Genomic DNA, 72,089 nt, shown 5'->3' on the forward strand with positions numbered 1-72,089 from the left:
ATATACTGAAAAGACATGATAACAAGTATGTAATTCTCACTCATTTCTGGTTACTTAAAGTAACTTAGACAAGTATGAAAACAAAGTTTCTCATTCAAACTCAAAATGAAAAGCAGCCCAAATTCACCAGTTCTGAAAATAAATGAAGAGAGTAATAAATTATGTCCAAAACAAAACAACAGATTAATGGTGGCAAAATGTGCAACAACACATGAATGGTGGCAAAACAGAAGGCTATCTATTGATATACGAATTGATCATATTCAAAGAGAGATACATCCAGAGGCTATCACTAAAAAGGCTTTTACTCATTTGGATAGCTCCTTATGTATTTTTGCATTACAATCTGAAACATATAGTACAACTGCAATCAATACTGTTAGCTTGAAGAAAAGGTTTTGCAAGAAAAGAAGCTTAGCAGTATCACTTCAAACCTTTAACAGCTTGCTATGTAAGGAGGATGTAGCACACAATAACCCTTCATTTTTTCTCTCATTCCCAACCAATGCACTTTTTGACTCAATTGAAGACAACCTATCTAAATCATTTCCAATCCTTTTACAGTTTAAAAAAAAAGTTCATCCATCAAAATGGAATACTAAAAACTTATAGTAGAGAGACAATAAAAATAGATATCAATGACTAGTAAAAACAAAAAAAAAAAAGAAGGGGTTCTCTTATTATTGAAAGTTAGGCCAATGCTAATCATTTCCAAACATATCAATGTTTTGAAAAAAAAAAACCAACAGCAAACCAATCTTTTGTATATCAAAGAGCTGTAATTGTTTGATTATCAATAGACATAACATGAAGAAATTATGAGACCTTTTTTTTGCATTGAAGCCTTTGTTAGTTACATCTATAATGTCCTTTTAGCTAAGCTTATGTCTATAGAGTGATAATCTGGCACATTAACAGGTAAAAAAAATAACCCTAATGGTAAGAAGCACACAGGTTGTGCAGCATTTGCATGACCTATATAAGAGGATAAATGAATCTTAATAAGTAATTGTTACAGAATCTATATGAACCTACCATGCACGGGAGGATCACTTAGTATATGAAAGCATACAATTTGTCAAATGAAACATGCAAAACCTACCTCCATTACACTGCCTACGATATTAACTCGACATTAAAAATAGAGTTCAAAAAATGTTTACAACCTATAGTATACTTATGCAAAAGCACTAAAATTGATGTTGAACCCATAGCCAAATATTTTAACGCAAAATAGGAAATCTTTTATGACTTCCGACAAGGGTGATTTACCATACATATAGATTGGAAGCGAAACAAGGTAAAAGATACTTAAAACCATGAAACTTTCCTTAAATTTCTGTAAAATTATTGAGTTTGTTTGGATAAGAGTTTATTTGGATGATTTATTTGAGATATTTACTGTAGCACTTTTTGTGATGTGATGTATGTGAGATAAAAAGGTGATTGGGAAAATAAAAAGGTGATTGGGATTTGTGAGAATAAATTAAGCAAACCAAATTCTCTCTATCCAAACAAACTCATTGTGTTTTTATGAATTTTGATGCATTACGTGGTTAAAAGAAATTACCTAAGCAACGCAAGAAAATAACCCAAAAATAATGAAATTGAAGTTCACCTCAGGAAATTTCCCTTCCTCTCCAAAAAAGGTACAAGAAAGACCGTAGCAGCTGCATAGACCTAGACAATAAAGAAACCCAAAATTATTTAAGCAAACTGATAAAGCTGAATGAAGAAAAAAGAAAGGCCAAAAATTTTTACCTAAATGATAAAAGATCCAACTTCACCAGCACCACCCAAAACAAGAAGTGATTTACTAGCTGAAGGCCCAGCACTTTCAAGTCCCCCGTATTCTATTTCAACGGCAACAGGAAGGCTACCTGCCTCGACAAAGCTCGAATTCTTGGGTTTCGAAGCTAGTAGCTTCTCCTCCATTGTAGTGTACTCCGCCAGTGACCCACATCCCTTTGGGTACAAAGCATGCTCGTGAATGTCTCCGAATACTTCATCCCCCACCTTGAATTCCTTCACCAAAAAAATTTTGCAAAAAACAATTAGGGCAAAAGATTTTGTGAGGGTAAAAATTAGTTGTTATCTTGTACAAGAAAAAGTTGACCAAAAATTAGTGAGGGTAAAAACCCACAAGTAAGCAAATGCCAAAGAAGGAGATGACTCCATCCATAAATCAAATAAAACCCAAAAAAACTGGACAGAAGTTTTTGGCAAAAAAATAATTAGGGCAAAAGATTTGGGGAAAATTAAGGAGGAAAAAGAGAATGGACATACCTTTTGTTGCAGAGAGTTAGTGGTGAACGTGGTCCTCCGTTTAGCATTACACAGCCATGATCAATTAGTATGAGATGAGGAGGAGATGTTCGGTATAGATGAGGATGAGAAGTTCTATTTGGTTCTAAGTGTTGGTAGTGTCTTGTAGAGTGAAAGAGTAAACCTGACCGATGGCTATTTTTCACTAAGTGTTTAATACCGATTCCACGCCTGTTCTTTGTTTATTGACTTTGAATAAAATTTCAATTCCTTAGATTTCCCCCCTTACTTGTTTGGTAGCAAAATTCCAAACAAACTTTTTTTAGTTTCCAACTTTTTAGTTGAAGTATAATTTTACTAATACATTATTACTTGCTACTTTTTAATATTTTTGTGAAAATATTCATAATAGGTGAGAAAATTTTGTTGCAATACTGCAAGTGGTAAAAGCACATTGGTTCTGCTTCAAATAGTTAATTTTTTGAATGACATCAAATAGCAGATTCGATATTAATATTGATATCACTTTCTCCAAATTATGAAACTAAATTACTACAACTTATTTATCTTTCTTTCCATTATTTTCCCCCAAGACTCCAGTATTTTTTTTAGTTATTTTATACTAAGGAGACAGTTGTTTCAATGGTTAATTTCACTTTACATTATTGCACTAGTATTGATTTGCAAGACAAAACTTGAGTTCCTAATAGTTAAAAAATTCATTAGAGAGCAAATAGAAAATAACAGTTGCTATATGTATAAAAATTTTAAATCAAATAGTGACAAGAGCGAGTTGTCACTAACCACTTCCATCATTATCAGTGACAACAATGGCCAAGTTGTCAAAGAAGGGGGAATTATTACTGACAACATTTACAAAGTCGCCGTAGATGTAGTTTGGGGCGCTCTGGTGGGAGTCCAACTGTGACGACAATCTAAGATCATCACTGGTGCCTTTGCTCCTTTCAGTCAATTGTGACAACTTTTCATATTGTGGCTAATGGGCCCCATTTTGTGACAACTAATTTTCGTCACTAGGAAATGTTGTCACTAATAACCAAATTTCTTGTAGTGGGAGTACAACCTCCCAACAAGTATCGGGATTTTGTAAGCTATGCATTTCAGGTTGCCGAGGAGGTGGATTTTCCTGAGCCCTCCACCTACAGAGAAGCTATTTCGGGTAGTGAGTCAGCTCAATGGCTTGCTGCAATGGGTGATGAAATGGAGTCATTGCACAAGAACAGCACTTGGGAATTGGTCAAACGGCCACCAGAGAGAAAGATTGTGACTTGTAAATGGGTCTTTAAAAGGAAGGAAGGAATTTCTCCAGCTGCGAGCATCAAGTATAAAGCACGTGTTGTTGCAAGAGGGTTCACTCAAAGAGAAGGAGTAGACTACACTAAGATTTTCTCACCAGTGGTCAGACACACTTCTATCAAGGTGCTACTAGCAATGGTTGAACATCAGGACTTAGAACTTGAGCAGCTAGACTTGAAGATAGCTTTCCTACATGGAGAGTTAGAGGAAGAGATTTATATGACTCAGCCAGATGGATTCCATGTTCCGGGAAAAGAAGATCATGTATGCAAGTTGAAGAAATCCTTGTATGGATTAAAGCAGTCTCCAAGGCAGTGGTACAAAAGACTTGACGGTTACATGATTGAGCTCGGCTACAACAGAAGTCAGTATGATTGTTGTATATATCACAACAAACTTGAAGATGGTTCGATGATCTACTTGACTCTGTATGTAGATGATATGCTCATAGCTGCGAGGAACAAAGCTGATATACAAAAGTTGAAAGGTCTTCTCAGTGCAGAGTTTGAGATGAAAGACTTAGGTGCAGCACAGAAATTCTGGGAATGGAGATTTTCAGGGATAGAGCTCAGAAGAAGCTTTTCTTATCACAGAAGAGCTATATTGAGAAGGTACTGTCCAGATTTGACATGTCTACAGCAAAGCCCTTGAATATTCCGAATGCAACGAATACTCAACTATCTGTTACACTTGCACCACAGTCAGAAGCAGAAATAGAGTATATGGCTAAGGTTCTTTATTCTAGTGCAGTGGGCAGTTTGATGTATGCCATGGTCTGCACTAGACCTGATCTGGCACATGCAGTTAGTGTTGTTAGCAGATTTATGGCTAATCCTGGGAAGGAGCACTGGCTGGTCGTGAAGCGAATCTTCCGTTACCTGAGAGGTACGTCTGATGGAGGTGATACAGAGTGTTTGGTTACAGGCTATTCAGATTCTGATTATGCTGGAGATGTTGATGGTAGGAGGTCGATGACTGGTTATGTTTTCACTCTTGGGCATTCTGTAGTTATTGGAAAGCAACTCTACAACCTATAGTGACTCTGTCCACTACTGAAGCAGAGTATATGGCACTAACGGAGGCTACTAAAGAGGGAATTTGGTTAAAGGGACTAGTTGGAGATCTTGGCCTACATCAGGATCAAGCTAATATATATTGTGATAGTCTCAGTGCAATATGTCTAGCCAAGGATCAAATCCATCATGAGAGGACCAAACACATTGATGTCTGATACCACTTCTTGAGATCTGAGACAAGGATTAAGATGAAGAAAATTGGCACTGCTGACAATCCTGCTGATATGTTCACCAAGCCGGTTCCTTACAGTAAGTTTAAACATTATTTGGACTTGCTAAATGTCCTGAATTTCTGATGGCCCTTATGGGCATTCTGATGGTACTTAGAGATAGTTCGAATGGTAAAAGAAGACTCTGAGTACGCCTGGCACTTCATTAGTGTGTCTGGTACATCTGTTTCCGAGAAGATTCAAGTCAAGGTGGAGATTTGTTGGGATACCTTGAATCAGGTCTTCGACCTTCGTTTTATTTTGGGTCTTGGTTTTGGACCTATTGTTGGGTCCAGTCCATTTGGTTTTATATATATATACCTTATATTTAGTCTATAAACTATTCTGATTTGAAACCTAATAAAATCTGATTTCTCCCAAAACTATTCTAGTGTCCTTGTTTGTTCTCTTGTTTTGTTGCATCTGTTATAACAGTGGTATTGGCGAAAGGTTTCTTATGAAGAGCTACTAGAAGCAACAGATTCCTTCAGCAGCAACAATCTGCTTGGAACTGGAAGTTTTGGTTCTGTATTTAAAGGGACACTTCGTGATGGATCCAAAGTCGCGGTCAAAGTTTTCCATTTGCAATTCATGTATGTAACCAAGAGCTTTGATGCAGAATGTGAGTATTAGCCAGCATACGTCACCGAAACTTAATAAAAATCCTCAGTTGCTGTGTAAATCGTGATTTTAGAGCTTTGGTGCTAGAGTATCTGCCAAATGGGAGCCTTGAGAAATGGTTGCATTCTGAAAATTGTTTCTTGGACGTGGTACAAAGGTTTAAGATTATTGTTGATGTGGCGTTGGCTTTAGAATATCTTCACCATGATCACGCACCAGATGTTGTTCATTGTGATTTGAAGCCAAGCAACATCCTGCTAGATGAAGATATGGTTGCACATGTCTGTGATTTCAGTATTTCCAAATCTTCGGCAATGGGGAAACTATGATTCAAACCAACACTTTGGCCACAATTGGTTATATGGCACCAGGTAATTTTTCTTCTCTTTTTCTAAGCTACGATATTCTGAACTATTAATTGTTTCTAAAAGCTGCGCTAAATATTATAAAACACTTAATGCCAATTGTTGTTACAGAATATGGAGAGAAACGAATAGTGTCTACAAGCGATGATGTCTACAGTTTCGGCATAATTTTGCTTGAAACATTCACAGGGAAAAAACCAACTGATGATATCTTTGGGGAAGAATTGAACTTGAAGCAGTGGGTTAGCAAATCTATAGAGGCGAACTCAGTTATGACAGTTGTTGACAGAACTTAATTAAGAAAGATCAGAACTTCTATCTGATGGAGCAGTGTTTGCTGTCAATTCTTCGTGTTGGGCTACTCTGTCTTAGCGATTTACAGCACGAGAGAATCAACATGAGGAACATTGTGGCCAGACTAGAAAATATTGAAATCCCACCAGTTAAATAAGTATGGAGTTTGATAAAATGGATGGCATTCGATGTTTTTTTTAATCCAAATGCTAATAAATTTTTGTATTATGATGTCTCGACATCTTTTCAATTAGGCCACTCTACAACAATTTAATGATTCAACTGCAGGTTCTTCGGTTGAATTGAATGTGAAGTCATGTTATACAATGAAATAATATTTTAAATTACTGAAATAATATGATTATTGAATTACTAGTTAAACCGGTGGTTAAACTCGTCAATTTTTGAGCATTTTATCAGCTGAACCATTGTGTTGTGGACTAGGTTGACTTTCTTAATTGTTCCAACTACAAACAAAACCCATATGGGTGGCCTATGAGTGTAGCCAATTATTGTTATCCGAAACCCGAAATCCAATCCAACAAAGACTAAAGCAGGAGTGAGTTTATAGTTTAAGAATTCAAACTGAAATTTATCCAAAAATTTAAGGAAATACCTAATCATTCAACAAAAAAAAAAAAAGCAATTAACAATGAATGGTAACCCAATATTTATTTCAATAGTTACCTTGCTTTAAAGCATTTAGAGAACACATGTGGAATTTTGTACTTGATACTAACTTTTTCAAAAAAAAATAAATAGAAAAATATAGCTTCAATAAAAGCTTTTTGGACCATCAGTAGCCACTAGATCAAGGAAAATTCCAAAATTCATCTAGATTGTGGCTTTTTCTATGCGTTCCACTCAAAACTATTATTTACAAAATATGTGTGTAGTGTCGAAACATCTCCATCTTGGACCAATCAGCAATGGCAAATCTACCTCCTTTGATTTAATGGCTATCTACCTCCAATCAGTCAACTGTTATTTTTAATTTGCCACTTGAGATTTGATTTAATGGCTATCTACCCCCTTTCGGATTAGAAATAAGGTATGATAGCCATCTTTTAATAATTTATCATTCAAAAAATTTAAATAAACTAAAAAAAGATAATTATCCTTTGATAATAACAATCTTATTCCAAATTTTGCTAATTTTAATTATTGCTAATTACTATGTAATCATCATTAGTCTAATAAGCCTAAAGTTATATGTGTGTGTGCTTATGTGTGTGTGTATATAACTTGAACATTATCCAATATAAATAAGACAAGAATTTAAGTAAAATTAATAAAAAGCAATTTTTTTTTTTGCTTTTTTCAATTTAATATTGTTGTATAGGTGATACTATAGTGACAGGTGTCGAGCCTGTGCAATAATAAATATCTACTCGGGAAAAATAAATTTTCTGTGTATAGTAGTGAGTAGGGTCGAATCCGTCCCTGGGAAAAATTCGATTCTTTTCAAGTTCGGGACACAGGGGATTTTTATCAAATTGAAATTGAAAATAAATAATTAAACGATTTAACCAAAAATAAATAATTAATTAATATGAATGTAAATAGCAATTAAATAAATAATAAATAAATTCTAGCCAAGGATACAACTACGCAGACACAGTCCATTCATCCGATCATTGATGCAAAGAAGGTTCACTTAATTTTATTAACAGGTTAGTTATAGTCGCCGATAAACTCTAACGACCAGCTTTTCCTTAATTTATTGATAATCAAGGTACGACCGTTGATTACCCCTAACCAGGAAATACTCCTAGGTACGACCGTAGGAATTAATTTCCTAATTGCATTAAAAACTAGAAAAGCCTAACCCAAATTAATAACACGCTACGAGGGTTATTTAAATCAGATTGCATATCCCCTAGTATGTGAAAATACTAGTTGTCACTAATATTAACCAACTAAACAATTACGGATTTAATTGATTAATTTGACAAGAGATTAATAAGTCAAATTGCACATCGGGCCCTTGATATCCAATTAACAAAATAATCCCATGGAAATTAACATAGAAAACATGCAAATATTAATAAATTAAGGAACACGTAAAATTAATTAGATCTCGCAGATATTTAGGACTGCGTCTTCGCATTGATCCTTGACTAGAGGAGAAGATTAGCCACGCCTCATGATAAAATTCTCACGCAATTTAAATGGAATCAAATACATAAATAACTAACTAAGAATTTAGGAAGAAACTTGAGTCTCGTAGACTCTTTTAAGAAAAGTTGCACACCACACAACAAGAGAAGGAAGAACTCCTCTGAAAACCAAAAACTACCTCTATCCTCCTACGGAGCTTCTTGGAGAGAAAACTAAAACTAGTCTAATAGCTTCTGCCCTCGTCTGATTTTTCTCTGCACTAGTTTCATAAGAGAACTAGTTACGTAGGAAGCAAATAGAAAAGCTACTTTCATCATCAAAGTCCACCTATGGCTAATGAGTACATCTCCCAAAAGAAGAACACATTTTCTAAATCAATGTTACGTGGTCCCTGCAGAATTCTCTCCTTTTGATTTCTTATTGCTAGTGGACTTGCCAGGACTTAATAATAGGAAGGCAACTCTTCATCAGCAATTCCGTTGGTTTGCACAATTTGGGCTGATTGTGGAAAGCTTTTAGAAGCTTTCACGTGTGGAGAAATCTTCTCAAGAAGGTCCCCTTTTAGCACTTTTCTGCTCCACTTTCTGAAATTATATCCAAATACCAAATATAAATATATATTGACAATTAAAGCAATATTTGGCAAGGATAAAGAGGAGAATTAACAATAAAATTACTAACAATTAACACCCTATCAATTCCCCCCACACTTAAATCATGCTTGTCCTCAAGCATGGGAACACTAAACTCAACAATGGCTAACTCTCATTTCATTTACTGCCAAGCTACGCTTATCCCAAAATCAAGTTTTAGTGGCTAAGTGTCAAGACATATTTCTCCCGGTTAGCTCCTGAAATCATAGACTCGTCCAATTCATGGCTAAGTCGTCTAAGAAATCAAAATATTAAACTAGCAAAAGTTAGCAATTGGGTCAACTGAAAATCAAAATCTCAACATTGAAGAACAAGGATCGGCAGGCCAACATGGTCATAAGCTTACTTATTATTTTCTTCTCTCTTTTTTTTTTATAATAATTAATTTTTTTTTTCAATAAATGCTCAGTCCCAAGCTATTCAAGTCTTTTGACGTGAACTCTGACATTTTTAGATCCAAGAGCCCAGTTACTCAACTTTTCACAGCTTCAGGACTAACTACTCATAGATATCGCCACTTTTTGACGCGAAAGTCGACACTTGTGGTGAAGACTCCCGGTTACTGGGTGACGGCACTAGCGGAGTAGAGTCATTTATTAATCACAATTAAAGCACCAAAATACCAGATAATTAAAGATCATGGCCCACGTCATCTCCTAATATGGAGAACTAAGATCAACAATTGCCCAATCCACACAACAATTGCTAGTAAAATATTTATATTGCCTAAACAATTTAACCACAATTTGCACCAAGTCATTAAACTCATGATATTCACCAAGATAACATGCTTTTACTTGCCACTTAAACTAAATTCATAAATAAATCATAACCAGCAATAGACGAGTGAGATGCCACATTTATTCATCAAGACAACAATAAGAAAAGCAACAATTTAAAGAAACTCCAATCAAATCCAAATCTCCCCCCACACTTAAAGTACACATTGCCCTCAATGTGATAATTAATTAGTAAAAATAAGAAGAAGGGCAACGAAACTCCCCTGAAATCGTCAAGACATCGGTGGATTAGGCGGTAATTGAGGTTCAACACCCACATGGTGCATAAATGCTGCCAAATTCTCTGAAGTTGTTGCCAGTCATCAGCCCCTGGGGTTGATCTGAGTCTCACCATTTTCTCCAAATATCACTCCAATCAACAATAGACAACCATTTCCAACAAATTGTAATAACAATTGTAATAAATATTGGGGCCTCTCGCTTAGTTAATTTAAACAACAAAATGCACACTTCAATAACCCACAAGTTATACAAATACCCCAACACTTATAGTAAATGCAATCAATAAGCACTTGTGGTTCCAAACTTAGCCAAATGCAAAAACAATGCACCTCAAAATCACCCCAATCAACATAATAATTGAAATGAAAAAGACAAAAGACTCTCACACAAGGCAACTACTTCAATAAGCAAATTTAAGTGTTAAAGGCACCTCCCAATTAAACAAACAATCGCAAGCAATTACCCACAATTAGACACAAATTACAGCAAATTAGACACAATTGGACCAAAATCGTAACAAGTGTCTCCAATTGGACAGTCAATCACTTAAGATTAAGAAATTGGAGGCAAACTATCACAACCAATACCACTGGTGGACTCACAGGGAAAAATTAAATCAAACGGCCAACCAAAGCACTGATAAATCCAACAACACCAAGCAAAGCAGAAATAAAATTAAAAAAATTCAAAATGGTAACCAATTTGCCAAGAACCTAAATTGCAGTTGAAGCCCCAAACAACTCACTAAGTGAAAAATCCAGCACCTCCTGCGATTATTCAGCAAGAAACCCAGGAAAAAGAGGGTTGTAGGAGGTTGACGCAAGCTGGTGGAGGGCTGGCAGCTGCTCGGGTAGGTGGAGGTCGCGCAAGGAGAGCTGGTGGAGGTGGCGGCGCTGTACGTGGCTGTCCGTGAGCTGGGTTGCGCACGGCTGTGAGCTCAAAGAGAAAAGAGAGTGCGGGTGGAGTTGGGTGGTAGGAAGAGCTGGTGGCTGGCGAGCTGCTGGTGAAGTGCAGCTGAGCTGGTTGTGGGCAGTGACGGCGTGGGTGACGGTCTTCACAGGTGGAGGTGCGAGGAGAGCTGGTGGATGGTGCGGCTGGTCGCGCGGGTGGAGAGAGCTGAGACAGCGGCGGCTGCATGCAGAGGTGGACGCTGGGTTGTGGTGACTCGCGCAAGTGGAGGCCGCGCAAGGAGAAGAGAGCGAGGCGGAGTGCGCGAGGAAGAAGAAGAAAGAAAAAGGAAAGAAAGGAAAGAAAGAAAAGAAAAAGAAAGAAAGAAAGAAAAGAAGAAAAGAGAAAAAGAAAGGGAAAAAAAATAGTTTTTGATCTTACATTTTTTTTTTTTTCAAATTCAGAAATTGAATTGTTGATAAACTAAACTGCATATTAAGAAGGAAAGTAATTGTATTTTTGTTTTTGTTTTTTTTTTTTTTTTTAATTTTTGATTTTTGATATTTTTTTTTTTATTGCAAAAAATTGAAATTTTTTTTTCTTTGTTTTAGTTCGTCAAACATGGCGTGGGCACGCCAAGATTAGAAAACATTCTCTGACCTTGAGAATCAGTTTTTGAACATTAACGCGTGCCCTCTCCGCGCTGGCACGCCAAGATTCCACTTCGTAATGTTGAGATTTTACCAACATGGCGTGGGCATGCCATGTTTTAGAAACATCCTCTGACCTTGAAGTTGGAACTTGTGAGATTAATGTGTGCCCTCTCCGCACGGGCACGCCATGATCACCTATCCTGATCATAGTAGAGAAAATATCAAGTTTAAGCAATACCCAAATGAGAAACGACATATTTAACGAATTAAACAACAAAAACCAACAAAATAAAAAAAAAATTGGGTTGCCTCCCAAAAGCGCCTCTCTTTAACGTCTTTGGCCAGACGTTAAACACAACTCTTCAATTTAGGTGTAATCCAATTTTCCTTGTAATCAGTAGTCCTCCTCCGGGATCCAAATAGCCATTGAGTGCAATCTTTTTCCTTAATTTTCTTCTCTTTTTCACCTCATGAATTGCTTTCATCCCATGATATTTGTTCGCAGCAATTTTGAATTTATCCCTAGAAGCAAACTCAGAAAATTCTTGCACAGAGGGATCAATAGCATGAATTGCAAACACAGAGTGAGAGTTAACAGGATGTTTCATTGTATCAAAAATATTAAAGTGGACCATTTCTCCATCAAATTCCATGGACAAAGTACCCTTATGAACATCAATTTTTGTCTGGGTTGTGCTAAAAAACGGTCTACCTAATAACAAAGGCGAGGGATCGGAAGAGTGATCATCATCCATGTCAAGTACATAAAAGTCAGCTGGGAATACCAAATCGTTAATCTTGACCAACATATTCTCGACCAACCCATCAGGGTATGCATTTGTTCGGTCAGCTAATTGGATTACTATCTCAGTTTCTTTTAATGGACCTAAGTTCAGAGAAGCATACATAGATTTAGGCATTACGTTGATCGATGCTCCTAAGTCCAGCATGGTATTTCTAATCAAAGTATTACCTATTATACATGGGACAGTAAACCTACCTGGATCCCCGCACTTCGGTGGAAGCTTTCTTTGGAGAACTGCTGACACGTTCTCTCCCACAATGACCCTTTCATCTCCCCTCAACCGCCTTCGATTGACACATAGGTCCCTCAAAAATTTTGCATACTTCGGCACTTGTTTGATGGCATCTAATAGGGGAATATTGATTTGTACCTTGCGGAAAATCTCCAGGACTTCTTTCTCCTTGTCTTGCTTCTTTGGTTTCTCCAACCTGCTAGGAAAGGGAGGTGGATTAGTTTTAGCTGTAGGAATTGGTTTCGGGAGCACCTTTGCATTTTTGTTATTTCTGCCCTCCTCTTCCAACTCGTTCTCAATCCATTCCTCGTCCTTATCTTTAGGGATCACAGGTTTGGGTCCTTGGATTTCCTTGCCACTCCTCAAGGTCATTGCACTTACATTCTTTGGATTCACCTCAGGTTGAGATGGCAACTTTCCTTGAATTTGGGACTCCAAACGGTTGATCGTTATAGCCATTTGATTCATTTGATTTTGCAATGATTGCACCTGTCCCAGTTGATTCATCATGCTTTGCAAGTCTGAATCCGTCTTTTGTTGATTAGCAAGTAATTGCTTCATCATCTCTTCCATGGACGGACTTGAGTTTGAAGGGGGTGGTGGTGGTGGTGGGCGAGGATGGTACTGCTGTTGGTGTCCTTGCTGTCTATTTGGCACAAAGTTAGACTGCCTATTTCCTCCATAACTAAGGTTGGGGTGATCCCTCCAACCAGGATTGTAGGTGCTTGAGTACGGGTCGTACTGCTTTCTTGGCGCGGGCGCGTGGCTAGCCATGTTCACCTGTTCTGCAGTTTCTTGTTGAACCAGTGGACACATTTCCGTGGGATGACCCACGGCAGTGCACACCCCACACACTTTGGCTTGCGAGGCACTCCCCACAGCTAATTGTCTTACGAAAGATGTTAATTCGGAGATCTGCTGTTGGATAGAGGACGTTTCTACCTCATTCACCCTACGCGTCGGGATGTCCTCTCTTGAACCAAACTGTTGTGAATTCTCAGCCATCCCTTCAATCAACTCCCAGGCTCCTCGAGGAGTTTTGTTCACCAACGCTCCTCCACTTGCAGCATCGATTATGCTTCTGTCCCTGAAAAGTAATCCCTCATAGAAATATTGGATGAGCAGTTGCTCACTTATCTGATGTTGAGGGCATTTGGTGCACAGTTTCTTAAACCTCTCCCAGTACTCATAGAGAGACTCGCTTGGGTGTTGTTTGATGCCACATATCTCCTTCCTTAGGCTTGCAGCTCGAGATGCCGGAAAGTACTTGTCCAAGAATTTTTTCTTCAATTGGTCCCACGTGGTGATACTATCAGGCGGTAGGTAGTAGAGCCAGTCTTTCGCGGAGTCCTTCAAAGAGAAGGGGAAGGCCCTCATCTTTATTTGCTCTTCAGTAATTCCCGGAGGCTTCATACTGTTGCAAACGACGTCAAACTCTTGCAAGTGCTTGTAGGGCTCCTCACCTGGTAGACCATGAAAAGATGGCAAGAGATGAATTAGACCAGATTTTAGTTCAAAGGGAGTGTCATCATTTAAATGTGGAAAAGTAATGCACAAGGGCTGCTGATTTAAATCAGGAGCAGCCAACTCCCTTAGTGTTCGTGCATTTGCCATAGTGACTTCCTCTTGGTCTGAATCACTTGAATTGTCACCAGACAAATTTGTCAGCTCAACCTCTGGATCAAGTTCCTGAGGTGCAATATCGTATTGCTCCTCCCTGAGCCGCCTGGTTTCTTTCCTCGTTCTACGCGCGGTCTTTTCTACTTCAGGGTCGAAAATTAATTCGCCTGTACGAGAAGAGCGAGGCATAAACTAGAAAAATACCAGAAAAAAAAATGAACTTAAAAGAAACAAATAATTAACCCCAGTCCCCGGCAACGGCGCCAAAAATTGACAGGTGTCAAGCCTGTGCAATAATAAATATCTACTCGAGAAAAATAAATTTTCTGTGTATAGTAGTGAGTAGGGTCGAATCCACAGGGACTGAGAAAAATTCGATTCTTTTCAAGTTCGGGACACAGGGGATTTTTATCAAATTGAAATTGAAAATAAATAATTAAACGATTTAACCAAAAATAAATAATTAATTAATATGAATGTAAATAGCAATTAAATAAATAATAAATAAATTCTAGCCAAGGATACAACTACGCAGACACAGTCCATTCATCCGATCATTGATGCAAAGAAGGTTCACTTAATTTTATTAACAGGTTAGTTATAGTCGCCGATAAACTCTAACGACCAGCTTTTCCTTAATTTATTGATAATCAAGGTACGACCGTTGATTACCCCTAACCAGGAAATACTCCTAGGTACGACCGTAGGAATTAATTTCCTAATTGCATTAAAAACTAGAAAAGCCTAACCCAAATTAATAACACGCTACGAGGGTTATTTAAATCAGATTGCATATCCCCTAGTATGTGAAAATACTAGTTGTCACTAATATTAACCAACTAAACAATTACGGATTTAATTGATTAATTTGACAAGAGATTAATAAGTCAAATTGCACATCGGGCCCTTGATATCCAATTAACAAAATAATCCCATGGAAATTAACATAGAAAACATGCAAATATTAATAAATTAAGGAACACGTAAAATTAATTAGATCTCGCAGATATTTAGGACTGCGTCTTCGCATTGATCCTTGACTAGAGGAGAAGATTAGCCACGCCTCATGATAAAATTCTCACGCAATTTAAATGGAATCAAATACATAAATAACTAACTAAGAATTTAGGAAGAAACTTGAGTCTCGTAGACTCTTTTAAGAAAAGTTGCACACCACACAACAAGAGAAGGAAGAACTCCTCTGAAAACCAAAAACTACCTCTATCCTCCTACGGAGCTTCTTGGAGAGAAAACTAAAACTAGTCTAATAGCTTCTGCCCTCGTCTGATTTTTCTCTGCACTAGTTTCATAAGAGAACTAGTTACGTAGGAAGCAAATAGAAAAGCTACTTTCATCATCAAAGTCCACCTATGGCTAATGAGTACATCTCCCAAAAGAAGAACACATTTTCTAAATCAATGTTACGTGGTCCCCGCAGAATTCTCTCCTTTTGATTTCTTATTGCTAGTGGACTTGCCAGGACTTAATAATAGGAAGGCAACTCTTCATCAGCAATTCCGTTGGTTTGCACAATTTGGGCTGATTGTGGAAAGCTTTTAGAAGCTTTCACGTGTGGAGAAATCTTCTCAAGAAGGTCCCCTTTTAGCACTTTTCTGCTCCACTTTCTGAAATTATATCCAAATACCAAATATAAATATATATTGACAATTAAAGCAATATTTGGCAAGGATAAAGAGGAGAATTAACAATAAAATTACTAACAATTAACACCCTATCAATTCCCCCCACACTTAAATCATGCTTGTCCTCAAGCATGGGAACACTAAACTCAACAATGGCTAACTCTCATTTCATTTACTGCCAAGCTACGCTTATCCCAAAATCAAGTTTTAGTGGCTAAGTGTCAAGACATATTTCTCCCGGTTAACTCCTGAAATCATTGACTCGTCCAATTCATGGCTAAGTCGTCTAAGAAATCAAAATATTAAACTAGCAAAAGTTAGCAATTGGGTCAACTGAAAATCAAAATCTCAACATTGAAGAACAAGGATCGGCAGGCCAACATGATCATAAGCTTACTTATTATTTTCTTCTCTCTTTTTTTTTCTTTTTTTTTTGATAATAAAACAATCTAGTTTATTGTCTATACTGCACTATTAATTGTAGAGTTGGTATAAATTACTTTATCTTACAAGTTAGAACTCAGACATGACATAGGCTTAAGGACATCCTGTCATTGTTATGTCTAGACAGTGTGTTTTCAAGTCACAAACTCAATAACAAAGGGCTGCATGACATGGACGTGGAATTCCACTGCAAATTTATGTTAAGTTATATTTATTAATAACTATAAATTGAACCAACAATCAGAGTGGCGCAGCGGAAGCATGGTGGGCCCATAACCCACAGGTCCCAGGATCGAAACCTGGCTCTGATATATTATTAGAAAGTTCTGCTTGGTGGGCCCATAACCCACAGGTCCCAGGATCGAAACCTGGCTCTGATATATTAGAATTGCTTTCGCCCATCATTTTCTAATTTTTAAGAACTTAAACATACTACTCTCTGATGCTAAGTCATCCTTTTCTTCATCTGTCTGAACTATACATAATGTGGAGGATGCGACACTTGGCTTACCAAGCAATGCATGCTGCCTTGTAGGATCTTGTAGGCTTTACAAGTATGTATTTTTTAGCAACTACAACGCACCCATTATCATTTACCAAAACATATTTAACTTACAAAAAAATTGTACAAATAAAAGTGGAAAACATGAACTTGTGAAACTTGTACTCGAATAACTTGTTATACATGCTTGACAAAAGATTGCATTTCAAAACATACTCAATGAAGTCATTTACTAATACAACAGATCATGTCCTAGATTGTTTTAGCTTTTTGGGGGAGGGAGGGCGGGGGATTATTGAACATATTATGGTAAAAAAAAATTAGAGCAATTCATGAAATTTGGCGGGGGTCAATTCTTTAAATTGCAGTGATAGTATACTTTGGGAGATAGTTACTGAGTAAAAGCACATTAATAGAGTTTAGAAAAACTTTCATTTTTTTTGGGGTGTTGCTTTTTACTAGTGCTACTCTGTGTTTTTAATTGAAGTAGAGGCATAAACAAGTTTAATTGAGTCGATGGATGTGATCACGTGATCATGTTTTGTTAATTGATGAAACCCGGGTTTTGTTTGGGAGATAGTTGCCAAGGAAAAGCACATTAATGGAGCAGTGTTTGCTGTCTACTCTTCGTGTTGGGCTACTCTGTCTCAGCGATTTACCCCAGGAGAGAATCAACATGAGGAACATGTAAGACTTGCCTCCCTTTGAGGCAATTGTGACCCACATGATTGATTCTAAAGTGATTGATATCATAATTAATTGATTGACATTTTGTCAATAATTAACTAGCATCTCCCATTATATAATGATTGGTGATTGACATCCTGATTAGTTGATTGACATTTTGTCAATAATTAATAAGTATCTTCCATTTGTTAATGATTGGTTGATATCTACTGTTAATTGATGTCTTATTCAATCAGTTAATCAATCAAATCAATCAATTAGTCAGAAAATATTATTTCAGTTATGAATTTCGGCAAGATTTCCTTGATGGAAGGAAACCCTAGAGATTTTTGTATTTGCCAATAAGGGTCCCTAGCCTAGCCTATAAATAGCCTGTGGTATTCCATCAATTGAACACTTTTTTGGGTTAGGCATAGGTTAGAAGATCCTTACTCTAAATTTTCCTTCTACTTTTTCCTTCTTCTACATATTTTGTTTTTGTTAGAATAAACAAGAAGGAATAAAAGACACAAGAAGAGATCAACTTGTGCTTGACAACAATGGTTAGAGGTAAGTATATTTCAATTTCCGCTGCTTAGTACATTCACATGTACATAGTTAGTTTAACATGTGGTATCAGAGCCAACCTCTAACCATGTTGTTCAGCTTATAATTTCATGGTTTATTGGTAATCTGATAAAAGTTTTAGAGATTCGTATCAAGTTTGAACGAATCGAATTTAATTTGCCATGGGATCTATGGTCCATTTTCTCAATAATTGAGATTTATTGACTAATCCTATGTATATGTATCATTCATATGATATCTTATTTGGTTATGCAATTCATCCAGATTTTCTCCAATAATCTGGTATGATTGCAAATAATTTGAATGTTTCTTGGACTTGCATATTTGTGATTGTAAGGGTTATATGTATTGATTGTTATTATCAATACAATATAACAATTCGAGAAACATACAAAGAGTTGTTATATTCAACAATCAAAAGATTAATATCATATTAATCTATGCAAGATAATTGGTTAATTTTATATGAATGGATCTGCAGGTTTATTGAATCTCTGCTACCTTATTATGAGATAAATATCTAAAGGCATGATTTCAATATGAATTTGCCTCCACATTCTTGTTGTTATTTGGAATTTTGTAGTATTTTGTGCACTACACTTATGTTCATTTATCTCATATTATAATGTCAACATTAGTATGGTTGATTATATTTAAATTTCAGAAAATTTCCTTTATGAAGTGTGTCTAGCATCTTAATTATTTGATGCATGAAGTATTTTAATCACATAAAGGCTGGTGGTTAAAAAAAATGAATATAAAAAAAAGGAAATTATGAAATTCTTTTGTCAAAATACAGATTTTTGACTATTTTGATATCCTTATAAAATCTAGCACACTTTATGTTTGAGAGTAGCCATAGCATCTCAAACATTAGTGTACTACAATTTTGATCACATATAGTTTAGTGATCAAAATCAACGAGTTTTAGTCAAGAAATTGACTACTTATTTTCTATAAATTTTCATTAGAAGTTTTCTTACATCGTATATTTGGGAGTAGCCACAGCATCTCAAATATATGGTGTAAATAATTTTAATCACATAAGATTAAGTGATTATAAAAGGAAAGGAAAATTCAATGAAATTCAGTCAATATAAAGTTTTTTGACTATTGACAAATAACAAGATGCCATGCTAAGAATTTCACTTTTACATTACTATTTGGGAGTAGCCACAGCATCCCAAATATTTGATGAGAAAAGTTTTTCATCACATATAGTTTGGTGATTGAAATTATAAATTTTTAGTCAACATATTGACTAGTTGACAATTTTTCTTATAATGCCGTATACTTAGGAATAGCCACAACATCTTAAGTATATTGGTGTTTGGAGAAATTTTGTATTTCTTTTTCACATATTGCTGAGTGATTAAAGAAATTAAAAAAAAATGGCATCTATATCAAGTTGCAATTAATTCATTAAGATAGTTATCCGGCCCCACAGGGAAGTAATTATTTTGGTGAGATTAATTGACATAAGATGGTTAGTTAGACAGTGAATTAAGAGATATTTCTATGCCCACAGGTACGAATTATTTCTTTAATTCATTGTTCTAGATAACTAGTCTTATGATTAAGTAAAGTAAATTCTATGCATGTTTACAACCTTTTTCTATATAAAGGTTTGAATTTACTATTTGAATTGACATAAGGTTGATTCAAAATCAAGGTACAAATTTCATAGCTTTTTTTATGATATAGTTCTTGATTGTTAATTCAGTGTTTCATTCCAATGATTTTATGGTTCTTATTAGCTTGATTTTTAAATTCATTCTCTTTTGTTTTTGGTGCAAGTTTTAAATTAGCACTTTCATGAGAATAAACAAACCATTCTCATAATATGGATATATTTGCTAATATAGAGGTTGAGTATGAGAATTGAGAGCAATTTAATAGTTTGTTCATTTTGTCTCATATTCATATAAAATAGGGTTCAAACCCAAATTATTTATAGTTAAATCTTGCATGAAAGCCATAAAAGAAATTGTTGCAAGTTTTAACTAGCACCATTAGAAGGCTTTCTTTTGTGACACTTAAATATTGAAGTGTATTTTAGCTCATTTATTAGAGTTGAGAATTTTGCTATATCATCAATTAAAGTCCCATCAAATTGAAATTGAGTTATTTCTATAGCATTTCATTTTTTTCTTTCAAGCAAAATTTCTTAACCATTCAAACCCTTATAATACACATAAAGATATATGGTTAATTACTTGTTTTAACCATGTGTATTAAGAAAGAATGAAGAGGTTAAGAAATAAGAGAAACTTAACCTTCATGAAAGAAAAAATGGAAAGAAAGGTAATTTTGTTCTCATTAAGTCAAAGAGCAATAAAGACCAACATTGTTTGTAAGAGAATGATACTTGATACTTTACCTTGAGAGAAAGTAACTCAAAAGAAAATTTCAATTGTTGAGTGTTATAAATTGTGACATATTTGGTGAAATGGCTAGAAATGTCAATTTACGCCGCCAGTATAATAAGTTTATGATTATATGAAAAGTAAACAAAAGTTTCTTTATAGAAACTAAAAAAAATGTTCACATAAAGATAAGTGATATATTATTACTCATTTTAAGAAAATTTGTTATTTTTTCTAAAACAATATTTTCTTGTTACTTTAGAATTTCTATTTTCAAATTAATTACTATTGGGTATGATTATGAATCTCAATATCCAGTAGTAGATTTTGAAAATAGTAAAGTTATTACTACCCTTTGAATTGAGCAATATACTGCACTTGATCATAATAATTATATTGGCAGCAAGTATGTTTATTACTAGGGAAACTCCTTAAATTTTAGCATAAGAGATTGAGATATATCTCTATAAGGAAATAAAGAGTTGATAAATCATAAATCTTTAAAGATTTTAGATTTATTGACTATAATATTTCATGTAGACTGCATAAGTAAAGCAGACTATTCAACCATTATAGATGCCATAAGAGTTTCATTATAACACTAAAATTTTGTGAATTATTTTCTATCGTTTTTTATTGGTGAGAGATATTTATCTCATTATTAGGTAACCATTCATCAAAAATAAAGTTCCTTTCTTATTTGATAAAAGATCAATATTTGATACCTTTATAAGTGTTCAAACGAGAAAGGAATTTTGAAATTTGAGGGATAGAAAAAAAAAATGAAAGCACATAAAATTAGGGGACTATCCTATATGTGCTCATTTTATAAATTCCTTAATTATGAAGCATTGGCTAATGAGTAAAAGCAATGCTTGATTAGTTACATCCAAATGATGTACCTTAAGGAAATAATGAGATAGTTGTGGATATAGCATTTTGACAATCTTTATATCTTGTGAGTAATGCCTTGAAATTGAAGTATATACTTAAACAATTTCCTCCAATGATGTTTAAACACCACTTTGATTATGGTATGGATGGAAATCAAGTTTAAAATATTATGTTCAGTTTTGTGAGGGTAATGAACCTGCACATAAAGAAGCTGTACAAAGGAAACAAGGCTATTTTACTTCAAGAAATTTAGCTTCCTTTACATTTCAAGAATTATTAGAACTGGAGATTTAAATTTCTTAAGAACATGAAGTAAGTGGGAGTGTTTTTGACTTTAGAATGGTGGTTTGAAATGGTAAGGATTCATATTTGACTCCTTTGCATATGGAAAATTGATAGTTTTTCTCAAAATAATTATTTAATTATTTTAGATAAGCAATCAATTGAAAAAACCTTGTCAAATAAACAAATAAAGATAAATCTACTTTGAACCTACTGATTGACTTATCTTTGAGACAGTGGGAGGCAAAATGTTCTCTATAGAGAATTGAAGTTCTCTGGTTACTATGTTGTATATCTACAAGAGTTTAAGGATAACATGGATAATGTTTTCATAAGGTGCAAATGGAGAAATCCCCATATTCAGGAATAATGTCACAAATTACCACAAAATCTCTACCAAATTTGAGAGATTTTATTTAGGGTAATTATGACACTAGTAACTCACTATTAGAGTTACATTAAATATGAAAACAAATATCCTTAACGTGACTCTTGATAATTAGGTGTACACATGTGTCACCATAATACATTTGTTGAGAATGCAATTTAAATTATTTCTTCCCAATAGTATATTAATTTATTCTTCATTTGATCTTAGAAGAATTTTTTCTAGTAAATTAATATACATTAAGGTTAGTGGGAGTAATACTATGAAAGTTTTTCTCAATCATGATATTTGTGGAACCCTTCTATCATTGATATTCACAAAATAGAATGTAAAAGATAGTTAATCTAGCTTAAAACCTTCATGCAAGAGTTCTTTGATTACTTTTAAATAATAATAGTGAACAATTGCATAATGTTCACATCATGCATTGGAATGAATATAAATTCACCAAGGATGCTATGAAGTTTTACCACAGGTGTCTACTATTTGGCATAAAGTTTGTCGATATTGTATTGTAGCCATTATACATATTTGATTTGACTATATCCTTTCATTATGTATACATGAAAGACTGGGAGTCAAAATAGGCAAGTCGACATAAGGTATTCAATAGTTATTTGAAAAGCAAAAGGTAGCTATTGAGTATACAATAAGGAGTTATTATTGTTGATCAAACAGCTAAAGGTTATCGGCTAAGTTGTTAATGATCAAATAACTCACATGGAACTCAGTAGTTCATTTAGCATTTTTCTATCATTCTCAAACTATTGTTGTTGTCTAGACACTCGAGATATTTATATTTACATGATTTTGTGCACATTGATGTTCATGTATAAAGCAAGGATCATGTGATCCATAAAGTTGGATCCTGAATAACTTATATGAAGTTATTCATAAAGTTCTTTTAAAGCACTTGATTAGGAAGTATAATACATTGTAATACATGGAAGGAAGTGTTTGCCATGAGAGCATAACCACCATGATTTGTGTATTATTATTTTCTAATTAAGCAACTGTTACATAACTGCTGAATTTGATGAGTGACAAACAAGGTTTATGGCCATTTTTTACTAGTTAGTCACTCATAAGTTATCTGACTATTTCATGTGGGTCAAGTGGGAGAATGTAAGACTTGCCTCTCTTTGAGGCAATTATGACCTACATGATTGATTCTAAAGTGATTGATATCATAATTAATTGATTGACATTTTGTCAATAATTAATTAGCATCTCCCATTATATAATGATTGGTGATTGACATCCTGATTAATTGATTGACATTTTGTCAATAATTAATTAGTATCTTCCATTTGTTAATAATTGGTTGATATCTACTGTTAATTGATGTCTTATTCAATCAGTTAATCAATCAAATCAATCAATTAGTCAGAAAATATTATTTCAGTTATGAATTTTGGCAAGATTTCCTTGATGAAAGGAAACCCTAGGGATTTTTGTATTCGCCAATAAGGGTCCCTAGCCTAGACTATAAATAGCCTGTGGTATTCTATCAATTGAACACTTTTTGGGTTAGGCATAGGTTAGAAGATCCTTACTCTAAATTTTCCTTCTACTTTTTCCTTCTTCTACATATTTTGTTTTTTGTTAGAATAAACAAGAAGGAACAAAAGACACAAGAAGAGATCAACTTGTACTTGACAACAATGGTTAGAGGTAAGTATATTTAAATTTTCGTTGTGTAGTACATTCACATGTACATAGTTAGTTTAACAGAACATTGTGGCCCGCAACGGATCTTCTGTCCCACACCCTGTGCCACTCTCTGTGCCACTTTTTATTATATTGCTATTTCTCCTGCATAAACATCATGTTTTAATTCTTTTTTGTTTCTTTAAAATCCAATATATGGTTTCTTAAGGAAACAAAAAAGAATTAAAACATAATGTTTATGCAGAAGAAATAGCAATATAATAAAAAGTGGCACAGAGAGTGGCACAGGGTGTGGGACAGAAGATCCGTTGCGATTGTGGCCAGACTAGAAAATATTGAAGTCCCACTAGTTAAATAAGTAAAGAGTTTGATAAAATGGATGGCACTAGATGTTTTTTTTAATCCAGTGCTAATAAATTTTTGTATTGTGATGTCTTCTATTAGAAGTATAGTTATTAAATCCAGTCTTAACATCTTTTCAACTAGGCCACTCTTCAACCGTAGGTCCATCGGTTGAATTGAAAGTAGTGGTCATATCACATAATGAAATAATATTTTAAATTACTAAATAATACGATTATTGAATTGCCAGTTAAACTCGTCAATTTTTGAGCATTTTATCAATTGAACAAGTTTTATCAAATGAATTGCCGATTATTGTTGTGGACTTCAACAAGTTCTTTCCTTAACTGTTCCAACAACAAGCACGACCCACTTGAGTGGTTTATGAGTATAGCCAATTATTGTTACCCGAAGCCACAAATCCAATGCAACAACAAATAAAACCCATATTGTACACAGCACAAAAATCCAAAGTTTGAAAGTTTAAAGACCAAAGCAGGAATAAGTTTATGGTTTAAGAATCCAAAGTGAAATTTAGCCAAAAATTTAAGGAAATACCTAATCATTCAAAAAAAAAAAAAACCAATTAACAATGAATGATGACCGAATATTTATTTCCCTAGTTAAGCATTTAGAGAACACAAGTGGAATTTTGTACTTGCCACTAATTTTTACTACTTGTTCAAAAAATAAATAAATAGAAAAATAAAACAAGAAAAATTATAGCTTTTTTTTTTTTTTTTTTTTAGCTTAACGGCACATCTAGCCTAGCCTAACCTACTCCTACTCCTAAGGGGAGGGGAAACCTACTCTATAGGGTGGCCCAACTGAGCCGGGGGGAACTTGATGGAGACTGAACCACCATCAGACCAGACGGGTGCACCACACATCCGTATGGATTTAGAACAAATCTCATATTGAGGGACATTGATGGAAGGCAAGATTTAAACCCTTGACGTCCCACCCCACAATTAATGTGGTGGTCAACTCCACTAAGAAAAAATATAGCTTCAATAAAAGCTTTTTGGACCACCAGTAGCCATAGATCAAGTAGAATTCCAAAACCCATCTGGATTGTTGCTTTTCCCATGCGTTCCACTCAAAACTGGTTATTTATTTGCAAAATAAGTGTGTGGTGAAAAGTGTCAAAACATCTCCATCTTGGACCAATCAGTCAATGGCAGCCTTGACAATAATTGCGGAGAACTACTTAGCATGAAATCTTGGACCCTTTTCATCGCTGATGAGGACCAGAAATTGTACGTTTTTCCTCAGCAGACACGGGTTTCGTTCAAAGGGCACCATAATTCCATACTTTCACGCTAAAATGTCCCAAGTCCAAGATCAAAGCAATTATTAAAAATTTTGATTTTGTCAATGCTTTAGCCCTGGAATTTAATGTATCAAATTGCAAGATTGACCAATATAACTTATAATGTATTCAGAAGCAATGCTCACTTATAACGTTATTTCACTTAAAAATTCCTTGTTGAAAACCCAAAGAAGGGAAAAAAATGGAAAAGAAAAGAAAAAGAAACACCTGGGTAGAACCGGCGTCTAGCTACAATAAATACAAAAGACCATTGCTAGCTCTGAGGTTCCTTTATATGTACATATTTGCTAGGATTTGCATCAAAGTTTTTATTTCCTACTCAAAATGGTGAAAATTCATGTCCTCATTGCTTCTTTATTGATGGCAAATTATTTTGTGCTTCACCAAGCAATTATACCACCCCAAAATCTCACCACAGATCTATCTGCTCTTCTTGAATTCAAAAGCCATATTTCTTTAGACCCTTTTGGCTTCTTGGACAATTGGTCTTCCACAACCTTTGTCTGCAACTGGACTGGGATTTCTTGTGCTTTCAAGAACCAAAGGGTTACAGCTCTGAATCTTTCTAATTGGAGCCTAAGAGGGATAATTCCTCCTCATTTAGGAAATCTCACATTCTTGACTTCACTGGATTTCAGCCACAACAATTTCAGTGGCTTCATCCCTCATCAGTTAGCTAATCTGATAAGTTTGAAACAGATGAATGTTGGATACAACAATTTGTCTGGAGAAATCCCTTCATGGTTTGGAAACTTGCAAGAACTTCGATTTCTTCTTCTCAACAACAACACCTTCTCAGGTGCGATCCCGCTTTCTTTAGGGAATATCTCAAATCTGGAGAAACTGAATCTGGGGTACAATTTATTGGAAGGAAATATTCCAAAAGGGATTGGAAATCTTTCCAACTTGAGGACATTAACTTTAAGAGGTAACCAGCTTACCGGGTCCATACCATCTGGCATCTTCAATATATCCTTGGAAGAAATCGACTTTGCAGAGAATAGCTTATCTGGTAGTCTCCCATTAGATATCTGCAACCATCAGTTGAAACAGATCAAAGGACTGAACCTTTCAGTCAATCAGCTTCAAGGTTCAATTCCATCTGAGTTATATAATTGCAGAGACCTTGAGCATTTGTCACTGTCCTACAATCAGTTCAATGGTCGGATTCCAAGAACACTTGGATACTTGGACAAGCTCAAGGATTTATCCATTGGGGGAAACAATTTTACTGGTATGAACTCCATTTCCTTTACGAACTTGCTTTCATATTTAAGTGGCATGAACAAATTTGCGAATTCGACATTGTTCCGTTTACAATATTTTTTAGATTTTTACGGTTTTCTGCTACCATGCCAAGTCCTCTTCTACGGAATAGTAATTACATGGCCGAACGTATGGTTGTGAAGATGCCATGTGATACATTGGTATCAATCACAGTCAACCTAATTAATAAAGTAAGATAGGCCTTTCTTGTTTGGTAATTGATAGAGTATATACAGGATTCATTTTATATTATTGGGATTATATTAGAAACCACCCTTGGGGTTTTTAACTAGCTATTTCACATAGTTCCTTTGAAGGTTGAAAAATTACATATAAAACTATTTAATGGTCAAAACTTTGAATGAATAACCCAAAATGCCCTCATCAAATTGTGAAGTTCATTTTACCTTTCTATAAAATTATTCAAAAACTATGGAACATGAACAAAATCTCAAACTCATTTTCAACCCTTATCTCTACCATTTTAAATCTTTAATATTACCATATTTCAAATTAGTACCATTATCACAATAGCCATTATCACCATCAGTTCCTAAATTCTAAAATCTCAAACGAAATTTTAAAAAATTTGCACTGTTAAACTCAAAAAATTTTCAATAACCGCATCAATATAACATTCTATTCCTCAAATATTACAGTATCAATACTAGCCCTATCCTTTTTAAACCCAATTTACATCTTCTTCTATTCATCTCCAAATCCTCCAAGCAAAGCTAAAATTAATTTTTAATATGTTATGATTGTGTTTTAGACACGATCGGTTATTCCACGAGTGAATTTTATTTTTGTTTCCATTAAATGTCTAATTGTGTGATGCATTCATATGAATAAGATTAGGAGTGGATTGTTTAATTGCATGAAAAAATATTAATATGTTAAGGCTATTATGGTCATTTTGTAAGGTCAATGGAGGTATGTGTAATATTGAAAATCTCAAGAGCACTAGATAAAATTGTCAGAAACCTCGAGGGAGGTTTCTGAAATTATCCCTATATCATTTGGTGGGATACAATATGATATGCTACACCACATGACTTTTAACACATATGGTATCTTGACCGGATTTGACTTTTCTTGAGTGAATTCCTTCTCTATTTTCTATAATGCACAATTTGATGTATAACTCGTGCTTATCATTTATTAAGGATTAGAATTGGTCAAAATTAAAAGTGATCACAGCCCTTTATGATAAATGAAACAATTGTCATGCATTTACGGTTGAGGAATGGAGAAGAAATTTATTGGAAAGAAGTCAAATCCGTCTTGACCACGTAACATCAAATCGTTATGAATTTCTCAACAAGGGCGGCTTCTTGGCATGCATTCAAGTCAATAAAATAAATAAGTGAAGCCTTTCCTACCGAGGAACGAACCTCACATGGACCCATCAATAAAATTAGACACTTGGTTAGCATTGCGACAACTGACTGGTACTAGAACTAATCACGTGGTCTGAGTTCCATTCCAAGATCTTATGGTTCTGATTATGTAGTGTGTTTGAATTGAAAATTAGTTAGAAAAAATTTTTAGAATAATACTATAATATTTTTTGTAAAATAATATATGTGAAATAAAAAATAATTGTAAAAAAAAGTTGATTAGAAAACATTTTTATAATGCAAAGACAAATTTTTTTCTAAGTAAAAGCTATCCAGACCCCTATTTAAAATGTAGTGTCTAAACAATTATTATTTCCTACAGTATTGGAGGTAGTATTGTTAGACTGAAATGGATCCCAAAAAATTTGGGGTGGCAAGTGTATGGTTAAGATGCTGATACGAGGCTAACTAGGGATTACAATTTTGCACATAAAAGTGGAAATTTCCCAATTGAAATGAGAGCAGGAGGACCCTAGATGTTGTGACACTCCAACAGCAGATGATCAGAAAGTAGAAAAATACGCCACTTAGCTTCTTAATGTAATTTTGTTGCACCAATTTGCCGCTTCTTTTGTCTGGTTTTCCTTACTTTTTCTTCATAAAATCCACTTGCTTGTACTTAGCGAATGAAACTTTAAAAAGTAATCCCAGTATATTTTCTTTCCATCTTAATGGGTAGATTAAAATTTAAAATTGTCTGAAAATTTTTTGCTAATATACATGTATGTCTATCAGAAAATGTAAACTATAACAAAATTAAGCATTCCACATGAATAAGATTGGCCATGAAGCAGATTATGAAGGGATTTTTCCACCAGCAAAATATAAATCCATATGTTTAATTCCTAGATTGTGAATATCCTAATCTGTTTCGCAAGTTTCAAAAATAGCCAATTTATGTTGATTTGTTATATGGGATAATTTCAGAAACCTCCCCTGAAGTTTCTGACAGTCTCACTCACCTCCCCTGAACTATGCAAAATATCAGATACCTCCCCTAAACTTATAGCTGGAGTAACAAGATCAGCCCATGTCAGAAAAATGAGCATTAAAAAAATATTTTGAGGAGTGAGATGATATTTGTGTTCCACATATGCCCTTTTTGCTTATCCACAACTTGAGCTAGAGCAAAAGCAAAAAAAAGAAGTAATAAGTTGAACCAGATAGAGACAAATGCAGATGGTTTCTTCAAGGAATGTTACAATGCTATTTATATTTTTTTTGTTTTAGCTATTAGACATTTATTTAGCTAATATGATCATTCAATTAATTGAAACATACTTCTGGTGATATAAAAAAAATGTATAGTTTTATAATTTGAGTGATTAAAAGTATAAATTTTTATTAGTTAAGTCAAAAAAAAATATTATTTGAGTGATTAAAAGTATAAATTTTTACTAGTTAAGTCACAAAAAAATTTTCACTATTTGGTTGATTGAGTGAATGGCAATTGCAGTTAAATAAATAGTGTAACGATCAAATAACCAAATTCTCAATAGTTTAATAACTCTTTTTGCGATTTTCTCTGTGGAAAATGAAATGAAGTAGCAAGATACTTGATTTCATTTAGTGCTAGATACTTTAGTTGAGATTTTTTTTAAAAAAAATTAATTCACACTGTAGTTAGTCGAATTTATTCAACAAGCTTCGTTTGAAAACCAGAACTTAGGTAGATCCGATTTTCAAAAAATTCAATAATCCAAATTGTGTCGCATCACTTTATGAGATGATGTAATATAAAATTTACGTCATTGAATTTTTGAAAACCAAATTTACCCAAATATAAGTAATGAGTTACACTAGATAATTGTCCTACAAAAAAAAAAACATGAAATACATTACTTTAGAGAAAGGTAACACTAGTGCTAAACTCTTCATTGGTGATTGTACTACGAATAAAAAGTGTAAAGTGGAATAGCAAGTATATCATAAGTTATATCTCTATTATTCATTTAACTAATTCTGTCAAAATAGCTTCAAAATATATCATAAGTTATGAGGGTATATCTGTCAATTCATCATCAATGATATCACAAATAGGGCCCAATAATCTGACAAGGGAGGTATCTGATATTTTGCAAAGTTCAAGGGAGGTGAGTGAGACTGTCAGAAACCTCAGGGGACATTTCTGAAATTATCCCTCGTTAGATTTTACTGAACGAACTAATTTTGCCTATTACATGCAGGTGGAATTCCAATGGAAATTGGAAATCTCACCAATTTGGAGATACTAAACATGCAAAGCAGCTTTCTGACAGGAGGAATTCCATGGCCTATCTTCAATGTATCCTCTTTGAGAGTAATAGATTTGTCTAGCAACAGCCTCTCAGGAAGCTTTCCAGTGAACTTATTTTACAATCTTCCAGCACTGAAAGAGCTAAATCTTTCAGCCAATCAGTTAATTGGCTCCATTCCCTCCTTCGTTTGGGAATTCAAGACTCTTGAAACTTTAGATTTATCCACAAACAACTTGACTGGTGGCATATCAAAGAGGGTTGGGAACCTCACATCGCTCAAAAAGCTTTATCTAGATTTTAACTTGCTGACAGGTATGTACTTTACCTCCCTATGGTTAATAATATGCCTAGATTGTTGTTTCCTTTTGACACTATTGGAAGAGCTTAGTATGGATTCATATTTATTTAACGGATAAATAAAAGACGATGTTTACAATATTAGGGAAGGATTTATGGCACCAAATATTTAAAACATGATTTCGATGTCAAGATATGGCTATTCTCTGCTAACGTGAAGGGAAAAGGGGGGGGGGGGGGGGTGGAGCTAATCTATGGGTTAGTTAATGCTTCATGGTTTTGTTTGTAAAGGGACATAAGCTGTAGGTTTAAGCAGTTGAGCATTACCATTACAATTGGGCCATTCGTATGATTATAAAATCTCGTAATTTCAAGCAAAAATATATAAAGATTTATGATTTTACGTTTGCTGTTTAATCTGTCATCCATGGCTTTAGATGAATTTTGTCAAGCCTAATCTATCCTTTGAAATTTAGAGGATAAGAAAATGCTAGTTCTTGCATACATGAATTTTTTCAAGTCTAATCTATCCTTTGAAATTTAAAAAATGAAAAAAATAAAGCTAATGTCTCCACTTTTTTTTTTTTTTTTTTGTTAATGGCTTTCCATTTTCTTCATATGCTTTTACAAAAATTGTAAAGGAGATAAAGTGACAATTACGGTAATTGAAGTGTCACTAACAATGATTTCATAAAGGGGAAATAACTTAATTTGTCTCTAATGTCTTTAAAAAATATTTTTTTTGTCTCTTACTTTTAGACAGATTCAAAATCATCCCTTACATTATGAAGCTTTCCAATCAACTTTGTGCTTGATAGTGACACAATCTAGCCACGTACATGCATATAATTTTAGGGGCTAAATCGGAAGATAAAATTCTTTTGACCAAAACTTTTAGTAAAATGACTACTTTCAACCATCACATTTTCAAAATTATCCATATTTGAAAGAATGCTTAAACAATTGTCACATTTTGACAACGTTGAAGTATTAGCATATATAATTGACAAGAATCGCACGGCCTAGCTCGTGCATATATATATATATATATATAATTGAAAGGGTTTTGAGTCAACCAAATGACAAATTCAAATGTAGGACAGCAAACAAACTAAACCTCATAGGATCACTGATTAGCATATGTTTGAACATTTATTGAAAGAAATTGTTGATGCATGTCCAACTACTGAAGTGGAAAGAAATCATCTGTGAACCTGTTGAACTAAAAGGTTAGATACAATTAAACAGGATACAGTACTGGAGTATGCTTGAACAATCTATACTTTTTATTCTCGCTTTTATTTGTTACATGGACGAGTTTTTTTGGCAATTTGCTGGACATGCATTACAAATTCCTTCAAATAATCAAACATGTATCAATCACTAAATCAATGAGGTTTAATTTTCACAGCTTTTGTTTTCTTCATTTGCTTGATTAACAACTCTTGAATTGATATGCATACTGGGGGTAAGTGGAAAACTACAATTGATCATTTTTAATAATAATAATAATAAAAAAGCAAAAAGAAAAAGAAAAAGAAAAAAATGAAACGATTTGTACATAGCTAGGGCATACGACAATTGTTGTTGGTATCACATGGGCAGATGCCTCAGTAAGTAACTAATAAACAAGACTGTGAATTACCTGCTAGATTTTCCTCCTAATTCATCCATCTTCATTCTTCTCGCCTTTTTTGATTTGTGTAAAACAAGAAATGGCAGAAGTAGAAGTTGATAGGCATCTTAATACATTAAGTAGTATTCTAAAAATGAAAGTTTTACGCAGGTGAGTTACCAAGTGAGATTGGTAACCCCAAACTGGAAATGCTTGATCTTGGAAGTAATAACCTAGCAGGCCATGTTCAACCAGGGGTATTCAACATGTCATCACTCATTCGGATGAGCTTGGTTGAGAACAACTTCAATGGATCTCTTCCGTTAAGCATGTGGACCACACTTCCTAATATTCAATGGCTAAATCTGCGCACCAATAAATTCACAGGGACGATCTCTAGCTTCATATCCAATGCATCTAAACTCACCTTGCTCTCCCTGACTGAGAACTCATTCACCGGCCCTATACCTAATACACTTGGTGACTTGAGATTCTTAAAGAGACTTTTCGTTGGAATAAACAATTTCACGAGAGAATCTTCAACTCCAGAATTGAGGTTTATCACTTCCTTGACAAATTGCAGAGATTTGGAGACAATGGAACTATCACTGAATCAATTCAATGGTTTTCTTCCAACTTCAATTGGAAATTTATCGAAAACTCTTACCTCGTTCAATGCCTTCGGAAGCAAAATTAAGGGCACCATTCCAGGTGAAATTGGAAACATAAGCAGCTTGGAATCCATAAATATGGATAGCAACGAGTTCACAGGATCCATCCCCTCAACAATTGGAAAGCTGACACGTCTGGATCGTATATATCTAGAACACAACAGGCTTCAAGGTTCCATCCCAGCTGAGATTTGCCAACTGAAGATGCTTGGTGACTTGTATCTGAACGAAAACTTGCTCTCCGGTCCAATACCATATTGCTTGGGGGAAATCACATCCTTGAGAAGAGTATTCTTGCACCTCAACAATTTGACGTCCACAATTCCATTGAGTTTTTGGAACCTTAATGATCTCTTAAGTCTGAACCTGTCTTCGAACTCCTTAAGTGGTGATATTCCCTCGCAGATTCAGAATCTTAAGGTTATAATAGAATTAGACTTATCATGGAATCAATTATCCGGTGATATTCTAAGTTCTTTCAGCGCTGCTCAATCACTTGTTTTCTTGTCCTTGGCACACAATACTTTTCGAGGTCGCATTCCTCAATCCATGGGAAATTTAATAAGCTTGGAGTATTTGGATTTGTCTCACAATGATTTTTCAGGAACAATTCCACAGTCACTGGTGAAGCTTGGAGCCCTCAATTACTTCAATGTGTCTTTCAATAGACTGGAAGGGGAAGTTCCAACCGGTGGACCATTTGCCAACTTTACTGCTCAATCGTTTTCGCAAAATTTTGCGTTATGTGGCTTAGCTAGGTTAGATTTGCCACCTCGCAAAACAAAATCACCTTCCCATTCAGGGTCACGAAACATTTTGAAGTACATTTTACCACCAATTGTGTTTGCCATCCTAATGGTGGCAGTGGTCACATTTTTGTTGGTAAGAAAAAGACGAAGTACGGAAATATCAAGTGAAATAAAATTGTTTCAACAATGGTATTGGCGAAGGGTTTCTTATGAAGAGATACTAGAAGCAACAGATTCCTTCAGCAGCAACAATCTTCTTGGAACTGGAAGTTTTGGTTCTGTATTTAAAGGGACACTCCTTGATGGATCCAAAGTCGCGGTCAAAGTTTTCCATTTGCAATTCATGGATTTAACCATGAGCTTTGATGCAGAATGTGAAGTATTAGCCAGCATACGTCACCGAAACTTAATAAAAATCCTCAGTTGCTGTGGACATCGTGATTTTAGAGCTTTGGTGCTAGAGTATCTGCCAAATGGGAGCCTGGAGAAATGGTTGCATTCCGAAAATTATTTCTTGGACGTGGTACAAAGGTTTAAGATTATTGTTGATGTGGCGTTTGCTTTAGAATATCTTCACCATGATCACGCACCAGATGTTGTTCATTGTGATTTGAAGCCAAGCAACATCCTGCTAGATGAAGATATGGTTGCACATGTCTGTGATTTCAGTATTTCCAAAAGCTTCGGCAATGGGGAAACTATGATTCAAACAAACACATTGGCCACAATTGGTTATATGGCACCAGGTAATTTTTCTTCTCTTTTTCTAAGCTACGATATTCTGAACTATTAATTGTTTCTCAAAGCTGCGCTAAATATTATAAAACACTTAATGCCAATTGTTGTTACAGAATATGGAGAGAAACGAATAGTGTCTACAAGTGGTGATGTCTACAGTTTCGGCATAATTTTGCTCGAAACATTCACAGGGAAAAAACCAACTGATGATATCTTTGGGGAAGAATTGAACTTGAAGCAGTGGGTTAGCAAATCTATAGAGGCGAACTCAGTAATGAAAGTTGTTGACAGAAACTTAATTAAGAAAGATCAGAACTTCTATCTGATGGAGCAGTGTTTGCTGTCAATTCTTCGTGTTGGGCTACTTTGTCTTAGCGATTTACCGCACGAGAGAATCAACATGAGGAACATTGTGGCCAGACTAGAAAATATTGAAATCCCACCAGTTAAATAAGTATGGAGTTTGATAAAATGGATGGCACTCGATGTTTTTTTTAATCCAAATGCTAATAAATTTTTGTATTATGATGTCTTGTATTAGTAGTGTAGTTATTAAACCCAGTCTCGACATCTTTTCAATTAGGCCACTCTACAACAATTTAATGATTCAACTGCAGGTTCTTCGGTTGAATTGAATGTGATGTCATATTATACAATGAAATAATATTTTAAATTACTGAAATAATATGATTATTGAATTACTAGTTAAACCGGTGGTTAAACTCGTCAATTTTTGAGCATTTTATCAGCTGAACCATTGTGTTGTGGACTAGGTTGACTTTCTTAATTGTTCCAACTACAAACAAAACCCATATGGGTGGCCTATGAGTTTAGCCAATTATTGTTATCCGAAACCCCAAACCCAATCCAACAAAGACTAAAGCAGGAGTAAGTTTATAGTTTAAGAATCCAAACTGAAATTTGTTAGGTTCATGAGTAAAGGGTTGTGTCCCACATTGGTCCGAGAGATGGAGACAGAGCGGTTAATATGTAAGTAAGGGCCCAAAACCTAACAGTTTAAGCTTTTGGGTCAGAGTTGGGTTCCTGACTTACATATTTGGCTCTTTAGTGGACTCTCTCGAGGTGTTTCTCCCTAACAGTTTAAACTGGTATCAGAGCTTTAGGTTGTGAGACTGGTTACTCATGGGCAAGTGGACTCTTCTCGGAGTTGGACCGGTGAAAATTCTCTTCTTGATGGTGGACCGAAGTGTCAAGAAGTTTGGTTGGTGTTGGACCAGGTGTGCCATGGGTTTGGCAGGGGGTCCGGTTGATGTTAGACTAAGGAGTCAAGGGTTGGCAAGGGTCCAAAATGTAATTTGGATGTTGAAGAAGAGTGGGTCCATGTTTTGGAGAAGAGGTGACCTTGGTGATAAAGGTGGACTTGCATTGAGTATTAAAGTGGGCTCGAAAAAAGAGCTTGTAAATTTGAGTTTAATGTGGGGGTTACTCATGAAGGGGAAAATTTGTTAGGCTCATGAGTAAAGGGTTGTGTCCCACATTGGTCCGAGAGATGGAGACAGAGCGGTTAATATGTAAGTAAGGGCCCAAAACCTAACAGTTTAAGCTTTTGGGTCAGAGTTGGGTTCCTGACTTACATATTTGGCTCTTTAGTGGACTCTCTCGAGGTGTTTCTCCCTAACAAACTGGTATCAGAGCTTTAGGTTGTGAGACTGGTTACTCATGGGCAAGTGGACTCTTCTCGGAGTTGGACCGGTGAAAATTCTCTTCTTGATGGTGGACCGAAGTGTCAAGAAGTTTGGTTGGTGTTGGACCAGGTGTACCATGGGTTTGGCAGGGGGTCTGGTTGATGTTAGACTAAGGAGTCAAGGGTTGGCAAGGGTCCAAAATGTAATTTGGATGTTGAAGAAGAGTGGGTCCATGTTTTGGAGAAGAGGTGACCTTGGTGATAAAGGTGGACTTGCATTGAGTATTAAAGTGGGCTCGAAAAAAGAGCTTGTAAATTTGAGTTTAATGTGGGGGTTACTCATGAAGGGGAAAATTTGTTAGACTCATGAGTAAAGGGTTGTGTCCCACATTGGTCCGAGAGATGGAGACAGAGCGGTTAATATGTAAGTAAGGGCCCAAAACCTAACAGTTTAAGCTTTTGGGTCAGAGTTGGGTTCCTGACTTACATATTTGGCTCTTTAGTGGACTCTCTCGAGGTGTTTCTCCCTAACAAAATTTATCCAAAAATTTAAGGAAATACCTAATCATTCAACAAAAAAAAAAAGCAATTAACAATGAATGGTAACCCAATATTTATTTCAATTGCTACCTTCCTTTAAAGCATTTAGAGAACACGCGTGGAATTTTGTACTTGCTACTAAATTTTTCTACTTGTTCAAAAAATAAATAAATAGAAAAATATAGCTTCAATAAAAGCTTTTTGGACCATCAGTAGCCACTAGATCAAGTAAAATTCCAAAATCCATCTAGATTGTGGCTTTTCCCATGCGTTCCACTCAAAACTGTTATTTACAAACTAAGTGTGTAGTGTCAAAACATCTCCATCTTGGACCAATCAGTCAATGGCAAATCATAATTGCAGAAAACTACTTAGCATGCAATGGTGGATGACAAGCGTGGGGTATGTATATAACAATTTAACTCATTCCATACTTAAATTTGACATTCACAAAATCCTAAATACCCCACGTACGATTTTCTGCAAATATATATGTCGAGATTAAGTATAGGGTATTAAGGGTCGAACTCATAGGAAAGAACGGATAATTACCGGTAGTTTTCGAATTCCTTTATTATTTAGAATATCACAAATGCAAGAAAATAAATCTACACTACAAACATGAAATAAAAATAACAATAGAAAACTCCTAGGTTATGGAATTCCTCATTACTCTTACAAGTGAGTTTACCAGTTAAGTGAATGTTATTGTTTTGACTAGTTATGACATAATTTCCCAATGGATGTGAAACCTAATCTCGTAGTGAATCAACTATACTTGTAACTAAGCTACACATACTCTTATGGTTATGAAATTAACTACAAATTCATTTCTTCTATAAAATTACATAAAACAAGTCACTAAAACCACAAAGGTGCACCTCTACTCTCATGAATGTGCTCCCTCGGTTTAATACTTTTTGAACTAGTGTTAAATCCCAATTTTCATTGAAGAAACAATAATTTTAAATATTCACAATTAATGGTACCAAGCTAATCATAATTTAGAGGAGCAAAAGTATTAAATAACTTGTTCAAATTAATAATATCAAATAACCAAGTAAACATCACAAACAAGACATAGAAAGTTCATCCATAACTTTTGGTATAAACTTTGGCAAAAATATGAAAACAAGATCCAAACTTGTATTATAGTCAAACATAAACACAAATACAAAAAAGAAAGTGATAGGAGAGAGATCACCCTTATCACATGAGCTCCAACTCTCTATCTTTGCTCCTCAATTCTTCATTCAAATCTAACTACAAGTACAAGAAGGATAAACTACACTAACTATACTAAACTAATGAACTAAGAAAAGTTAGTGAAGACTACATTTCTTGTAGTGTCTCTAGCTTTCCAAAGTTATCAAAATATGTTCTTCAAGGTCTCTATTTATAGAAGGAATTTATGCAAAAATCAAAGTATTAAATCATGTTAAGATTCTCTTTGAACCCATAAACAAGTTAGATTTGAGTTGTAAAGATTCTTTGGCAGCTTTATTGGATTGTTTCCACCAAAGTTCCTTGTTGGAAATAAGCTAGGGAGAAGAGAGAGAGTTTGGAGAAAGAAGAAGAACAACCAAAGAGTTGTGTCTTGCCCTTTGAGGCAGGACACAAGCCCTTAACAAATGTAACTCTCTTTATTTTCTCTTGATTTAGTGTAGGTTAGTGTAGCATTGTAAGTTAGTTGTGGTGTATCCATGTTTGTATTAGCTCAACAAGGAGGTCAAGGGAGATGAAGAAGAAGATGTTCAAATAAACTCTAGTGAAAAGGGTTCTCTTCTTTCCATATCTTTATCTTTGTATTGAACCCCAATTTTGTTAATGCAAGATTTGGATTTTGCGTTTGTAATGTTATTTTAAAGTATATACCTTGGGTATTTGGTTGAATTTTCTATAATTGTTTGGTGTTGATTTCTTGGCTGATTGATGCTATTATCTTGATTGAGTTATTAAGCACTTTTGCTCTCATAATCATGATTCACTGGCCATTGATTATGATCACCTAAAGGTGTTAGCTTTTGCAATGAGAATTCGAATTTGACACTAGTTCATAAAAGTGTTAAATCAAGGAAGTGCATTCACGAAAGTAGAGGTACACTTTTATGCCTTTGTTCCATGTAATTTCATAGAAGTGAATGAACTTGTAGTTGATTTTATAACCACGAAAGTAGATATGAATTACTATAGGTATAGTTGGTACGCCGGTGAAAGCAGATATCACATATATTAGGAAATTATGTCATAATTCAGCTGAAATTTTGGTACTCATTTGGTTAGGGAGTTGCACTAATATATGAATAGGTAGGGATTCCATTATTCAAGGAGTTTTTATTTGCATTAATCTGTCCATTTATAACTTAGTTTATAGTTTTAAAAATTGAGAAACTTTAGTAGTGTCGGTGGTTGCCCATCTTCCTTGAGGGATCGGCTCTTCATACCTTATACTCACTCACGATTCGTATACCTACGAAAAATCATATGTGGGGTATTTAGAAATTTTTATATGTAAAATTTGACTGTGGATTGATCTTAATTATTATATCCATACCCCGCACTCGTCAGTATGTATGTCCTAAAGACAATCACTTTTAGTGATTTTATATGTACTAGAATTATTTATACATTAATATATGACATCTTTATCATATTGATTGATTGTATATTTATACTTGTATGATAAAATCCTTAGAATAAAATTGATAAATGTTATGATGATGAGGTTCATTTGATTAAATAAAAGGTATATTCTTAAATATCTTTAGTCAACGTATTAATAACAAGATTGGGACATTGTTAATATGGTTAGCTAGCATATACTATGCCGCTTCCATTAGAAAAGTAGTAGATCTCATTTACTAGAGTGTGTGAGACACCTAACTAGTACATAGGTGCTTGATAGTATGATCAAATTCACTACATTGATCCGTATAGTGATTTCTTTTGTGCCAAAAGAATTAATCTCTAAATGACATTTTATGTAAGCGATCCTTTGATTTAGAATTATCATGGTACATTGAGTATGGATTGTTATACTCTATATTATTTGTTTGCTCCTGTAAAAGGGAATGCTGAAAGCATTAACATATGGGTATATACTTGAAGTACGAAAAGGTAGTGAATAATCTTTAAGAATTTACCACCTCTTGTGAGAGAGGATTTATCTTATTTATGACCACTTGTAGAAATAAAACTCAAGAAATTTTAGTACTAAGTGAATGAATCTTAGAAAGATATTTTTAAATACTTGTTTTTTTGGGAGTTATATTTTGGTATAAGGAAAAGAACATTAATCGCATAGTGAAATTGACATGACTTATTCCATGATTAATGTGAGATAAGTGTGGTAAAAGAACATTAATTACATGATAAACGTTCATTGAAAGGTGAAGTCATTCATTTGACTTTCTCATTACTTGGTTGATAGCTTTAGATAAACAACTCTAGTAGTCCCTCAAATGACTGTATTTGGTCTCAATTTTTAAAAGTATCTATTAAGTCCCTCAACTCATAAATTGATTCTCAAATGGTTCCTTCAAACCAAATTTAGGTATGATAATTTTTAATTTGCCACTTGAGATTTGATTTAATGGCTATCTACCTCCTTTAGGATTAGAAATAAGGTATGTTAGCCATCTTTTAATAATTTATCATTCAAAATATTTAAATAAACGAAAAAGGATAATTATCCTTAGATAATGACAATCTTATTCCAAATTTTGCTAATTTTAATTATTGCTAATTACTATGTAATCATCATTAGTCTAATAAGCCTAAAGTCATGTGTGTGTGTGTCTGTGCATATATATATATATAACTTGAACATTATCCAACATAAATAAGACAAGAATTTAAGTAAAATTAATAAAAAACAATTTTTTTGCTTTTATCAATTTAATATTGTTGTATAGGTGATACTATAGAGAGGATAATAGAATTTGGTAATAAAGGTTTGATAAAAAGTTAAAATACATAGATATTCCCATTTACTGTTTTGTATGCCTTTATTTTTAGGTATATAAAGTATACATATTTTAACCCTTTTCATTAAACTTGTCATTAGAACTTGAATAATTTGATTAGTCCCACAACATTAAGGATAATGCACATAAAAATAATTTAGAACACAATATACTTAAATAAAACTTGTTGAAAGAGTTGCTTTATCATTTTTTGTTATTTGAACTAGTCAACGATTCAGTATCTACTCAGACCGCTAAAGTGGGAAAATTGAGTACTTCGTGCAATCAGGAAGTGCCAGATGAACATTAAACTAATTCTTGTGACGAAAATGAACATTGTCTTGATAGACATTTTTAAATAGTTAAATTAGTCAACTCTTAAATACTTAACCAAACCTATTAGAAAAGAACTAATATGCCTCATTCTATAACTTGTCGGAGAGAAAAGGACATTAGATCAAACCTTAGCGGGCAAAATAAAACTATTGGGTGAAGATTAAAAATAATAGTTAATCTTATATATACTGACAGTATATACATAATCACAGTTACATGACACATATATTGAGGTTGTACTCTCTCACTCTTCTTCTCTAGTTTATTGTTTTTCATATTTCTTTCTTGATAGGAACATCGTTGATGTGCCACTAAAAATTGTAGTAGTAGCAACTAGTAGTCTAACACCGCTACAATTGGGACTAGTGGCTTCTAGAATTATCAATAATAATTGTACCATGCAACATAAATACGAATACAATAAATGTAGATATTAAAACAACAAATATAGATACTAATACAATAATATATAAATAAAACAAATTTTAAGGGGAGAGAAAATTTGATATTTTTCTATTTATTGTATTAGTGTCTACAATTATTATTTTTAGTATATACATTTATCTCATATTTTCTATATTGCACAATTAATTGCAGAGTTGATATAAATTACTTTGTCTTACAAGTTAGAACTCAGTTATGACATAGGCTTAAGGACATCCTGTGATTGTTATAGCTAGATGGTGTGCTTTTAAGTCACAAACTCAATAACAAAAGGCTGCATGACACGGACATGGAATTCCACTGCACATTTATATTAAGTTATATTTATTAATAACTATAAGTTGAACTAACAATCAGAGTGGCGCAGCGGAAGCGTGGTGGGCCCATAATCCACAGGTCCCAGGATTGAAACCTGGCTCTAATATATTAGAGTTGCTTCTGCCCATCATTTTCTATTTTTTAAGAACTTAAACCTACTACTCTCTTATGCATGCTGCCCTTCCAGGATCTTGTAGGCTTTACAAGTAAGTATTTTTTAGCAACTACAGCGCACGCATTATCATTTGTCAAAACATATTTAACTTCCAAAAAAATTGTACAAATAAAGGTGGTATTTTTTAAGAATTTAAACCTACTACTCTCTTATGCATGCTGCCCTTCCAGGATCTTGTAGGCTTTACAAGTAAGTATTTTTTAGCAACTACAGCGCACGCATTATCATTTGCCAAAACATATTTAACTTCCAAAAAAATTGTACAAATAAAGGTGGTATTTTTAAAGAATTTAAACCTACTACTCTCTTATGCATGCTGCCCTTCCAGGATCTTGTAGGATTTACAAGTAAGTATTTTTTAGCAACTACAGCGCACGCATTATCATTTGCCAAAACATATTTAACTTCCAAAAAAATTGTACAAATAAAGGTGGAAAACATGAAATTGTGAAACTTGTATTCGAATAACTTGTTATACATGCTTGACAAAAGAGTGCATATCAAAACGTACTCAATCAAGTCATTTACTAATACAACGGATCATGTCATAGATTGTTTTATCTTTTTGGGGGAGGGAGGGCGGGGGATTATTGAACATATTATGGTAAAAAAAAAAAAATAGAGCAATTGATGAAATTTGGCGGGGGTCAATTCTTTAAATTGCAGTGATAAAGTTTGGGAGATAGTTACTGAGTAAAAGCACATTAATAGAGTTTAGAAAAACTTTCATTTTTTTTATTGGGTGTTGCTTTTTACAAGTACTACTCGGTGTCTTAATTGAAGTATAGGCATAAACAAGTTTAATTGAGTAGATGGATGTGACATGTTTTTTTAATTGATGAAACCCGAGTTTGGTTCGGTTCCACCGGTTCCCGATCAAATCCATGATTGCATATTAAAGTTTGGGAGATAGCTGCCAAGGAAAAGCACATTAATGGAGCAGTGTGTTTGCTGTCAATTCTTCGTGTTGGGCTACTTTGTCTTAGCGATTTACGGCACGAGAGAATCAACATGAGGAACATTGTGGCCAGACTAGAAAATATTGAAATCCCACCAGTTAAATAAGTATGGAGTTTGATAAAATGGATGGCACTAGATGTTTTTTTTTAATCCAAATGCTAATAAATTTTTGTATTATGATGTCTTCTATTAGAAGTATAGTTATTAAATCCAGTCTTGACATCTTTTCAACTAGGCCACTCTTCAACCGTCGGTCCATCGGTTGAATTGAAAGTGGTGGTCATATCATATAACGAAATAATATTTTAAATGACTAAATAATACGATTATTGAATTGCTAGTTAAACCGGTGGTTAAACTCGTCAATTTTTGAGCATTTTATCAACTGAACCATTGTGTTGTGGACTTTCAACAAGTTCTTTCCTTAACTGTTCCAACAACAAATAAAACCCACATGACTATTTCATGTGTGTCAAGTGGGAGAATGTAAGACTTGCCTCTCTTTGAGGCAATTATGACCTACATGATTGATTCTAAAGTGATTGATATCATAATTAATTGATTGACATTTTGTCAATAATTAATTAGCATCTCCCATTATATAATGATTGGTGATTGACATCCTGATTAATTGATTGACATTTTGTCAATAATTAATTAGTATCTTCCATTTGTTAATAATTGGTTGATATCTACTGTTAATTGATGTCTTATTCAATCAGTTAATCAATCAAATCAATCAATTAGTCAGAAAATATTATTTCAGTTATGAATTTTGGCAAGATTTCCTTGATGAAAGGAAACCCTAGGGATTTTTGTATTTGCCAATAAGGGTCCCTAGCCTAGACTATAAATAGCCTATGGTATTCTATCAATTGAACACTTTTTGGGTTAGGCATAGGCTAGAAGATCCTTACTCTAAATTTTTCTTGTACTTTTTCCTTCTTCTACATATTTTGTTTTTTGTTAGAATAAACAAGAAGGAATAAAAGACACAAGAAGAGATCAACTTGTGCTTGACAACAATGGTTAGATTAAGTATATTTAAATTTTCGCTGTGTAGTACATTCACATGTACATAGTTAGTTTAATAGAACATTGTGGCCCGCAACGGATCTTCTGTCCCACACCCTGTGCCACTCTCTGTCCGACTTTTTATTATATTGCTATTTCTCCTGCATAAACATCATGTTTTAATTCTTTTTTGTTTCCTTAAAATCCAATAACTATTAATTGAGTAATACACAAAATTTAACAAACTCAAAAAGTCAAAATGCATAAAAAATGAGATTTTTTATGAATTTTCTGCTATATTTTTTAATTTTCTATTATATATTACTTTTTTTAAGGTGTTGTATTTATTTTTTACTTAATTAATAGTTATTGAATCTTAAGGAAACAAAAAAGAATTAAAACATGATGTTTATGCAGAAGAAATAACAATATAATAAAAAGTGGGACAGAGAGTGGCACAGGGTGTGGGACAGAAGATCCGTTGCGATTGTGGCCAGACTAGAAAATATTGAAGTCCCACTAGTTAAATAAGTATAGAGTTTGATAAAATGGATGGCACTAGATGTTTTTTTTTAATCCAGTGCTAATAAATTTTTGTATTGTGATGTCTTCTATTAGAAGTATAGTTATGAAATCCAGTCTTAACATCTTTTCAACTAGGCCACTCTTCAACCGTAGGTCCAGCGGTTGAATTGAAAGTGGCGGTCATATCATATAATGAAATAATATTTTAAATTACTAAATAATACGATTATTGAACTGCCAGTTAAACTCGTCAATTTTTGAGCATTTTATCAATTGAACCATATTGTGGACTTTCAACAAGTTCTTTCCTTAACTGTTCCAACAACAAGCACGACCCACTTGAGTGGTTTATGAGTATAGCCAATTATTGTTACCCGAAGCCACAAATCCAATGCAACAACAAATAAAACCCATATTGTACACAGCACAAAAATCCAAAGTTTGAAAGTTTAAAGACCAAAGCAGGAATAAGTTTATGGTTTAAGAATCCAAAGTGAAATTTAGCCAAAAATTTAAGGAAATACCTAATCATTCAAAAAAAAAAAAAACCAATTAACAATGAATGATGACCGAATATTTATTTCCCTAGTTAAGCATTTAGAGAACACAAGTGGAATTTTGTACTTGCCACTAATTTTTACTACTTGTTCAAAAAATAAATAAATAGAAAAATAAAACAAGAAAAATTATAGCTTCAATAAAAGCTTTTTGGACCATCAGCAGCCATAGATCAAGTAAAATTCCAAGACCCATCTGGATTGTTGCTTTTCCCATGCGTTCCACTCAAAACTGGTTATTTATCTACAAAATAAGTGTGTGGTGGAGAGTGTCAAAACATCTCCATCTTGGACCAATCAGTCAATGGCAAATCATAATTGCAGAAAACTACTTAGCATGAAATGGTGGACTTTGAGTTTTCCTTCAATAAATGAAATCTTGGACCCTTTCATCCCTTATGAGCCTCGAAGGGCCAGAAATTGTACGTTTTTCCTCAGCCGACACAGGTTCCGTTCAAAGGGCACTTGAGAATTTGCTATTGAACACCTGATATCGTGTTCTATTAGATTCTATTATCCACTTGAGAATTTGTCCTTTTTGTGAATTTCAAGTTCTATTATGCACATCTCTTCCCAAATTTGTGCTTTAGCCCTGGAATTTAATGTATCAAATTGCAAGATTGACCAATATAACTAATAATCTATTCAGAAGCAATGCTCCCTTATAACGTTATTTCACTTAAAAATTCCTTGTTGAAAACCAAAGAATGGAAAAGAAAAGAAAAAGAAACAACTGGGTAAAACCGGCGTCTAGCTACAATAAATACAAAAGACCATTGCCAGCTCTGAGGTTCCTTTATATGTACATATTTGCTAGGATTTGCATCAAAGTTTTTATTTCCTACTCAAAATGGTGAAAATTCATGTCCTCATTGCTTCTTTATTGATGGCAAATTATTTTGTGCTTCACCAAGCAATTATACCACCCCAAAATCTCACCACAGATCTATCTGCTCTTCTTGAATTCAAAAGCCATATTTCTTTGGACCCTTTTGGCTTCTTGGACAATTGGTCTTCCACAACCTTTGTCTGCAACTGGACTGGGATTTCTTGTGCTTTCAAGAACCGAAGGGTTACAGCTCTGAATCTTTCTAATTGGAGCCTTAGAGGGATAATTCCTCCTCATCTAGGAAATCTCACATTCTTGACTTCACTGGATTTCAGCCATAACAATTTCAGTGGCTTCATCCCTCATCAGTTAGCTAATCTGATAAGTTTGAAACAGATGAATGTTGGATACAACAACTTGTCTGGAGAAATCCCTTCATGGTTTGGAAACTTGCAAGAACTTCGATTTCTTCTTCTCAACAACAACACCTTCTCAGGTGCGATCCCGCTTTCTTTAGGGAATATCTCAAATCTGGAGAAACTGAATCTGGGGTACAATTTATTGGAAGGAAATATTCCAAAAGGGATTGGAAATCTTTCCAACTTGAGGACATTAACTTTAAGAGGTAACCAGCTTACCGGGTCCATACCATCTGGCATCTTCAATATATCCTTGGAAGAAATCGACTTTGCAGAGAATAGCTTATCTGGTAGTCTCCCATTAGATATCTGCAACCATCAGTTGAAACAGATCAAAGGACTGAACCTTTCAGTCAATCAGCTTCAAGGTTCAATTCCATCTGAGTTATATAATTGCAGAGACCTTGAGCATTTGTCACTGTCCTACAATCAGTTCAACGGTCAGATTCCAAGAACACTTGGATTCTTGGTCAAGCTCAAGGATTTATCTCTTGGGGGAAACATTTTTACAGGTGTGAACTCCATTTCCACTCCAAACTTATGTTCATATTTAAGTGCTGTGAGAAAATTTGCTAATTCCGTATTTTTCCATTTGCAATCTTATTCTAGCCATACCAAATTGCATTGTTAACTTATGCTACATGAAAATATTATGTGATGCTTTATTATCAACATTTTCTCCAGGGTAAAATACAGAAAAATCTCCTGTGGTTAAGCTAAACTACAAAAAACTTCTTTTGATTTCAAATCATACATTTCCGGCTCTCGTAGTTTGAACTAATTTGAAACAGTAGCGGAAATCATCAAAACTAACGGAGGCAGAAGAATTGATTCAATTACACTAATATATATGTATGTATATGCATAAAAGACCATCTAACAACTATTCTAGTTAAGCAAACTTACGAAAAAATTTTCTATAGTTAAGTCAACCTACGGAAGAGCCCCCTATGTTTACCTATCACTGCAATCACCATTCTACACGTTCTACCACCACTCTCCCCTATATCAAACTCCTATCCCTCTCCTTTTTCCTCCTCTCTCTTCCCCCTCTGTCTTCCTCCTCTTTCCCCTCCACTGCACCCCCACTTCCCTTCCATTGCAACCCGTTTTCTGCATCTCCTCGCCTCCTTCTTGTAACTAGAGGAGGGTGGTGATAGATGGAAGGATGGTGGTGGAAAGTGTAGAGTGGTGGTGGCAAGAGGTAGGAGTGGTGGTGGAGGAAGAGATGAGAGTGGTGTTTTATTTTTATTTATTTATTTTGTGTCTAGAAATAAGGTGACTTTATTTAGAAACTTTTATTTATTTATTTATTTGTGTATATAAATATTTTCATTTATTTATTTTATGTATAGAAATAAGGTGAGTTGTATTTGGAAGTTTGGGTTGTTTTTTAGAATTTTATGAGCTCTAAGGGGTTTATTAGGTAGATTAGCTAAAAATTTGATTTAAAAATTATTTTCCAAGTCAAGCACCCTCAAACTCATTAATTTAAATGATTTTTGTCAATTTTCACACTAGTTCAAACCATGAGATATCGGATTATATTATTTGAAACTATAGGGAGCTTTTTCTATACACCTGTTTAACTACAAGAAGCTTTTCTGTATTATAAATCTAAAAATATAATAGGTATATCAATTGAAAATTTGTTTGTTTCCAGTACAAATACAAGCAAAAAGAGGTACGTGTATTTCAAACCCATTAAGTCAGACTATTTTCATAACTTTTTTAAATTAGTTCAAATCACAAAATAATGAAGTGTATGTTTTGAAATTATAAGGGGATTTTCTATAGGTTCATTTAACCGCACAGGACTTTTCTATATTTTATCCTTTCTTCCGTGAAAAAGTAAGATTAGTCTTTCTTTCTAACAATTTGGTAGCTGTATCGGGTTCGTTAGATAGTTGGTGGGAAAAATGATAGTCCAATATATTTTTTTCATATATATTTTCCAATGTAGTGGCTTCTTCAGTAGCTACTCAAGTAAGGGTGTCAATGGGTCGGGTCGGACCAAAATTGAAAATTCTGGATCTAGACTCATTTTTATGTAGTAGATTCAGACCCGATCAATACACCCAACGGGTCTAGACCTTAGACTCCCGGAATCGGGTCCGAAGGGTCGCCAGTCGGATCTGAATCTACCCAAAAAGAAAATTTCCAAATTTAAACATCTCAAAACTAAATCCAAAACGAATTACAAATCCAATATCCAAACTTAAATAAATCAAATTACAAAACTAAATCACAAATAACTTGCAATAGTTAATCTAAAACTAACCAAAAATAAATCTAGAAAGTCATTACTAAATTGTTAATTTAATAAAAAAATATATTTAGAATATAATTATTAATATATTGTTTGAGTTCGGATCGGAATCCTATATTCCGTATCTGGCCTTTTTTTTGTTAGAGTAAATGGGTCCGGATCCAGATATTGAAATTATTTGTCAACCCAAACCCGAAAAAATTTATCAGATTTGGATCAGACCCGGATCCAAACCCGACCCGTTGAAACCCCTATACTCTTTTTTTTTTTTTTTTGTCAATACAGGGGTGTCCGGGTCAATCCTTACGAGACCCGACTAATCCCCTGCAGCCCGGGAGAGGAGGCCCCACTCCACACCGAGCACGTTAACAGCGGGACTCGAATCCTGAACAAGCCAGAAAGGTCGTCATACCCTAAGGAGGGGGAGCGAACCGCTCGAGCTATCCCGTGGGGGCAGAAGACCAGCCACGTAAATTGGCAAGTTTGTGGGTTGACACCCCTATACTCAAGTCAAGAAAATGGACACGTAAAATCATCCCCACCAACCAACAAAAGATAAGACATGGCCAACTAATAAAGGGGAACACTTGTTTTGTATTGCTACAACAATTGCCCTTATTTGTTTGCTTGACGGGTACTAAAATGACAATGGCTGTAAATTCGTTTCCAATGGTTTTTTTGTTTTGGCAAATTGCCATATTTTTGGGTAAGTTTGCCATATTGCTGGAAATTAATCCAACCATAGAATTAATATAAACTTCATATCATCTTAGCTACGTTAAAGCCATCAATTACAAATAGTATTTTTAAACTCGAACTAGTTGACCGGTTCAATCAGTTGAATTGCAAAGCAATTAAGTCTTCGATTAAATTATTACAAAAACTTGGTCTAAAACCTGATCAGACTAAAAACTGGTAAAATCCGAAAAAAAGACTGGGTTTTTTTTATGTGTGACAATAGAAAAGAAGTAATCAAAACATTAAAAATAAGGTTAGGAAGAATATAGAGCGTGAGTACTGTTTTAGCGTGGAACTAAGCTCCGAAGTCGACAAAAAGAAGTCTCAGACTATCAGTCAATGTTCGAGTATGTGAAAAGAAGAAAAATAAAAGGGTAAATTGCTAATAACCCCCTATGTTTATAAAAAAAAAAATAACCCCCATGTGATTTTATTTATTATCACATAACCCTCTAATATTTCAAAATATTCATTTCACTCCCCTATGGTTTCATGTAAAATAGAAATTTAATGAAAAATAGTTTATGTAATGTCATTAGTTGAAATACCAGCAGTACCCTAACTTAAATACTAAATCAAATAATGACTTAACCACCTTGTATAGGGGAATTACATTTATATAAAAATCACAGGGGAATAAACTGATTATTTATACAAAATATAGGGTGTTAAGTGGATATTATAATTTGATTATATGCACTTTTAAAACATTCCGTCCATTTTCCACATTATATAAAACTATAGAGGAGTTATGTGGCTACTTGAAACCTTAGGGAATCATCTGGCATTATGCAAAATTACGAATGCGTAGAAATTTATAATATTATGTGTTTGAGCAACTATAAAGGCTCCCACGAACTTTTCCTAATATGAAATTAACAGCCTTTGTTTTAAATTTTTTCCAATATGTCTTTGTATTGAGTTCTAGAGTCATCACTTAACACTGGAAAGTCGAAAATTAAATATCAAATTTTAATACAATTTTAAGAGTTTGAAAGGTAGGAACCGGTGGGGAATTAAAAAGAGAAACAAAAGGCATATTTAATAATTATATATATAGTATTTTTGCATACATTATGATCACGTTATTCGGTTTGAATGATCCAACCATTGACCCCCAATCTCTTTGCTGTGACACTTGAGAGAGTAGAAAAAAAATACTCTTCCATTTACCAATCCACCAATATTTTGTTGCACTAATTTGCCACTGTACATGTTATTTTCTTTTCTTTTTTTTCTTTAACTTTTTCTTCATTTTCCAATTCACATGCTTGTACTTAGCGAATGAAACTTCAAACAGTGATACGAAGGGCATTAAGAGATCGGATATTTGAAATCTTCTCAAAATTATTTGTTAATATACATGTAAGTCCAACTGAAGAGGCAAATAATAACAGAATCATTGTAAAATAATAGCACAATCTAGTCAATTTGGTTAAATTTTTCTGATGAACATGACTAAGATTGGCCATGAAGCAAATTACGAAGGGCATTTATCACCAGGAAAGTATAAATCCATATATTTTATAGATTAACGAGATCCTAACCTGTTTTCCAAATTTCAAGATAGCCATTTATTTCCTTTGGTTGATAGACTGAATGAATGAATTTTTCATATTTCATGCAGGCGGAATTCCAATGGAAATTGGAAATCTTAGCAGCATGCAGATACTAAACTTGCAGAGTAGCTTTCTGACAGGGAGAATTCCATGGCCTGTCTTCAATATATCCTCTTTGAGAGCATTGGATTTGTCTAACAACAGCCTCACAGGAAGCTTACCGTTAGACAAGTTTTACAACCTTCCAGCACTCAAAGAGCTACATCTTTCAACCAATCAGCTGATTGGCTCGATTCCCTCGTTCATATGGGAATGCAAGACCCTCGAAACTTTAGATTTATCAAAAAACAACTTCACGGGTGGCATATCAAAGAGGGTTGGGAACCTAACATCGCTCCAAAACCTTCTTCTAGATCATAACATGCTGACAGGTATGTACTTTACCTCCATATGTTTAATGTGCCTACATTGTTGTTCGGAAGAGTTTCGTCTGGATACATACATGCGACAAATTCCATTTTATAGTTTTACCCCTGATTTATTACCATTCTCATTTTGGACACATTGCACCATAACTTTCATATTCCTCTCAATTTGACCTTTCCTTTCACTGGGTTAAGAAAATCAATGGATTTTCACGAGCGCCGTCACACAGTTAGTCAACGGGTCAAATTTTACTTAACACAAGTGTATTACCCATTTGCACTCAAATTTTTCATGCTATTTATTTTACATGTTCACTCATATCTTTTGTATATTCAATTCTAAGTTATTATCACGACTATATTTAGATACATACATACATATATATATATATATACACACACATACATATTTGAAAACACATGAGAAAATAAAGATACTGAAAATAAACATGAAAAAATTTCTTTATATAATGACGTGGTGTGCCATATATTGGATAAAAGTTTTTGTATGCCTATGCACATAGAGAAAAAAGTTTGCAACAATAGATTAAAACAAAGCTAGAAAGCTTGATATCTCCAAATATTAGAGTTTATGGATTCAAAATGCAACTCCTAATTAGGGGTGCAAAACAAGATTTAACCAGTGTTTTGAATCTTGGACTGGGCAGTGACTAGGTTGAGGTTGGGGGTTATGGGTCAGTGGATTCAATCAGATCGGATTGGTATTAAGAATCAAATGACGTCAGTATTATGTTATAAATATATTAATTAAAAAATTTATTATATTATATGCTAGAGTGCATAAAAGTATATTGTTAACAAGAATAAAAATATTCATTTAATTTCTCAAGTTTTATTTCCAAACATTTTATAATTCAATACCCTTTAAACCTAACTCAAATATGATGTTTGGAAGCTTTAAATACGAATTGATCAGCTTAGTACTAAATTTCTATGACCTCTTTGCAAAAAATAAAGATATTAAAGCTAAAAATGAAAATTTAGAAAAGCTCATAGGCATAATTATAGTTATCTAAAATATTTAGGGGTCAATTTTAAATAATGAAAAAGCTATAAATGATCGTTGAATATTTATTTACTTGTTTGAAGAGGTTCCTGACTTTCTGTATAGCTCGTTTCCCTTTCCTTCTTCGCCTTTCTTCCTCGTCTCCACCCTTCTTCTTATGTTTTGTTTTCCTCTTTTTTTTTTTCTTTTTCTTTTTTAAAAAAACTTTTAAACCTTTGCCTTGTTTACATCCTTTGCCAAAACAAAACATCATATCATCTTTTGTTTACATTCTTTTCCTCTTCTTTTGCTTTTAAGTTTCAATTACAAAGCTTAAATAAATTAGATTTTCTATTCCTTCCTAATTCTTTCCCTTTCTTGCTTATTTCCTTTTGATTGATTTGCTTATTAACAGATGTGTGGTATGCATGCACAAAATAGTTGTTAATTCTGTTAACACCTTTAACTCAAATGAGACGAATATGAAAGTTTAGGGTTTAATATATCCAAAATAATTCACAGTGCAAGCATGCTATTTAAGGATAAATTAAACAACTAGAGGAAGATCCAGACCACAAACTGTTTGGTCAAATACACAATGAAATTACTACCGCTGAAATCCTAATCTGTCCTGTAAAGCTGAGAGGATAAAAATTAAAACAATGTAGTGTCCATTTACGTCGAAAACCGTATAGAAGCATTTTGCAAAGGGTCAATGCCCAACTCTGTCCCTTATACTTTCAAAGGTATTTATTTTGTACCCTACAATAAATATGATTCAAAATCATATCTGGCATTATGAAAATATACACTTTCGTCCAAAACTAAATTCCAATGTACTTTCTGGCTAAGAGTTGCACACTCCAATGACTTGCATATCATATTTAGGTTGTTAAATAGGAAGGTAAAATTCTTTCCCTCCAGAACATATGGGGAAAATGACCAATTTTATCTCTCTAATTTGGAAAAAAAAATTTCATTCCCTACATTCAAAGGATGCAAAATCATCCTCCACATTTTGAACTGGTTTAAATTTCATCCCATAATCCGAATTCCCATCAACTCTCTGACCAGGAATAGCACACGTAGACATGCCAATGGGTAAGATGTGAGTTGGATTTTTTTTATTCAGATCTAGATCCACTAAATTTAGTTAGATCTAAATCAAGGACCAAACCCTTATGGATTTGGAAAAATAAACCTAGATCTAGACTCTCATGGACTTGGGTATCCAATGAATATATGTGAGTATTTTTTTGAACATATAGTGAAGAACTAAAGTGAAAATTTTTAAAAAATATATCAAGTTCAAAAATAACATAAGTATCATAAAAAACATAAATACCATACATTTTTGTTTTTAAATAATAAAATTAACATTCAAGAAATTGAATGTGATGTTATGAACTCAAAGGAAGAATTATTGTCAATCACTTTTATTTATTTTCAAAGTTTCATGTGCATTTACACATCTAATCTTTCATTTGTTTGCCTTTATTTTTTCTCTTTCCTTGAAAAAGTTTGTACCAATTGTAATAACAACTATTATTAGTTTGAAAAAGAAAACAACCATAACATATATAAATATTTAGCCTTATTAATATATACATTGGTTCGAGTAGGGTCTGGTTTGGATATGAATTTAGGTATAAATCATAATGAATTAGACTCTACCCTGACTTGTGACTCTCATACAGAGTCTGGATCTTAGTAGGGTTTAGGTTTGAGAAATTAAGTTCAAACCTTATCCAAGTATATTGGGTTTGAATTGGATTTGGATAAGATTATATCCATTGACATGCTTAAGCACACCCTAGCACATGTGTATACATGCAGGGGCTATTTGTCAACCAAATGACTGGAACAGAAGTAAACAACAAATTAAACTTCATTTTTTCACTGATAAATGCATCCTTTTAAACATGAGCACGAAAAATATAGTTTAAAAATTGTGAGGTATGAAATTGGTCATTTTTTCATTTGATGTAAGGTAGAAACAATTTTATCTTTCCATTTAGGCTCTGAAGTCCTATGCATGCATCCGACTCAATTTTAAAGTTAATCTAAATTGGTTTTGAGATGACACTAGTACCTCTTCATAATGTGGTCGATAATGTTATGTTTGGTCCCAAGAAATTGACCAACAAGAACAATAGAGTTATTGGCAACCCAATAAAAACAATAACTAATCAAATAAACCAAATAGAGAAACCCAGAAGGCCCAAAAGGGGTAAAGGGGTAGCAGATTTATTATAACAGAAATAGAGTACAAAACCTAAGAAATAATTCCAAGGCCCAAAAAGCATCTAAAATTGAAAATACAAAAGACTCTAAATATTTAACAGTCCAAAGACCCATAACTTGCTCTTTTGGTTTGATGCCTAACCAAAATCTATCTTAGACTGGGATGTGAGCCAGCTAAAACTCTCTTGAACTGGTGCATACGGTACTTGAGCTGATGCCCTTAGCACAATTAAATTCAATCAAACCCACTATATATATAAGTACCAAGAGGAGAGATTTCTTTATAAAAATCCCGATATGGGATAAAATGACAAATTCAAAAGATGATCTTGAATTGTTTTAAATGTGATTGATGAAAATAAATTTTTTTTTTCAACTTTGAAGGAATAAAACTGGTCATTTTTCCTTTTGATTGTGATTCTTAGTATCTAAATGTCAACAACAAAAAAAGGACTAATAAAAGGGTCAATTTGTTAGTTCTAGACGTAACTCAAATTAGATTAATTTATCCAATATTTTCATAGCCATTTATATAAACAAGACTGTGAATTTCCATTTACATTTTCCCCCTGATTTTATCCATCCCCATTCTTCTCTACTTTCTTTCATTGTGTAAAACAAAGATATGAGAGAAGTAGAACTTAATAGGCATCTTAAGAGTTCTACTATTTTAAAGATGCTAAATTTTCTGCAGGTGAATTACCAAGTGAGATTGGTAACCCCAAACTGGAAACGCTTTATCTTGGAAGTAATAACCTAGCAGGCCATGTTCACCCAGAGGTATTCAATATGTCATCACTAATTAGGATGAGCTTGGATGAGAACAACTTCAATGGCTCTCTCCCTTTTAGCATGTGGACTACACTTCCTAATCTTCAAGTGCTTAATCTAGACAACAACAAATTCACGGGGATGATCTCAAGCTCTATATCCAATGCATCTAAGCTCACCTTCCTTTCCTTAAACTTTAACTCTTTTACTGGCCCTTTACCAACTACCCTTGGCAAATTAAGATTCCTCAAAAGACTTTTTGTCGGAGCAAACAATTTCACCAGAGAATCGTCAACCCCAGAACTAAAGTTCATCTCTTCTTTGACAAATTGCAGAGAGTTGGAGAAAATGGAACTATCACTGAATCAATTCAATGGTTTCCTTCCAACTTCAATTGGGAATTTCTCAAAAACTGTTACTATGTTCAATGCCTTTGGAAGCCATATTAAGGGCACCATTCCAAGTGAAATTGGAAACATAAGCAGCTTGGAATCCATAAACATGGATAGCAACGAATTCACAGGATCCATCCCCTCTACAATTGGAAAACTAGCTCATTTGGATCGTATATATCTAGAACACAATGGGCTTCAAGGTTCCATCCCAGCTGAGCTTTGCCAACTGAAAATGCTTGGTGACTTGTATCTGAATGAAAACATGCTCACTGGTCCAATACCAGATTGCTTAGGGGAACTCAAATCCTTGAGAAGAGTCTTCTTGCACCTCAACAATTTGACATCTACAATTCCATTGAGTTTTTGGAACCTTAACGATCTCTTAAGTCTGAACCTGTCTTTGAACTCTTTAAGTGGTGATATTCCCTCGCAGATTCAGAATCTTAAGGTCATAAGAGAATTAGACTTATCATGGAATCAATTATCAGGTGATATTCTAAGTTCATTCAGCAGTGCTCAATCACTTGTTTTTTTGTCCTTGGCACACAATACTTTTCGAGGGCGCATTCCTCAATCTATGGGAAATTTGATAAGCATGGAGTATTTGGATTTGTCTCACAATGATTTTTCTGGAACAATTCCGCAGTCCATGGTGAAGCTTGGAGACCTAAATTACTTCAATGTGTCTTTCAATAAACTGGAAGGGGAAGTTCCAACAGATGGACCATTTGCCAACTTTACTGCTCAATCCTTTGTGCAAAATTATGCATTATGTGGCTTAGCTAGGTTAAATTTGCCACCTTGCAGAACAAATTCCCCTTCCCATTCATGGTCAAGAAACATTTTGAAGTACATTCTACCTCCAATCGTGTTTGCTGTCCTAATTGTTGCAATCATCACATTTTTGTTGGCAATAAAAAGACGAAGCAGGGAAATATCAAGTGAGATATCACCGGGTGAAGGATCATTACTTCAACAGTTTTATTGGGGAAGGGTTTCTTACGAAGAGCTACTAGAAGCGACAGATTCCTTCAGCACGAACTATCTACTTGGAACTGGAAGTTTTGGTTCTGTATATAAAGGGACACTCCTCGATGGATCCGAAGTCGCGATAAAAGTTTTCCATCTGCAATCTAGGGAAGTAACCAAGAACTTTGACGCAGAATGTGAAGTATTGGCCAGCATCCGTCACCGAAACTTGATAAGAATCCACAGTTGCTGTGTTAATCGTGATTTTAGAGCCGTGGTACTGGAGTATATGCCAAATGGGAGCCTTGAAAAATGGTTGCATTCTGAAAATTATTTCTTGGACGTGGTACAAAGGTTTAAGATTATTGTTGATGTGGCGTTGGCTTTAGAATACCTTCACTTCAATCACGCACCAGCTGTTGTTCATTGTGATCTGAAGCCTGGCAACATCCTGCTAGATGAAGATATGGTTGCACACGTCTGTGATTTTGGTATCTCCAAAATCTTTGGCAATGGGGAAACTATGGTTCAAACCAAAACTTTAGCCACAGTTGGTTATATGGCACCAGGTAATTCTAATTTCCTTTTTCTAAACTATGATATTCTTGTTAACTATTCTAAATGTTAAGAAACACTTAATGCCAATTATTGTTACAGAATATGGAGAGAATGGAATAGTGTCTACAAGTGGTGATGTCTACAGTTTTGGCATAATTTTGCTGGAAACATTCACAGGGAAAAAGCCAACTGATGATATCTTTGGTGAAGAATTGAACTTGAAGCAATGGGTTAGCAAATCTGTAGAGGCAAACTCAGTAATAGAAGTTGTTGACAGAAACTTAATTCACGAAGAAGATCAGAACTTCTGTCTGATGGAGCAGTGTTTGTTGTCTATTCTTCATGTTGGGCTACTCTGTCTAAGCGATTCACCTCACAAGAGAATCAACATGAGGAACGTTGTGACCAGACTAGAAAATATTGAAGTCCCACTAGTTAAAAAATTATAGAGTTTTATAAAATGAATGGCACAAGGCGTTTCTTTAATGCGAATACTACTAATTTTTTGTATTGTGACGTCTTCTTTAATAGTTAAAAACATAGTTATTAAATTCAATCCAAACATCAATTCGACTAGGCCATGTTGTTGTGAGTTGGTTATAATTAGAGATAATTTCAGAAGCCTTCCTTAAGGTTTCTAGCACTTTCACTGTTTTAAAAGTTACACTGTTTTTTTTTTTTTTTATAATAGGGATGCCATCCCTTAATTTATTTATAATCGAAAAAAAATACAGCGATTTAGAGGGGGGCCAAACCTGATCTCTGTTAAAGGAAAAGAAACATGTAATGATCAAAAAAATAAAACGCACATATGAAGGAATTCTAAAGACATAACAGATCAATCAAAAGAAATCACCCACATGAGGGTGCCCCACATTTGTGTGACTGCGAGTGAGCATGGGAATTTGGTTTAACATCTTGACGTGTTTGCATTGTTTTACCTTTTTTTGAAAGCTATTTTCTCGATTTCTTTGAAATCACTTGGGTAAATTGCTCTTGAAGTCTTGATCTTTGTCTTTTTGGCGTTGTGAATCATCTTCTTCTTCTTCATTTTTGTCGTCATTGCATGTTGTACTTGAACGAATAAAAAGCATTTGATGTGGTCAGGGAACCGTACCATGTAATTTCTCCCATTTAATCTCTTCGAACACATCTTTAAATTGCGGCACTGGATTTTGAGGCAAAGAGGATTTCGTTTCTGTTCTTGTACTTGTACTTGTACCCACAAGGGTTGGGTCTCCACTTGACACTATATCACGTGGGTCATGAACTTGGTCTATCTTCGAGAACGAACCGTTTGCTACAGCAGACGTAATTCCATTAACTTTCTGCGAGTAGTCGCTAGCCTCCATCGCCTTATCTTCCAATGCAGCCTCTGTGAATGTGCCATTAGCTGGATGAATGGAATGGTCATCGTCAGACCCCGGATCAGTGAATTTTCCCTCTTCGAGTGGATTCGAAGTCGAAATCTGCAATCCAGCATCTGCTCCATCCTCCGGCACCACAGCCACAGATGAATTAGGTGGAGGAGGCAGCGCCTCATCCACTGCCTGCGTTTCCACAGCAGCAGGTTCCGGGATATTGCCCAGATCAGCAGCTTCCTTTCCTGTGCTCCGTGCGTGATCCACGGCAACAACCGGCTGCACAGGCGTGCCACCCTCCGCCATCAGATTTTGCGCCGCCTCCTTGTCTTGAACCTCAACCCACTGTTTGGAGCCAAAACCCACTCGAGGAGGATGCCCAGGTTCTTGCATCTCTCCTCCTGTCTTCTTTGTCCGCAATTATGGATTCAGTACATGGCATTCATCCACCATGTGTCCCTGGCGATAGCAATGAGAGCAGTATCTAGGGATGTTCTCTGGTACAAGCTCCTGCCAAAAGCCTTAGTGCGCACCATTTCCAATCCAGATTCTCGAAGGCCGCGGCTTCAATAAGTCAACTTCAACACAGACCCTTGCAACGCTTGGTCTAGAAATGGCCACAGTCGCTGCATCGATCAGCAATGGAATGCCGAGCACTCCCACAACTTGAAACAGTGCCTCCTTGTGGAACAAATGTAATGGAAGTTTATGCAGTTGAAACCACATCGGAACTACTGACGGTTCTCGATCTACATGGAAAGCAGGCGACCATTTGAAGACTCGCATAGGGGATCCATGGACATACCAGATCCCCCGAGACCAAAATCTATGAAAATCAGCTTCATTATGAAAACGTAACAACACATGTCGTGGGTCGAGCAGCCCAACCATGACTGCCTCGCGTAAATCTAGCTTGAGAAGAAAAGTTCTAATGTCCTCCAGTTTTGGCCGCCCCCTGGAGAACTTGCCCACTAAGGCAAATCTGTAAGGAGCCGCCAATTTTTCTAAGGCATCTTGTGAGAACAAAATAGCAGGTTCACCCTTGTGCATGGATGGAGTGGCCTGGACAGAAAGTGACGGTGTGGAAGATTTATCCGAGAATAGATCAGCAAACGACTTCCGAAGAAAGATTGGAGAATGCGGAACTTGCCCCCCAGCAGGTGGCTGGAGGGCTACCATGTCTGGGACCAAACAATGATGCTAGTTCTCAAAGGACTTAATTCCCTTGAACTTAGTTTGAAAGAGGCAATTTATCAAACAACTGTTGGATTATAATAAACCTTTATTAATTTGCATTAGTTCTAAAGAAAGTAGCCCCAAAATTTTTTCAGCAAATTAACTAAATCTAGTGATCCAAGCTCCAGATGTTCAAAATACAACAAATACCCAACCAATAAGATTAAAGAGATAAAAGGAAAAACTTTACCAAAATTTCTGCACCTAATCGTTGGAAGCAGAGCTTTTCCAAGACTTGTGCAAAATGATCACTTGACGGTGGCGAATAAACAATCTTGTTATAGAGGGAAGAACTGAGGATTTTGTTGAAATCCATCTCAATAATTTTTCTTAAAGCCTCCAGCTGTTGCGATGCTCAATTGCACATGTTCCTGCCGATAGGAGAGAACTCTCTAAAAGTTAGAGAGAGACCAAAGTTGGCGATCTTTAATTCTAGTCTTTGAAGAATTTAGTTTTCATTACACTGACCTCTCTTGTTTGATTTTTGGAAACCTTTGCTTACGTCATTAGGGCTAAAATAACTTATTGAGTTTATTACTAACATTTATTTGGAAAAAATTATCCCATGATTTAATTAAAAGAAATAACCATGATTAAGAGGAATAATTATTTTTTTGATGTGTAATTAATAGCAATAATTGGAATTACCGTCATTCTCACTAGACTATTTTTTGATGTCTAATTAACAATAATAATTGCAATTGCCTCACTAAATTGCCATCTCCTTTTCTACTATTAACTTCTTCTTTCACTGAATTGTTGTATCCTCTTCGACTGCTAACTTCTTCTTCTTCACCTTCATCGTACCATTTGAAGTACCTGCACCTTGCACAACATAAATATAACTTGTCTGGACTCTTTTCGCTCTCAAATATCTTCATTATAGTCTTGTGATTGTAGCCAAAATATTTGTTCTTAATGATGAAAGCTGTGGATGAATTCTATGATTCCTCACTATGGCTGAAGAGGCCATAATTTCTATTCCAAAACTTTCACTATCAACTTGCAATATAGCACAACAGAATCACTTCTTTTCACCTCAAATATTGAAGTTCATATCCCAAATAGAGATAGTTGTGGAGTTATATTGCATAAAAATGAGAAAAACGAGAAAAAACTAGCATAAACTGCACAAGAATGAGAAAAATTGCTATTGCATAAAACTAGCTGGTGGTGTTGCTGCTAAAACATGGTTTTAGGTTATTGCAAAAAGGGCATTTGTAGAATAGAAATATCATCTCACTCATGAAAATACTTTTTTAATGGTGCTTGAATTGAATTGCCACCAAAAAATATAAAAGTAAGGGAGTTTAGTGTAATTTTTGAAATATCATGATAGATCACTAAAAGTGTCAAAAATCTCAAGGGAGGTTTCTGAATTATCCCTTATAATTATCTTCTCTTTTAAATTAAAACTGTATAGCAATTAGGGATTAGATAAGGATAGAATAGATTAGTTACCATTTTGAATATTTGCCTAGATTCATTGTACCTGATCCTATTGTCAGCCTACATTGGTCTCATATTATCGTAATATTTGTGTGAAATACATGAGATATTCAGCCAAAACTCTTTCTTCTTAACATGGTACCAGAGCAGGGATTTTATGGTCTTTGCTCAAGTGCTACTCTGATATAATTTTAAATCAAGAACCATGGCAGAATTATTTGAAGTGGTGAAATATGGTGAAATTACCTCCATGCTAGAAGATGACTGCGTGAATGGAAGAAGTCTTGATCACGACCTAGAAGGCTACCCGAAGCAGTGATCCATCGATGAAGAATATTGGCATCGAGTTGGATGACACCAACTATGCCTTGTGGTCTCAAGTTGTTGAGATGTATATCTCGGGCAAGAATAAATTGGGATATATTAGCAAAAATCCTCAATCTTTACCGACAAATCCTACATACTGACAATGGTCGACTGAAGATTCAATCATGAAGAGATGCCTCATAAACAACATGGATCCATTCCTGATCTATAACTTCATCCGTTTCCTTAATACAAAAGCGGTATGGGATGTAATTGTTGCAACATATTTCGATGGAGCTGATACGTTCGAACTGCATGATTTGCGGCGAAAAATGACCAGGATGAGACAAGTGGGAGGGTCGATTGAGTAGTATTATAACAATTTGTAAGACTTATGGATAGAGATCGATTTTTGTTGGCCAAACCCAATGGAGCATGTTGTAGATATCTGTAGCATAACTCTCTCATATAGGAACAGAGGGTGTACATTTTTCTCAATGGGCTAGATGACTGATTGAATATGATTTGCAGTGATATACTACGAATGAAACCGTTCCCAATAGTGAAAGAGGCATATGCCTATGTTTGATGTAAGGACACCAGGTAATCGATAATGTTGATAGGGCAAGAAAATACAATCGGCTCTATGATGGCATCTAAGGGAGCAAAAAGTGGGACAATTAGGTTGCATCAAACCAAAGTGCCAAATGAAGGGGACAGCTATACCCATGTGCATTTCAAACTGCAAGGTATCCAACATGGTGGAAAAAGTGCAAAGGACAAAATTGATGAGCTGATCAATTGAATGTTACTAATCAAAATGAAAGCACTGGAAGAGTGGCAACTTTAGCTACCAATTCAGTGGAATCAGCCACTACCCTTAACATTGCATAGGTGCATTTTGTTCCTCTTGTTGATGTCTCAAAGACTTGTCAACATCAAGGCTTGTGCAGCCTTAATCAACTTGATAGTGACTGGATTGTAGATTCAGCGCCACTGATCATATGATATATGATCCAAATGATTTTTCATCTGTTACTTAGTGGAGACAATTAATGACTTCTAAGGCCAAAGGTGTTCAATATCCAGTTACAGTGGATGTAGCTGTTTTTTTTATCATTATTCTTTATTTACTTGATACCTTATTAATTCCCTCATTATCAAATAAGCTACTATCTATGAGTCAAATAACAGTCAATCTTAATTGTGTAGCACTCATATATCTAACCTTTTGTCTTCTTCAGGATATTCTCGAAAAGGAAATAGTTGATTGTGGTACTAGTAGAGGTGTTTATACTACATAAATGATTTCTGTCCAGGTAGAGCAAATCAGATGAGAAACACCGATAATACTAAAGAGTGAGAGATCCAGTAATGGCATCGGCGATTAGGTCATCCCTCTTTTGGATACATGAAGCACGTATTTCTGGATTTGTTTTCTAAATTAATATTACCAATATAAAATGTGAGACTTGTACTTTGGCCAAAAGTCATAGAACCCATATCCTATTAGTCTTAATAAGTGCAATACTACTTTTGGTTTGATGCATTTTGATGTTTAAGGACTTTCACTGATTACTTCATTTGCTAGTATTCGTTGATTTGCAACCTTTGTAGATGGCTGTAATTTGATGACTTGGTTGTATCTATTGAAGCATAAGAATAAAGTACTAGATATTTTTAAATCATTTTTTTAATGATTGACGCATAGTTTTAAACTACAATCAAGGTTCTCTAGTTAGATTATGGTGGCTAATATGACAATCAACCGTTACAAGATTTCTTCATTGCTAATAGTCTCATTGATGAAATTTCATGTGCTCAAACCCTGCAGCAAAATAGAGTGGCAGATAGGAAATATTGACATATATTAAAAACAATTCATGCCATACTGATTGGTATGAATGTTCCATATCAATATTGGCTTAATGCAATTACTACAGCAGTTCACTTGCTAAATGGGTTGCTTTTAAAAGCTGTTGATTTTCAGACTCCACTACAGGATCTCTCGCAATATTTTACTCTACCATCAGTGCTAATGGTTCCTAATAAGTGACTATTTTGTGCTGTATTTGGATGACATTTTATGTTACTTTTAATTACTTTTCCAATATTATAAGAAAAAAATGGTCCATTTTGGCTAGGATTGGTTTTAAATATGAGATTTTTTGTCCCCTTTACTTGCATTTTTTTATTATTTTTGTAGGAGTTGAAAATGGACTTCACTTGGGGCAAGAAACAATTTTATATTATGTTGATTGAAATCCTAAAATTTGCAAGGATGGCAAGTTTCAAGAGTAGATCAAGGCACAAGAGTAAGGAAATAAAGAAACTTGAAGTAGAAGAAAATTAGCTGAATCCCTTCAAGGATCCCTCAGAGATTCTGGCCGGATTGTGGGAGGGATTCATGGTAGAAAGTTTGAAAGAAGCAAAAAGATGAAGAAATGAAATAGGGGAGGAATCCCACCATGAATCCGACCAAGATTCCAACTAGATTGTTGGAGAGTTTCTGGTCAAACTTTACGGCTTCCATTTGTGCAACTTGTTTTTACCTTCATTATTTCACTTCTTTTGAAAGACGAATTTGGAGACTTTTTTTAGTTGTAAAAGAGTGGATCTAAAACCATCTTTTGAATCATTTCTTCTCTATATAAACATATTTACTTCAAGAATCAAGGAAGAGTTTGGAGAAGTGCAAGAAAATACCACAACAATGTAGTTCTTAGCTAGTTTCTTAGCTCTTTAGTTCAGGGTAGTATAGGATAATTTAGTTTTAGTTAGTTCATCCTTTCTTGTATATTAGCTAAATGTAGATGAAGTTGGAGGATGAAGAAGGCAAGGAAAGAGCTCATATGATAAGAGTTACTCTACTTTCCCAGCATTTTATCTTTCGTAATTGATTCTAAATTTAGTTAATATACAAGTTTAGATTTAATTTTCAATATGTGTTTCTAAAGTTTATACCTTGGGTTTTGGTTGAACTTTATATGATTGTACTGCATTGATTTCTTGACTATTCGATACTACTATTTTGAGCAAGTTATTTAGTTCTTTTGCTTTTTTAATCATGATTAACTAGATATTAATTGCAATTATCTAAAGGTCTTAGATTTGCAATGAGAATTAGAATTTAATACTAGTTCAAGAGAGTGCTATCCCTAGAGAATATACTCACGAAAGTAGAGGTGTATCTTGGTAACTTTTGTGATTTGTTCCATGTAATTTCATAGAGGTAATAAATTTTTAGCTAATTTCATAACTACAACAGTAGGTATGGATTAGTTATAAGTGTAGTTGATTCACTACGAGAGTAAGTTTTATGTGCATAAGGGAATTTTGCCATAACTAACCAAGATCATAGTACTCAATAATCCAAAAATTGCACTTATATGAGTAGTTAGAGATATTGTGGTCTAAGGAGCTTTCATTTGCTATTTTCTGGCATATTTTAGCATAGTTTTATTTCGTTCAATTTGTTGATCATCTAAATAATAGAGGAGCCCTAGTAGTGTCAGCAGGTGTCCATTATTCCCTGTGGGTTCGATTTTTTAATACCCTATACCCATACTTGTAGAAAATTATATGTAGGGTATTTAGAAATTTATAAATGCAAAATTTGACTTGGATTGGCTTAATTTTGTATGCATGCCCCGTACTCATCAAGTTTTTGGTATCGTTGCCAGGGAAGATTTGTGGTAATGTCAATATGAAGAGTAACTTTATTAATTTAGACATTTTATTTGTTTTCTTGTGTTCGTTGTGTCTAGTTTTCTTACATGTTTGTTGAGTCTTTATTTTTATGTTTTTGTATGTATTGAGGCACCTATTCTTCTTTACTACATTTGTTTCTGAGTTACTTTGAAATCATGTTTAGAGACTTAAGAAGAGTAATAAATATAGGAGGACAATGCATGAGAAGTGGAAGATCAGCAATAGATTGTTACCATATACAAAACTCTATGAACAGAGATAACCAAGAAAGTACCGCGAATATGTCTTTTGAAAATGGTTTAAGGAATTTAAAGGTTAAACTTGATTATATAACGTTAAAATTTCAATTAGACACCATTATGTATTTGATTGAACAAAAGAGGAATGTTAATACTTTTAATTCTATCATATAATTTGTGACTTGTTTGGATGTTATCATGCTACTTATGAACGTATGTAAATACAAAATATGAATTATTATGGTGAATTTGCATATTATAATTCTAATTTTGATCAATGCAATCCAAATTAGGATACATGTTATGCTTACGGTTCGAATAATCAATATAGTCATAGTGATTCTTCATATTTTTATAATTTTCAACCTAATTGTTTCCAAAAATGTACTAAGTCATTTTCAGAATTAGCAATTGAAATGTTACGTAATAGACCTTTACCTTGGAAATTTGAAAGTGAAACATTAGTTAATGATTCTAAACCATCTTGAGACCTAGTCATAGAAAAATTTTCTAATAAATTTGATTCAGATTTGGAAAGGCTAGCTAATGTGACTTCTGATCGTTTTGATAGGGTTGAGGAAAGAATAGATGAATTAGCTTCTCACTTGGGTAGAATTTAAGGCCAACTGTGTGATTTGTGTGAAGTTATTTCTTCTAATTATATGTAAATTGACCCTATTATAAATGGTGAGAATGTTGGATGTGAAAGTGGATTACATTTTGATGAAAATAATGAATTTAATGTGAGTTTCAATGAAGAAATATCCATTTCACATGATAATTGATAAGTGAATATTTAACGTACATTTTGTACAAGTTTGGCATGAACTTTTGTCATGTTTTGGGAGGATTAAAGTCATATTTGAACCCTTTTTGGTGCTAATTACTTAAGTATTATTTGAGTAATCAAAACTTGCTAAATGAGTGGATTAATGCTTTAATCTGTGATATTTTGTAGGATATTGACATGTGAAATTCATGTATGAGATAAAGAAAAGCAAGGATCATCTGGAGGATAAAGTACAAAAGAAACTAGGAGCAAAAATGAAGAAAAAAAGGAAGGAATCGAAAATCTGGAAACTGAAATACAGGGATCCGAGCTCGGATCCGTGTGCAACAAAAAGGATCCGAGCCCTCGTCTGTACTCCTGGAGCAGTGGATCCAAGATCAACCGATCCGAGCTCGGATCCATTAGAGAAAGGCCTCGGATCATCCTTGATCCAAGCTCGGATCGTACTGCACCCCTCGGATCCAGGGTTCGGATTTGCCTCTCTCCTCTGCAAGTGGCACAACCAGTTTTTTTTCTTTTCACACTACTTTCCAGCTATCTTTGGTAAGACAATTCGGTGGCACATGCTTCTGAAGCAAAAAGAAGGACAAAATGATTTATGGTCAAGTCAAAACAACATCTCTTTTGACTTTCTTAACAAATTGGAGATTTTGAAATCATGAGGGGAGAAAAAGAGAACTTTCCATCAGCTTTTATGGAGGGAAACAAGGAGAAGCCAATATTATCTACGGAGCTTGCATTCTTTCTTGGACACATTCTCTCTAGCTAGCAAAATATTGCAAAGAGTACTTGGAGACTTCATCTTGTAAACATCTAGTGCAAGCTATAGCAGAAATTGGAGGGCTTCACCATTAATTTGGCTAAGCTTTTCTTTATCCTTCTTGTACTTGTAATTTGTGATGTTTTCAATTAATGAAGTTATAAGTTTGATTGTGATATCATTCATGAGTAGCTAAATTTCTATATCTAGGGAGTAGATGAATCTTATGGCCAAGTGATATGAATTGAATAAGCTTTACACTTGTTGTATCTTGTATTAACTTGTCTACTTGTGCATGGTTAATTACTTGTTGTTATTTGATCACCAATAGCAGGTTTATAGTTGTTATTATTCGATGAGAATTGGTAGTAACAATGGAAAAATATGAGTAGAACTTGAGTTGTATGTTCATGAGAATAGAAATACATTCAAGTGGATTAATGTACATTTCATGCATGAACAAGAACAGAGTTAGTTATTCACCAAGAGATTAGGAAAAACTAAGCTGTTTTAGACCATTATTATCATGAGAATGAAATTTTGGCAATTTTGGAAATGAATCCGTAATTAAACAAGAGTAGTAACAAGTGTTAAATTCATTCATTTGGATCTTTTGTGTCATATGTGGAATCTACATCCCTAGATTCAAGTTTTTAGTGAAATTTCTCCATTTGTATCTTGTATTTATTAAATCAGATTTGTAGGCAGTAGCAATATATTTTTTCTGCTCAAATTAATTGTAAGTCTAAATAATAGAGGAAATAAGGATCTAGTACTTGTAAACATTGCTCCTCGTGGGATCGACCCGATACATGCCCTAAACTACTAATTTGACCTGTAAACTTTCAGTCAAACGGGTGTAAATCGGATTTTAACTTGTACATATATAAAAAAACCGTCAAGTTTTTGACATCGTTGCCGGGGAACGGCAATATTAGGGTCTAATCATCTCTATTAATTTAGACAACTTTATTTTTAAGGAAAAATGCACTTTTCATCCTCAAAGTTTGTGGGGTTGACCAATTTCATCCTCAAAGTTTAACCCCAAACACATTTCATCCTCAAAGTTCCGTAATTTTGACCAATTAAGGACAATTGATGGGAATTGGAGGAGAAATCAAATATTGGGACGGAACTTTGCACGTGAGAAGCACAATTCGTCAGATCCAACTTTATACCCAACATAACCGGGTCAAACCGAATGGATCCACTTTTTCTAACGGACAAAAATCACAAAATAGCAAAAGGAAAAAAACTCCTTTCTTCTCCGTTCTCAGCCCTAAAAATTTGTTTGGCCAATCGTTTCATCCACTTTTCGAGCATCTGCTGGTAAGAAGGAGGGCATAGACGGCATTCGTGGAGCATTTTAGGTGAAGAAAAAAATGGCATTGCGGAAGAAAGAGCTCCACATTTGTCCACCCCCAAATTACGGTATTTATACCCAAAATCAACAACTACATTGCATAAAGATATGTGTTTTTTTGGAGAAGGAAACCTGATATGTAGTCCCTTGTGTTTGTACTTTTTCCCCACTACAATTTATGGCTATTTTTTTTCCAGTTCTGGCCATTTGCATGAGGTATAAATAAATCAAAAAATTTGTCTTGGTTTGATTATTATGTGATAATGATTCCAACGCAAGTGATGAGACTTTTTTTCAGCTATTGATTCAGATTATGAAATTGGTGATGATGCTGATGATGGTATATTTCATGATAATGTTGACAAAAATGCTGAATGGTTAGGAGTAGACAATCACAGGAAAGAAAATGTGGTTCCTGATCATTTGAATGAAACAGAGAAGGTTCCTGATTCTGATGAAACAGAACAGGTTCCTGATTCTTAATCTGATTTTGAAAGCATTCATGAGTTTGATGATGAAAAGTCTAAATTGAGGTCTCGTACTTTTGATCCTAAGCATAGTGACAATCCAAAATTAGAGCTGTACATGTCCTTTACAAGTCTGAAACTTTTCAAGACTGTTGTACATAATTATAGTGTGAAACAAGGCAGACCTTGTAAGTTTGTGAAACAAGATAGAGTGAGGGTGAGGGCTAGATGCAGAAATAGTGAATGTAATTGGGTTATATATGCTAAAAAATTAAGTGGGGATGGAACCATTCAAATAAAAATATTTGAAGATAATCACACATGTGGTTTTACATATGATAACCCTCTTATGCATTCTGGATGGGTAGCTAAGAAGTACTGTGAAGAGTTTAGGTGTAATCCTAAATTAGATTTGGAGCATTTTAGGAAGACAGTAATGAAAGAAAATAGGTGCTCCTTCACAAAAAATCAAACATATAGGACAAGGAGAAAAGCAATGAAAATTGTTCAGGGCAGTGAAAAAGACCAGTACAGCAAATTAGGAGTTTATATGCATGAAATTCTAAGATCCAACCCTGGCAGCACTGTTATAATAAAAACTGTTGATGGCTTTAGAGACTCAAAAACAGGGAAAGGTAGATTTGAGAGGCTGTACATCTGTTTTGCAGGAGTGAAGCATGGTTTCCTAACTAGATGTAGGCAATTTATTGGAGTAGATAGTACTTTTTTGAAAGGATCGATAGGAGGAGTTTTGCTAGCAGCTGTTGGAGTTGATGCCAATAATGGCATTTTTCCAATAGCATATGCTGCAGCAGAGGGTGAAAGTAAGGACTCATGGTGCTGGTTCTTCAAACTATTGAAAGAAGATTTGAAGATTGAAAATGATTATGAATGGACAATAATGAGTGACAAATAAAAAGGTCTAATTGAAGCATGTGATATGATTTTCCCAAATGCAGCCCACAGATTTTGTGTGAAACACTTGCACAATAACTTTTCATCTGTTGGGTTCAAAGGAGAAGGTTTGAGGAGAGCGTTATGGACTGTTGCCAAAGCAACAATACCAGCCCAATTCATTAGCAGAATGGAAGCAATGGCTGAAATTGATATAGAGGCAGCCAAGTGGTTTGATGACAAACCACCAAGTCAATGGAGCAGAGCTTATTTTAGCACTCATCCTAAATGTGCTATGTTATTGAATAATATCTGTGAGTGCTTCAACAGCAAAATTCTCGATACTAGGGAGAAGCCAATAATTGAAATGTTTGAAGCAATACGATTGTACATGATGCAGAGAATGCAAAAAAATAGGGATCTGACCAAAGAGAAGTGGCAGACTTATCCTTACTGCCCCAGAATTCTTCACATTATGCAGAAAAATATAGATAGAGCACCTGACTGTTTTCCATTCAAGTCAAATGATGATCTTTATGAAGTCAGTTGCCCATATGGTGACCAATATGCAGTGAACATCAAGGAGCAAACATGCTCTTGCAGAAAATGGGAACTAATAGGTATTCCCTGTCCCCATGCCATTGCTGCATTGTGGATGGCTAAAAAGGATCCTCTACTATATGTTTCAAAATGGTATACAGTGGAGACATATATGAAGTGCTATGAAGGATCAGTGTGTCCCATGAATGGAGAAAGTGAATGGGGGCTTACTGATGTTGGCGAAGGTCCTTTGCCACCCTTATATGGGAGAGCACCTAGAAGGCCTAAGAAGCTGAGAAGGAGAAGTGCGCAGAGGAGGTTCAACAAGCCAAGGAAAAAACTAAGAAGAATGTGACAAGAGTGGGATAGATTAACAAGTGTAGATACTGTCATCAAAGGGGACATAATATGAGGTCCTGCAAGCTTCTCAAAGATGCTCAAGATCCTGCAGTTGCAGAAACTGATATTAGTTCAAGCCAAATTGCTGCTTCTACCAACAATCCAGCTAGCCAAGATGGAAAAAAAGTTGTAAGTTGTTTTGATGACTTGTTACAGCTATCTTTGCTATTTGGTATATAAATGACATGTTTTCCTTTTAAACTGTAGGGAACAAAGAAAACCAAGAAGCCTGCTGCTGAATCTTCAAATAAAAGGGTAGAAAAACCTGCTACATCTTTTGATTTTTTTGTCTTTATGCAATTTGACTTTTGCTACCTCACTGTTTTGTGCAGAAGAGACATAGACGTACAAGAAGAGTTGCAGCTGCAGTTTGTAATGATGATTCAAACACTGAACATCAACAGGATGCTGAGCCACTGGTTGAGATTGAGATAACATCCTCTGCCCCAGATCAAGTAGACCAGGATATGTAAGAAATGTTTGGGCTGTCAAGGTCTCAAGTGAAATATAGCACCAAGGAAGCCAGAACACAAACTAAAGAACAAGTACAGATGCCCTTCAGGATTAGAGATGTTCATATGCATGTTACTGCTACTGCCAAGGCAGATTTAAGTGTTCCTAGTTCATCTAGATCGAAGGGAAAGGAGAAACTACTATGATAGGAGAAACAACATGCTGAATTTTCTTCAAGCCAAGTTGCTTTTGTTCAAGCCAAGTTGCTGCTTTTGTAATTAGTGAATAACTTTTGTTGTTTCAACTTTTACCTTGCCTAGTAATGATGGAAGTGCAGGCTGTAATGTGATAGTTGGCTTTATTTCATTTATGGACCCATGCTCAACAACAGTCATGTAGTTTGCTTTATTTCATTTGGAATGCACTTTAATTGTATTGAAGTTATGATATACATATATGGCAGTTATTTTCATGTTCATCTGTTTGTATTATTTGCATTTAATTTTCAATTTGGTTTATCAGTACATGTGGGACAATCTTGGTTTATCAGCTTAGTTGCCAGCTTGGTTTATTTGCATTTGTTTTCCAGCGTGGTTTATTTGCATCTGTTTGTTTATCAGTACATGTGGTTTATCAGTTCATGGCCATTTTATATATATGATATGAACAACACTTTGACAAGGACCATTTTCTTACACTCAACGCATAGCTTTACAAACAAAATAAATTGCAGAGTTCATAAATTGCATTGTTGTCAAATACATGTCCCTTCCTAAATCCCACCTTTTACATAAATTGCAGAGTTCATTTGGAACCTTTGTACAAACAAAATAAGTCCATTTCTATACCCTACAATTGGATATTACTTCATAGGGAAAAATGCAACTCTCGTTCCAACAACAAACACAGCCAGCTTCAAAATGTTCTTCTGCAATTTTAGCAAAATCACTCCAGTGTTAGCAGCAACTTGCCTCCCTTTACTTTCCCCTTGCCTTTATTGCTGCAACTCAGTACTAGCAAAATCACCAAAAGCACAATTATCGTAATAAAAAATTTCTCTCTCTTACACATTCTTTCAACTTGTTCTTCCATTTTGTTAATCTTTTTCAGCAAATCAGGAATGAGAACTCTCCCTCTTGGACAAATTGGCTCATTAACCCATTCAAAGTACCTGCATCTCTCGGATCTCTACCATAACAATAATGACATTTCTCAGAAATTAGTTAG

At 34.6% G+C, this 72,089-nt stretch overlaps 3 protein-coding genes and 2 non-coding genes across 6 annotated transcripts; all 5 read left to right on the plus strand.

The window, feature by feature from the left end:
* Positions 1-13,656: 13,656 nt before the first annotated feature.
* LOC113772670 lies at positions 13,657-13,763 on the plus strand. The gene has a single exon (XR_003468632.1). It is a non-coding gene; the product is annotated as a small nucleolar RNA R71 (small nucleolar RNA).
* A 2,704-nt stretch (positions 13,764-16,467) lies between these two features.
* TRNAM-CAU lies at positions 16,468-16,539 on the plus strand. Its single transcript has one exon. It is a non-coding gene; the product is annotated as a tRNA-Met (tRNA).
* Positions 16,540-25,473: 8,934 nt separating this feature from the next.
* On the plus strand, positions 25,474-30,759 carry LOC113770351 (probable LRR receptor-like serine/threonine-protein kinase IRK). Its single transcript, XM_027314771.1, has 3 exons — positions 25,474-26,494; positions 30,113-30,475; positions 30,752-30,759. Exons 1-3 carry the CDS (start codon positions 25,585-25,587, stop codon positions 30,757-30,759), a joined length of 1,281 nt encoding a protein of 426 aa, XP_027170572.1. The 5' UTR covers positions 25,474-25,584.
* Positions 30,760-32,258: 1,499 nt separating this feature from the next.
* On the plus strand, positions 32,259-34,869 carry LOC113772078 (receptor kinase-like protein Xa21). 2 transcript variants are annotated; one of them, XM_027316616.1, is made up of 2 exons: positions 32,259-34,241; positions 34,347-34,869. In XM_027316616.1, the coding sequence occupies exons 1-2, from the start codon at positions 32,285-32,287 to the stop codon at positions 34,685-34,687; spliced, it is 2,298 nt and encodes a 765-aa protein (XP_027172417.1). In that variant the 5' UTR covers positions 32,259-32,284; the 3' UTR covers positions 34,688-34,869. The 2 variants fall into 2 exon arrangements, with proteins under 2 accessions (XP_027172417.1, XP_027172418.1); XM_027316617.1 differs by having other exon boundaries at positions 34,425-34,869.
* Positions 34,870-45,496: 10,627 nt separating this feature from the next.
* Positions 45,497-57,343, plus strand: LOC113770352 (probable LRR receptor-like serine/threonine-protein kinase At3g47570). Its single transcript, XM_027314772.1, has 4 exons — positions 45,497-46,472; positions 50,595-50,957; positions 54,896-56,905; positions 56,994-57,343. The coding sequence occupies exons 1-4, from the start codon at positions 45,563-45,565 to the stop codon at positions 57,341-57,343; spliced, it is 3,633 nt and encodes a 1,210-aa protein (XP_027170573.1). The 5' UTR covers positions 45,497-45,562.
* The last annotated feature ends 14,746 nt before the right edge of the window (positions 57,344-72,089 follow it).

The sequence above is a fragment of the Coffea eugenioides genome, chromosome 5 (assembly GCF_003713205.1).
Source record: "Coffea eugenioides isolate CCC68of chromosome 5, Ceug_1.0, whole genome shotgun sequence".
NCBI classification, from domain to species: Eukaryota; Viridiplantae; Streptophyta; class Magnoliopsida; order Gentianales; family Rubiaceae; genus Coffea; species Coffea eugenioides.

Bases quoted from the DNA above. Each gene is read 5' to 3' on its own strand.
- LOC113772078 (XM_027316616.1), top strand. From the start codon at position 32,285: ATGCTTGATCTTGGAAGTAATAACCTAGCAGGCCATGTTCAACCAGGG. The intron at 34,242-34,346 runs GTAATTTTTCTT...TTGTTGTTACAG, and splicing joins AATTGGTTATATGGCACCAG to AATATGGAGAGAAACGAATA.
- LOC113770351 (XM_027314771.1), top strand. From the start codon at position 25,585: ATGGTGAAAATTCATGTCCTCATTGCTTCTTTATTGATGGCAAATTAT. The intron at 26,495-30,112 runs GTATGAACTCCA...TATTACATGCAG, and splicing joins TGGGGGAAACAATTTTACTG to GTGGAATTCCAATGGAAATT.
- LOC113770352 (XM_027314772.1), top strand. From the start codon at position 45,563: ATGGTGAAAATTCATGTCCTCATTGCTTCTTTATTGATGGCAAATTAT. The intron at 46,473-50,594 runs GTGTGAACTCCA...TATTTCATGCAG, and splicing joins TGGGGGAAACATTTTTACAG to GCGGAATTCCAATGGAAATT. The intron at 56,906-56,993 runs GTAATTCTAATT...TTATTGTTACAG, and splicing joins AGTTGGTTATATGGCACCAG to AATATGGAGAGAATGGAATA.